Source organism: Bidens hawaiensis, unplaced genomic scaffold (assembly GCF_021521415.1).
Source record: "Bidens hawaiensis isolate Kalapana, Puna unplaced genomic scaffold, B.hawaiensis_p1.1 tig00002924_1, whole genome shotgun sequence".
Taxonomy (NCBI): domain Eukaryota; kingdom Viridiplantae; phylum Streptophyta; class Magnoliopsida; order Asterales; family Asteraceae; genus Bidens; species Bidens hawaiensis.
In genome coordinates, this window is record NW_027491157.1 from 960,268 (window position 1) to 1,032,356 (window position 72,089).

The 72,089-nt window shown below is 37.8% G+C and overlaps 1 protein-coding gene across 1 annotated transcript; it reads left to right on the plus strand.

The window, feature by feature from the left end:
- The first annotated feature begins 22,397 nt into the window (after window positions 1-22,397).
- Window positions 22,398-52,983, plus strand: LOC143621666 (oligopeptide transporter 5-like). Its single transcript, XM_077093022.1, has 7 exons — window positions 22,398-22,495; window positions 23,464-23,900; window positions 24,740-24,837; window positions 25,053-25,625; window positions 50,529-50,787; window positions 51,949-52,131; window positions 52,243-52,983. The coding sequence occupies exons 1-7, from the start codon at window positions 22,450-22,452 to the stop codon at window positions 52,858-52,860; spliced, it is 2,214 nt and encodes a 737-aa protein (XP_076949137.1). The 5' UTR covers window positions 22,398-22,449; the 3' UTR covers window positions 52,861-52,983.
- Window positions 52,984-72,089: the final 19,106 nt, after the last annotated feature.

A 72,089-nucleotide genomic window follows, 5' to 3' on the forward strand; every position in this document is an offset into this window, starting at 1 on the left:
GTAAAGTACACGACTAGTCGAGAGTGGACATCTTTTTATGTTTCTTATCCTTTTCATAATTTAGATTCTTTTTATGAGACCTTATGTGCATACTCTCATACTAGCAGGAACTCGCGTGATGCAACAACAACGACAATTTGTAACACATTACTTGTTTCAATTAGTTTGTCAATTGTTACATTACATGCAAAACATTGTGCATAATTCCAATCATTAAACAAATCAATGTCATAACTAGTTTCAAAATCACATCCAAAGTCAACACTTTAAACCACCCATGCATCCATTTCTTCTGCACACCATTGTTCCTTTGCAAAACCCATGTTCTCACATCATCATCCTGCATTAAACAATGGCGAATTGGTAAGAAATTCTCCTTTTTTTACATCTACTTGAAGAATATGCCAATAAATAAATAAATAAAAATAGAGGGATCAAACAAAAATAACGAGTTGCGATTAAGGTATAACTTCGACATGATAGGGCGGTGCGAAAAACTGCAAATAGCAAAACGTGGCAACAGTCATACCTACAAAGAATAATAATACGCAAATGCAAAGTTCTCCAAACGATGTAATAAGTGTCTGACCCCCCTCTAACAAGTCTTGTCTTTTGAAGGGCTTTGAAAAGTTATGACTACAATAAAGACATATAATAGTTTTCAATCTGTTAAAGACTTTATAAATAACATCAAGTAGATAGAGTCAAAAGATTCACAGATAATACAAAGAACGCTTTAAACATCATTTAAAACCCAAAATGAAGGTCAATATGATCAGTGAACTTTAAACAAAAGGTTGTCACACATTATAGATACGTTAAGCTATAGAAACCATACCTAAGATTCCAGTAACTAAAGACGCTGAAAGCAATCCGCAAAGCCTAAAAACTAAGACACCTAAAAAAAATAAAAAAATAAAAAGAGAACAGAAAAAATCGTTACATTGTACACCGTCTAAATAAAATCGACCTTCTAACAATAACCTACCCCATGAGAAAACTTAAAGGCTAAAACACAAGTACAACAGAAAATATGACAGCAAACTTCTTATAATTGGCAGCCTATCAATCAACTATACACAAGCCTAGACATGCAACAACTTTGGAGCAAATAAGTCAAAACTTGAAACTGTGACCTAATGTAAATACGGCAACGAAAGATTAAAAAAACAAATATATCCTAAAACTCAACATGCACATCAAAAACCTAAAAAACCTAAAAAAAACGCAATTATTAAGCAACCGATGAAATCTACTAAATCTTTATTTGGACCCAAGACTATAGCAGCAAAAGACCAATTCCAACTGCACCACAATAGATGATGAGGAATCAACGCAGTCACAGCGAAAAAAGGAAGACCTCAGATGGACCAAAAACTGACCTGAGAGCTTGTTCAATTCGGATTGCATGTGGTTCTGACCATTACTTCAGCTGATTAAAAGTTAAACAGTTAGTGGAAATTGGTGTGTGACTAATACACGTGTTAGGAACCTAAAATTAATTCATGTTCAAAACATACAATAAACCTGCAAAGAGTTCCGCAACGAAGTCGTATAGAACCTGCGTATAGCAATAACAAACCTAAAAAATTAGTAAACAAACAATAAATAACCTAACGACAGAAATAACACCAAAATAAAAACCTGCGTGTCCATACCGGTTTAAGATCCGAATAAACAACCTGAACCATAATGCTCAACTAAAACCGGTTTAAGATCCGAATAAACAGAAACCGGTTGGAAGTTAAACTGACCAGCCAGTTTATAAGTAGTTTGGGAAACCAAACTGAATTTGATTTGATGTATCTAGTGTGTGATTTATTGGTACTCTCACATACAACAAAATCATACTAAGGTGTTGTTCAATTTAGTTACCTGAATGGTACGCCAACTCTGATACGTCAAACACACAGATTTTGGAAATCACAAATTGAAGCCATAATCTCTAACACATCAAGCGGTTCATCAATTATGAGAATCACAAATTGCTATTGCAGAAAAAAATTACCTAGGCAGCAGATGGGCTTGTCGCTTCAAAGGGTTGGTTGATTCCTGGGTAGGACCGTAGAATATGGGTCACGATTTGGGATTAGAGAAGAAGGGAGAAGCTATTAGGTTGAGGGTAGAAGGAGAAGAACATTATATTAGGTTGAGGCTAATCTAGTCTTAGTTTCATTCAGCTTCAATTTCTCACTAGTCGAATCAGAGGCTCAAAAGTCATTCAGATGCATCTGCCAAACGCTCTCACAATCCTCACCTCTGGCCGAATCAGATCTATGCCTCATTAAGTTGCAAACAAACAATTCCTTACTTAACATACATTTTTAATATTTTTACCTATTATGTATTATCATATAGGGATTCAAGCACGTCTCTCATAGTGAAATATTCAAAGAGGTGAGTTTATTTTTAACGTGTAATGAAAAAGATATTAAGATAATGAACCATGAAAGGTTTTGTTCTTAAAATTGATTATGTGAGTGCAGGTGACTCTGGAGCTACCGGTGACAGAAGGGAAGTGCAACAAGTTGGACGACTGACAATATATGCACCTTGAATTGTCGAAAATGGGCTTTCTGAGTTTCTGTTAACCATAGGTGATTTTTATTCTCTTGGTGCTCATTGGTTTTATTTGCTTATTTGTTAGCATACTATATGTTATCTTGATCCTTTCTATTTCCAAAGAGCGCTGGTACAACCGCTACGTCGGCATCGATCCGTTAATCTCATAAATCACTCAATCTTTTTGCCAGAGTTTCCTTGGCGGTGATGCCCAGCGAAGATGGCGATGAAGAGAACCTCTTTGGTCCTAATTTCTTTCATTCTCTCTCTTTCTCTCTCAATAAGTCAAATGTAACCTTAATATTACCCCTAATTCTGTTTTTATGGCTTAACAATTTAGAACTTCCATCTTTTTTGTTTTTTGAGCAGATTGACAAATTAATAGTTATTTGATTATTCTGATGGTGAGATTCTATTTATTGCAGGTTTTTTAGAACTTCTTCGTGTCCGTTGCATGATGGCAATTTAAGGTAAATGGTTCATAGTTATGTCGATTTAAAATATTACTTTCACTTTAATGGGAAGTTGGAAAACGGTATATAGGATGCTCTGTAAGTTTACCTTGCTATGCTTTAAAACCAGAGTCGATACATCTCAAATTGGATATATTCCAAATTTAATATATAAATGCATAGGAAACTCTGCAAATGTAAGTTTGGTGATGCAAGAACATACCTCTTAGGGGTCTCATGCTTGATCACCTTTGGCCCTTTATTTAGAGAAAGATCAAAACAACCAATGCTTAGATAGTTAATGGGCATCCTGCAATAAGGTATTGCATCTCTAATAAAGCATATGAATAGTGTTGAGTATAATGTAAATGATTTGAAAAGAAAAAAATTAATCGGTTCCACGCATTTTAATGATTAATATATTTCTAAATGTAAACATCCTACTGTCACTTTAATTTTGTTCATTTTATATGAACAACGCTATACGCTCGGTTCCAACATTTTCAGGGTCTTCATGTAAAAATCCTATTGTTCCTTTAAAAATGAATTTGGTGGTTGACAAATGATTTAAAGGAATTTAATGTTTGGTGGATTCAGCTAATGAATCTCATAAAGTTTAGTTCAATTTATCAAACTATAAGATTAATTTCGTGAATGCTGGTATGCACCGTAAGGACGTTCATGTATGGTAACGATTTATTCTTTAAACTAGATTTTATCCTTGTATTACGGGGGTTGTTTTACATTATTCGTTTTTAATATTTATATATGTATATTTGGATTTTAATTTTATTTATTGTAAAAATTTAATAATTAATATACTTGAAGTTTGATGATAAAATGGTTTCACAAATAAATAATATGTTATAATCCAGTTTAAAATCTATTTGGGTTTGATGATACCCATTACCCAATTATTTTCTTTATTATAAAATTGTTTCTTAATTATAAATAATATCTTTTTTTTTTAAATAAAATAGGATATTAATTTTTAGCATATCCTTATTTTATACGATTTTCATATCAGATATTTGATTAGATTTTTAATATAATGAGATGTTATAACCCGTTTAACAGCTATCTGGGTTTGGTGAGATCTTTACCCGTGGATTCGGGTCAAATGCGTGAGAAGCCTTCATTTACAAATAAAACAATCTGATAGCTTGAGAGAATGGTTGTTTTACATTTTTTGTTTTCTAATATTTATTTTTTGGATTTTAATTTTCTTTATTGTAAGAAAATTAATAATATACTTAGGGTTTGATGATGAAAAGGTTTCATAAATAAACGACATGTTATAACCCGTTTAAAAACTACCTGGATTTGGTGACCCATGACCCGCTTATATTTTTTACTATAAAGTTGTTTATTAATTATAAATAATATATTTTTCTTTTTAAATTGGATATTAAATTTTAGTATATCCCTATTTTATAGGATTTTTATAATCAAATAATTGGTAAAATTAATTTTTAATTTAATAAGATATTATAATCCGTTTAAGAGCTATCTGGTTTTGGTAAAACTCATATTCATGAATTTGGGTTAAATCAATGAGAGGCCTCCATTTCAAAATCAAGCAATATGGTGCCTTACATAAAAGAGAGGAGCGAGCACATCGTGACACGTAGGATTTTAGGGGTTTTGTTTATATACATTGTGGATAGATTCAAAACCGAGAGATTGGGAAGCACTGTGATTTTTTAATGGAAATTACTTCTTTTTAAGCTACATCAATGCCTAATTATAATTTATATTTTGATTTTTGTTTTACGTACCATTTAAGTGGATTACGTAAAATGTTTTGCTTTTTAATTAAAATCACTTGCGGATCTCTCAGTAACAAATGCATACAGATGCAAAAGATGGACAAGGACTCATGGTGAACCTTCAATCTGATTGATTGGCCAAATTGATGATTTTTTTTAACATTTTTAATTGAATTCAGAGACGACCACAACAATATATTGATTGCCCAACTCTAGCTAAACTATGTTGTTTAAGCCTGGCTCATACGAGCTTCAGAGTTTTGCATGGTCGGTCCTGTAGGTCCCCCCGGGGGCGTCGCCGATCGATACGAGATCCGCACGAGGTCTAGGAGTGCGGAATCCTCCTAGACTCGTTAATGGTGTACAAGATGAACAACACAAACACGTACACGAACAAATACACGAACAAATACAAGAACGGGATAAACAAATCTGCAGATTCTTTATAATAATAATTAAACAAACACGTTACATACCGTAACATAAACAGAAACACGTCCGACCCGAGGTGAGCTCTACCTCGGGTCGTCCCTAACGAAACTCTCTCTCTGTTTGTTCTCTCTCGACACTCAAACTGTAACACACAACTCTCTGAATTACTGGATTACTAAAACTAAACAAGACACACGTATATATATAAAACATTCTCGGGCCTGGGCTTTAGTAGGCGAAGTTGTTCATAACTTCGCCTATGGCGAAGTTGTGATAACTTCGCCTAAGGTGAAGTTGTCCTAACTTCGCCGTTGGCGAAGTTGTTCTAACTTCGCCTAAGGCGAAGTTGTGCTAACTTCGCCTGTGGCGTTCCGCTGATCAGAATTGCATAGCGACGGTCACAAAATGCACCAACAGTCTCCCCTTTGACCGTTGCTCTCAATTCTAACAAACACAAAAGATCATCTGTTACAAAACATGCACCAACAGACTCCCTCTTAACTGATGATCTTCTGTTTGCTCATCAACCAGCCGTGTCTGAAACTGTCCTGTAGCTTCACAAATCATCCAATCACCCAGCGTCTTCCATATCAGATCTCCCCTTCAGTGTAAGCTTCTCCGACTATAATGATTGAGGTCTTTGAAATGCATGCATCCTCGTGCCAATAGATCATCTCAACCAATCACGTGAGTCCATCTGACTTCACCAACACGTGAAGTTGGGCGTCCTCCACAATTTCACCAACTCGTCGGCATATGATAAGGTTTAATCTTCAACTACTCAACATCAAGTGATCAATTTCATCACAAAACCACCTTGACAGAATCTAACACATGACTATTAATTAATCTGAAGCATCTTCAATCACCAGGGATAACGATCAAGAACATAAACACTTTAATTCCCGATTAAATCCAACTTGTTCCAGAATTTTCACTCTAATAAATGAGCATCACGTTTCAGGATCAAATTCTCGAACGCCTTGAAAATAACATAAATAATATGCTCTGACCGCAATCCAGTAATGACGAAAACCTTCAGTTCAATTTGACTTTCTTCAGTTGGTCAACCTCGAACAACAACAATTTCATTGCCCACAAACACCCAAATATGTGTCAATATCCAGTTTCAATCAATATCCCATTCACAAACTCAACTCCATATCCAGAATTGACACGTATTTGTTCACACGTAAGACCCAGAGATAACAAGTTTCACTCGTTGACGGAACAACATCTCCGGTCTCACAATAATCGTGTACACCTGGCCATACAGACGAAAACACCAAAATATTTTTTTTTTTTTTTTTTAAACTCGTTAACTTCGCCTAAAGTTAACATCGCTCCTCCTTAACTTCGCCTGTCCATAACTTCGCCTGGCTGATAAGCGAACTTGTGAGGTAGGCGAAGTTGTGGATAACTTCGCTTAACCTTATATCTTCGCCTAAACCCTACGAACAGTGACGGCAACTTCGCTTGATAAACAATAACTTCGCCTGCGGCGCTGTTCGGGCAGAAACGCACAGAAACGTGCCAGAAACACCAAAACGCAGATCTCGAACCATAGCATAAGAGCCTAAGGCTCTGATACCACATGTAGGTCCCCCCGGGGGCGTCGCCGATCGATACGAGATCCGCACGAGGTCTAGGAGTGCGGAATCCTCCTAGACTCGTTAATGGTGTACAAGATGAACAACACAAACACGTACACGAACAAATACACGAACAAATACAAGAACGGGATAAACAAATCTGCAGATTCTTTATAATAATAATTAAACAAACACGTTAAATACCGTAACATAAACAGAAACACGTCCGACCCGAGGTGAGCTCTACCTCGGGTCGTCCCTAACGACACTCTCTCTCTGTTTGTTCTCTCTCGACACTCAAACTGTAACACACAACTCTCTGAATTACTGGATTACTAAAACTAAACAAGACACACGTATATATATAAAACATTCTCGGGCCTGGGCTTCAGTAGGCGAAGTTGTGATAACTTCGCTGTGACACCCGGTAAATTCCCAATCCCTTAAACCAAGTAATCAACCTAAATATTAGGTAATTATGTTATATGCGCCTTGCGCGAGCGCGCTATGTTAGAACCAGCGCGTGCATTTGTTATGTGCGCCCTGCGCGAGCGCGCCATGTTAGAACCAGCGCGTGCATTTGTTATGTGCGCCCTGCGCGAGCGCGCCATGTTAGTCAGCGCGTGCATTTGTTATGTGCGACCTGCGTGAGCGCACCATGTTAAGAACCAGCGTGGGCATATGTTATATGCGCCATGCGCGAATGTTTTGGCTTTATGTTTTCATGTACCTCAACGTTATGTTGTCTAATGGGTTGACCATCCCGCATGATGCTAAGGCGGGTGCATCCTAAATCGTTTATGCGCGTGCGGAAGGGAACTAACCACCCCGCACGGCAGGAACATTGAGAGCTAGTTTGTCTGAAGCTCCAAGATGGAATTGACTTCAACATAACTGATCACTATGTTGAAATACCAAGGCCACCTGGAGAATCTACAAATGAAACTCAATGTCCTAACTGCGAGAAGGTTACGCACCTACCCGCAGCAAAGAAATGTCCTTCACGCAGAAAGCTATGCGCACAAAGTAATACGCGCAGAACACTTAGTCTATTCTCCAGTCGTAAGGAGATTACTCCCGCCCAAAAAGAAACGGTAGCGTGTTTCAGAGATTTTCCACTTTTTACTGTACACTGACAAAGTACCTGAAAAAGCACACTGTAACATGAAAAGTCAACTGTCAGCCACCCTACTCCCACCAACCACAGACCTGCATGTCCTGTCCAAATCAAATCAAAATCTTTTATCCACTACTCCACTCTTAAATAAATAATAATAATTTCCATACCTCATCATCATTACACCTAGATATGAAAAGATTACAATCCCCTAAAGCAAGGGATTGTGTTCCCTTGAGTTTGCCTATAAATATGTAACCTAAACTATCACCCAAAGCACACTTCAAACTTCTCTCTTAAGAACTGCAACTTGCACTAATCATCTCCCAAGCATCCGTTGTTTCCGATCCTGTTACTAGGTAAGCCGAGAATATAACCTTGAGATCTACTTTCCAACCCTTATATTCTCCTAATTCTTGATCTTAATATATATACTTCTTGTTATTTAATCGTATTCTAGACCTTCGATTCCGAGGCCAACACCAAGAAAACCCGAATCTCGATTAATCCCTTAACAAGAACCACAGGTGAGTCTCACAGCCCCTATTCTCGCTGTTTTCACTATTTTTAAACTGTTTTCGGGGCGAGGGACACGTACTTAAATAATGTTTTATCATGGTATACTTACAAGCTATGCAAGCGATTATGTGTTTAAATTATATTTCATAATGAGCAATGCGAACGGTTATCTAAGGTTTACGATGTATGTGCGCTAGAACTCGAGTAAGTGATCACTTTACCATTGGAACTCTAAGGGTAGGGACTGCTGGTTTGATCCACCCACTCGTAGGGGTCGCACCTCTTTGCATGGACGAGTGCCTAGTATGGTCATGGGGCAGTACTATGGGTTTGAGCCCGCTCGTAGGGGTCGCGCCTCTTTGCATGGACGAGCGCCTTGTTTTCCGGCACAACGTCCGCGCGTAACCCGCGGGACGGTATTATTGATTAGCTCGTAGGGGCAGCGCCTCTTTGCATAGACGAGCACGGTTTTTCAGAAATGTCCACGCGTAAACCGCGGGACGGCATTATATTATTTTAGCTCGTAGTGGCAGCGCCACTTTGCATGGACGAGCACATTTTCAGAAACGTTCGCGCGTAACCCGCGGGACGGTATTACTTATTTTAGCTCGTAGTGGCAGCGCCACTTTGCATAGACGAGCACAGTTCCCAGAGATGTTCGCGCGTAACCCGCGGAACGATTTTATCAGAATATGTTGATAGAACTATGTTTTACCAAGCATGTGTTTTAATGATGCTATCAGAATTATGTTTCAGAATGATTTGTATCAAGATTATGATGCAATACGATTTATCAAGTTACTAAAACTTGTGAACTCACTCAGTTTATACTGATTCAAATGTTTTTACGTGTCTTTCAGGAGATAACTAGGTAGCGCATGGAGTCACACTTAGAGCACCTCACGCTGAACATCTAAAACTAGTTTTTTTTGGAAGATTTTAGTTCTATCCCTTCGATGCGCGTGGTTGTTCCCGCCGCGCAAGGGGATATGGCGTGGAAATCTTCAACAGTTTTTATACTTGGATGTTTTTATGTAATTTTTAAACAATGTAATGTATTTGTATTAAACATCTCATGCACAATGAAAATCTTTGAATGTTTGCAATGGCCTGTGCTTAAGTATCAATCCCCACTCGCGCGCGCCCGGCTGTTTCCGCCGTTCAGGGCCGGGTGTGACAGATTGGTATCAGAGCACTGGTTATAGCGAACTAGGAAAAGAAGATTTAACCTAGACTATAACCGTTGGGGAATCGCATGAAATATTTTTCAAAGAAAATATTTTCAAAAGAAACTATACACACACTTAGGAACACGGGTCACACAGTGTCTAGTGAATAAAGATAAAGAACATTATGTGCTCAGAGTACATGCGCTAAGTTTGATATATTTTCATTCTCTTTTAAAGCGAGAATGCCTCCAACTAAAGCCAAGGGAATTACCATGACACCCGAGGAACTCGCGGAAATAATCGCGCAGGCGATTGCGACACATGAGGCCAGCAAGGCCGAATCAAGTCAGGGTCGTCAGAATGAGACCCCAGAACCCGAATCAGGAGCCTTGGACAAAGGATGCTCCTACAAGACATTCATGGCCTGTAAGCCTTGGCCATTCAAGGGTACCGAAGGGGCCATTGGGCTCTACAACTGGATTGACAAGATGGAGACAGTTCTCTCCATTAGCGGATGTAGTGAGAACCAGAAGGTCCTTTACGCGACCTGCATGTTCCAAGAAGCAGCTTCATCTTGGTGGAAGCTTCAAGTGAAGACCTTGGGGCGAGAAGTTGCTCTTCACAAAACCTGGGAGGAGCTGAAGGAGATGATGATGAGAAAGTTCTGCTCTCGCGCAGAAATTCAGAACCTACAACAGGAATTCTGGAACCACACCATGGTAGGAACGGATATCGACGCCTACAACAACCGGTTCAACGAGCTTTGCCAGTTGGTGCCAGACATGGCAAACACGGAGGAAAAGAAGATCGAGAGGTATATCTTTGGGTTACCTCCTGTTGTTAGGGTTCCGCTCAACGCCGCAGCGCCTCCAACCTTTGATGAGGCGGTAGCGCGGGCCATCACCCTTACAAGGTATACGGTCCGTGCGGGTATGTTAACTATGCGCGGAATCGAGCAGCGAACCTCTGATCCCAAGAGGAAGTGGAACTCTCACCACCGAGGGTCCGACTCCAAGCAGCCACCGTTCAAGAAGCAAGAAAGCGCAAGGACTTATGCGATTCAGGCCGCGGAGCCACCACGAAAAGGATACAGCGGGCCTCGCCCATGGTGCAACAAATGCAAGTATCACCACGAGGGTGAATGCGCAAGAATCGAATGCGCCAAATGTGGCAGACCAGGGCACAAGACGATGAATTGCCGTGTCAGAGAAGCGGGAGCAAGCGACAACTGCTACGCATGCGGGAAGCCAGGGCATTTTAGTCGGGATTGCCCGCAAAGGGGAAACCAAGCTCGCGGGAGAGCTTTTGTGATCGGCGCAGGTGAAGCTAAAGAAGAGCCGAATGTGGTAACCGGTACGTTTTTGCTTAACGGACATTATGCATCTGTCTTATTTGATACTGGCGCTGACCTAAGTTTTATATCCGCCGAGTTTAAAGACTCCCTAGGCCTAGCAACCAGTAGGCTAGACACGCCTTATACTATAGAACTAGCCAATGGTAGGCAGTTATGCGCGAACGAAAGAACTGAACAATGTGTAATAGTCATGGGAGGTCACGGGTTCAATATTAACTTGTTGCCAATAGACTTGGGAAGTTTTGACATTGTGATAGGTATGGATTGGTTAGTCGAGAACCACGCGGAAGTTATTTGCCATGAGAAGCAGGTTCGGGTCCCACTATTGAACGGAGAAACCTTGGTGATTCAAGGGGAAAGAAGGGGAGTCGCGACGAAACTAATTTCGTGCCTAAAGGCGCGCAAGTGCCTAAGGAAAGGGTGCTACGCCTTCCTGGCGCATGTAGTAGAGAAGAAAGGAGATGAGCGAAGAATTGAAGACTTACCAGTAGTGCGCGAATTTCCAGAAGTTTTTCCTGAAGATTTGCCCGGATTACCGCCGCCGCGACAAGTCGAGTTTCGTATTGATTTAGTCCCAGGAGCTGCGCCAGTAGCTCGAGCGCCTTATCGATTAGCTCCATCTGAGATGCAAGAGCTATCCAATCAGTTACAGAAACTATTGGATAAGGGTTTCATACGCCCAAGCTTTTCACCTTGGGGAGCTCCAGTACTGTTTGTTAAGAAGAAGGATGGTTCTTTCCGGATGTGTATTGACTACAGAGAGCTGAATAAGCTGACAGTCAAGAATCGGTACCCCTTACCGAGGATTGACGACTTATTTGACCAGTTGTAGGGATCCAGTTATTATTCGAAGATAGATCTACGGTCAGGATACCACCAACTTAGGGTCCATGAGGAAGATGTGCCGAAAACAGCCTTCCGAACTAGATACGGCCATTATGAGTTCTTAGTGATGCCTTTCGGGCTAACTAATGCGCCGGCTGTATTCATGGATCTGATGAACCGCGTGTGCAAACCATACTTGGACAAGTTTGTGATTGTATTTATAGATGATATTCTGATTTATTCTCGGACCAAGGCTGAGCATCAGCAACACCTGAGATTGATTTTGGAATTGTTGAGGAAAGAAAAGTTGTATGCGAAGTTTTCAAAGTGCGAGTTTTGGCTTAGAGAAGTCCACTTTCTCGGTCACGTTGTAAACGAGAAAGGAATACACGTTGATCCTTCCAAGGTCAAGGCCATCGAAAACTGGGAAGCGCCAAAAACCCCAACTGAGGTGAGGCAATTCCTAGGACTAGCTGGCTACTATCGACGCTTCATTGAGAACTTCTCCAAGATAGCTCTACCTCTGACCGCGCTAACTCAGAAAGACAAGAAGTTTGTTTGGGGCGAAAATCAGGAAGCAGCGTTTCAGATGTTAAAACAGAAGTTATGTAGTGCGCCAATTTTGTCTTTACCCGAGGGGACGGATGACATCGTCGTTTACTGCGACGCTTCACATCAGGGACTCGGATGTGTCCTTATGCAGCGAGACAAAGTCATAGCGTATGCCTCGCGCCAACTCAAGACCAATGAAAAGAACTACACAACGCATGATCTGGAACTTGGAGCGGTTGTCTTCGCGCTAAAGATTTGGCGCCATTACCTCTATGGTACGAAGTGTATAATCTTTACGGATCACAAGAGCCTTCAACATATATTTGATCAAAAGGATTTAAACATGAGGCAACGAAGATGGGTTGAATTGTTGAATGATTATGATTGTGAAATAAAGTATCACCCTGGAAAGGCGAATGTGGTAGCAGACGCGCTAAGCAGGAAGGAGCGAATAAAAACGCTACGAGTCAAGGCTCTAAGGCTGACCATTCGCGCAGATCTCTTTACCCGCATCCGAGACGCTCAGCAAGAAGTCTTGAAACCAGAGTTTGTTAAAAACGAATCCCTTGGGGGTATGGTTAAGGATTTGGAGCTCAAAGAGAACGACACTCGGTATTTTGCTAACCGCATATGGGTCCCTCTCAAGGGAGGATTGCGCGAGCAAGTATTAAACGAAGCTCACAAGACGCGGTATTCCATACATCCTGGCGCAGACAAGATGTACCAAGATGTTAAAGCACTGTATTGGTGGCCCAATCTTAAAGGCGCCATCGCGACGTATGTCAGTAAGTGCCTGACGTGTTCGAAGGTAAAGGCTGAATACCAGAAACCATCAGGGTTGCTTCAACAGCCAGAAATTCCCATGTGGAAGTGGGAACAAATCTCTATGGACTTCATCACCAAATTGCCAAGGACACCTGGGGGTTACGACACGATCTGGGTTATTGTAGATCGGCTAACTAAGTCAGCGCACTTCCTGCCGATCAAGGAAACCGATAAGATGGAAAAGTTAGCCCGATTGTATATTCGAGAAGTAGTTTCAAAACATGGAGTCCCAGTGTCCATCATTTCTGATAGAGATAGTCGGTTCACATCAAGGTTTTGGAGATCGTTACAAGGGGCTTTAGGTACTCGTCTTGACATGAGTACGGCATATCATCCTCAAACGGATGGGCAAAGCGAGCGAACAATCCAGACATTGGAAGATATGCTACGCGCGTGCGCGGTAGCTGGGATACTCATCTCCCATTGGTTGAATTTTCTTACAACAACAGTTATCACACAAGCCTCAAGGCTGCGCCGTTTGAAGCTTTGTATGGGCGCAAGTGTAGATCCCCACTGTGCTGGGCTGAAGTGGGTGACAAGCAAATGACTGGTCCAGAATTGATCCAAGAAACAACAGACAAGATTTTTCAGATAAGGGATCGCCTTAAGACAGCGCGCGACAGACAGAAGAGCTACGCAGATGTGCGAAGAAAACCATTGGAGTTTCAAGTAGGGGATAGAGTACTTTTGAAAGTCTCTCCATGGAAAGGAGTCCCCCGTTTTGGCAAGCGAGGAAAGTTGAATCCGCGCTACATTGGACCATTTGAGATCCTGGAAAGGATCGGTCCGGTTGCTTATAAACTCCGTTTACCCGCCGAACTCAGTGGAGTTCATGCTACGTTTCATGTGTCCAACCTCAAAAAGTGCTTATCTGACGAAACGTTGATTTTGCCGTTGGAAGAGATTCACATCGACAAACAACTGCACTTTGTAGAAGAACCTGTAGCAGTAACCGATTGGAAAGAACAAAAGTTGCGCAGAAGTCGAATCAAGTTAGTAAAGGTTCAATGGAACTCAAGGCGTGGGCCTGAATTTACTTGGGAAAGAGAAGATCAAATGCGCCAGAAATACCCACACCTCTTTCAGAGCATGGCTTCTGCCAGCGACGTCTCCTAAATTTCGGGACGAAATTCGTTTAACAGGGGGAGATTGTGACACCCGGTAAATTCCCAATCCCTTAAACCAAGTAATCAACCTAAATATTAGGTAATTATGTTATATGCGCCTTGCGCGAGCGCGCTATGTTAGAACCAGCGCGTGCATTTGTTATGTGCGCCCTGCGCGAGCGCGCCATGTTAGAACCAGCGCGTGCATTTGTTATGTGCGCCCTGCGCGAGCGCGCCATGTTAGTCAGCGCGTGCATTTGTTATGTGCGACCTGCGTGAGCGCACCATGTTAAGAACCAGCGTGGGCATATGTTATATGCGCCATGCGCGAATGTTTTGGCTTTATGTTTTCATGTACCTCAACGTTATGTTGTCTAATGGGTTGACCATCCCGCATGATGCTAAGGCGGGTGCATCCTAAATCGTTTATGCGCGTGCGGAAGGGAACTAACCACCCCGCACGGCGGGAACATTGAGAGCTAGTTTGTCTGAAGCTCCAAGATGGAATTGACTTCAACATAACTGATCACTATGTTGAAATACCAAGGCCACCTGGAGAATCTACAAATGAAACTCAATGTCCTAACTGCGAGAAGGTTACGCACCTACCCGCAGCAAAGAAATGTCCTTCACGCAGAAAGCTATGCGCACAAAGTAATACGCGCAGAACACTTAGTCTATTCTCCAGTCGTAAGGAGATTACTCCCGCCCAAAAAGAAACGGTAGCGTGTTTCAGAGATTTTCCACTTTTTACTGTACACTGACAAAGTACCTGAAAAAGCACACTGTAACATGAAAAGTCAACTGTCAGCCACCCTACTCCCACCAACCACAGACCTGCATGTCCTGTCCAAATCAAATCAAAATCTTTTATCCACTACTCCACTCTTAAATAAATAATAATAATTTCCATACCTCATCATCATTACACCTAGATATGAAAAGATTACAATCCCCTAAAGCAAGGGATTGTGTTCCCTTGAGTTTGCCTATAAATATGTAACCTAAACTATCACCCAAAGCACACTTCAAACTTCTCTCTTAAGAACTGCAACTTGCACTAATCATCTCCCAAGCATCCGTTGTTTCCGATCCTGTTACTAGGTAAGCCGAGAATATAACCTTGAGATCTACTTTCCAACCCTTATATTCTCCTAATTCTTGATCTTAATATATATACTTCTTGTTATTTAATCGTATTCTAGACCTTCGATTCCGAGGCCAACACCAAGAAAACCCGAATCTCGATTAATCCCTTAACAAGAACCACAGGTGAGTCTCACAGCCCCTATTCTCGCTGTTTTCACTGTTTTTAAACTGTTTTCGGGGCGAGGGACACGTACTTAAATAATGTTTTATCATGGTATACTTACAAGCTATGCAAGCGATTATGTGTTTAAATTATATTTCATAATGAGCAATGCGAACGGTTATCTAAGGTTTACGATATATGTGCGCTAGAACTCGAGTAAGTGATCACTTTACCATTGGAACTCTAAGGGTAGGGACTGCTGGTTTGATCCACCCACTCGTAGGGGTCGCACCTCTTTGCATGGACGAGTGCCTAGTATGGTCATGGGGCAGTACTATGGGTTTGAGCCCGCTCGTAGGGGTCGCGCCTCTTTGCATGGACGAGCGCCTTGTTTTCCGGCACAACGTCCGCGCGTAACCCGCGGGACGGTATTATTGATTAGCTCGTAGGGGCAGCGCCTCTTTGCATAGACGAGCACGGTTTTTCAGAAATGTCCACGCGTAAACCGCGGGACGGCATTATATTATTTTAGCTCGTAGTGGCAGCGCCACTTTGCATGGACGAGCACATTTTCAGAAACGTTCGCGCGTAACCCGCGGGACGGTATTACTTATTTTAGCTCGTAGTGGCAGCGCCACTTTGCATAGACGAGCACAGTTCCCAGAGATGTTCGCGCGTAACCCGCGGAACGATTTTATCAGAATATGTTGATAGAACTATGTTTTACCAAGCATGTGTTTTAATGATGCTATCAGAATTATGTTTCAGAATGATTTGTATCAAGATTATGATGCAATACGATTTATCAAGTTACTAAAACTTGTGAACTCACTCAGTTTATACTGATTCAAATGTTTTTACGTGTCTTTCAGGAGATAACTAGGTAGCGCATGGAGTCACACTTAGAGCACCTCACGCTGAACATCTAAAACTAGTTTTTTTTGGAAGATTTTAGTTCTATCCCTTCGATGCGCGTGGTTGTTCCCGCCGCGCAAGGGGATATGGCGTGGAAATCTTCAACAGTTTTTATACTTGGATGTTTTTATGTAATTTTTAAACAATGTAATGTATTTGTATTAAACATCTCATGCACAATGAAAATCTTTGAATGTTTGCAATGGCCCGTGCTTAAGTATCAATCCCCACTCGCGCGCGCCCGGCTGTTTCCGCCGTTCAGGGCCGGGTGTGACATTCGCCTAAGGTGAAGTTGTCCTAACTTCGCCGTTGGCGAAGTTGTTCTAACTTCGCCTAAGGCGAAGTTGTGCTAACTTCGCCTGTGGCGTTCCGCTGATCAGAATTGCATAGCGACGGTCACAAAATGCACCAACAGGTCCCCTGGGATATCATACTGCTAGCTGCTATTTGACAGTCGTTGTGCTACCGGAAAAGCAGAATTCTCTAACGTAACACACGGTAGGAGAAAACCCAAGTAAGCTCAGGATTTGAACTAGCAACCTTGCACAAGGCATACCTTCTACATTTTATAATTAAAAGTTGGATTATTTATGTATTAAAATAGTTTTTGATCAAAGTTATCCCTTGAGCATTGACTTTTGAATTCCCATCTTGATTGCATACTATGTTTCAGCATGTCTTTGCGAAGATATTTGATTACATGATATGTTTCTGTCTCTCTTTGTGCACAACAAATACACTGAAAGCTAAACGAAATCGAAACCAAATAAAACCTAAAATTGAATAAATTCAAACCAACCCAAAACGAAATTAAAACCGATACTGAACCGAAACAAAAAAACAAACCTAAACAAATTACATTTTAAATTAAAGGGTTAATGTGTTGTTTCATGTTAACGGGACAAATTTTGGTAATATTAGTTGATGGTTTCATGTTAACAGGTCAAAGTGTGATAAACTTATTGCGGGCCCTTTGCGTCTTGAGTGTGTTATTTGACTTTGACTACTAGGGGAATCTAACAAGCAACAAAATGATCTGTGAGTAGAACTTAACAGTGCTGAATCGTAAGGCTTATTCCAAAATTTGAAAAGAAATCAAATTCTTGACAAATCACGCATTGCAAAATGAGATTTTTTTAGTTGATTTGCTTTTTATTCAATTATGGGATTCTATGACTTGAAACCTAAATATATGTTAACTTAGTTTAAACATCAAATGCAGAACATTATAGGTATACATTTAAACAATAATATCAATAAATGTACTTAATTCGCTCTTCGCGTATTTGAAAAGTTTTCACATGCCAAACACCGACTCGACCCTTCCTTTCTTAAAAGTTGTTCTAACCTAATTATAGGCGTGATACTCATATGACGACAACATCTATTTTCAAGTATTCTCTAATTTACAAAAATTACTAAAATACATGAAACCGGTTGAAAAAAACCAAAGTGGACTTTTAAGATTGATATATTTTATTATTTAGATTTACTTAATTAGTTTAAAGTTGTGCTAATTGAGAACATACCTCTATAACACAACTTGACTTTGACTTGAATAAAGTTAAAATCCTATTATGACATATAATCTCAAAACATTCATTGAGAATATTAAAAAACATGATACAATTTTATTGTTCAACTGGTGTGTCTCCCTTTTTATAATTGCAATAAAATAAGCATAGGTAATACAACACAACTAAATAATTTAACCTTTAACTTTAATACAAAAATCCTTAAACGCTATTCCCAACATCGGTTGATTTACACCTCAAAAGTTTATGTTTAAGTTGAAACCTAAACATATCATAACCAAAAACACAACATATGCATTATTAAAAATCATAATACAAAAAAAACAAAAAAAAACTGGCGTATAACCCATTTAAACAACTTCATTGTGACATATACTAAAAACATTCGTTCAAAATATTAAAAAAAAACATAATGCAGCAAACAAAACATAATTTAGTTGTTAAGTTCACATAATATTAAACACATCATAATAGTAAACCTTACATATTTAAACAAAAACTAAAATACAATAAAAATTAAAAATCATCAATACCTTAAAATTCATAAAAAAATAATAACATCGACTATCGATAAGATGAAAAGCATACAAACAAAAACATCAAGCATTAAACCGCCTCGAATATAAAGAATAAAACAGAAAACATGATACAACCAACAAAAACAACCAACATAAGCTTATTACATATACTTGAAATTAAACTCTACTCCAACAATAAATTTAGCCATCTTAGTTGGAAAAAAAACTACAACCAAAATGACATTAAAAGCGACGGTCATGATCCATGTAGAAAATTTAAATTAATATAAAAAATTATTGATTCAAAATAAAATAAAATAAAAACTCAAAATAAACTTGTGTCATGTGGCTTAAAAGATGGTTAAATTTATAATTCGTTAGAGCATTCTCATTCCATCCATCATCTCCATCTCTATAATTTAACAAAAAAACATACTTTTCTCTAATATTTGATTATCTTCAAAAAACCTCCCACATCCTATACTCTATATTTATCTCTATATAATTTTTTTATAAATTCTTTTTCTTTCTTCCACATACAACCACAACTACTAACTATTTTGTCTTATTGTATTAACAATAAACAACTCATATTGAAATATCCATTTGCATAACACAAGATAACATAATTATAAATGTGCACCTATAAAGACTCAAATTAGCCATAAACAAGGTTTTATACCCGCGCCTTGCAGCGCACGGGCATGCTTGGCTCTCTAACATCGATTAGAATGGATAACAATATTACATACAAGTGTACAACAAAGCAAGTCAATCACTTTCCGACACTGCTTTAATTTCTTCGACTCCTTTACCTTATTCATGTACCCGTTTTCTACATGCTCCTTTTCAACCAATGCAGCCTTGAACACTTGCTTCACTTTGTGCAATTTGTTCTTAAATATAGCTTCTAAGTCATAGTCAAACTCTCCTTATGTAACCTGCAAAACAAACAACAAATGAAAAAATGTTAAAATGCAACAAACAGGTTGGTGCTACTTAATTATAATACATTTAAAGGTGGCATATTTGGTTAGAATGTCACATGTTCATGAGTAATGACCTGCAATCTCTTTTGTGTTCTTGCCAAATAACACAGGTCATAGTATTAAACATGTTATGTGTTCGTCTGATCCCATCCAAAGTCATTTAAAAACTGGTGCGGTAGAGGGCAAACAACAACCAAAAAAACCACATGAACACAACTTTAACTACACCATTAAAAAACCCAGCAACTAGATAATTTATGCATCTTATCTCAATTTTAAAGAAACTAACATATTAAAATAACAATGCAAACACAATAATAAAACATAATCATTTTAGCTTCTAAGCTAGTACGCAACACAAACTCGCATACAATATCATACCTGTCCATCCTTGTAATATCCATTTCGTGTCTTCATCAAACACGAAATCTTTATGTTGCCCAGCCTGCTTAAGAAGCGGAGAACAAAAAATAAGAATGTTTACTCATTAGATGCAATTGAACAGATTCGTTTTTGGTTTTAGATTGAACCAAAAAGTGACACTGTATTAAAACTGTTATTGGATATTAGTAAAGAAGAAACTAGAAAAATCACGTTTGTTATTAGCTTTCAACCATATTCACATATTATGAACCGCAACCAAACTATAAATCACATAATGAATTCAGTTTTCGGTTCAGTCTTAGAACAAACTCGGTTCGATCTTTAACAAAATTCAGTTTCGGTTAAAGACTGAACCGAAACCTAGTTTATAATTACGTCTATAATAGTATTATCCACAACATACAGAAACATGAGCAAAACAAAGTCTGATTATGACCAAGCATAAACCAAATCAGGGCAAAACAGAGTCGAATTATGAAGCCTTGCAGGTCTAAGCAGATTACATAATTTAAAACAACACATATACGTTGCAAAAACATATAAGGCTAGAGACGGCTTCGAATAAAGCAATATTTTAACAACACTTAATTAAAACCAAAATAATACCATCAACATATATGATATCAACATGACTCAAATTAACAATAAATTTCAATACCCTATCAAAGAATTTTTAAACCCAGCTTCAAAGCCTTTCAAATAAATATGCCATGTAAAGTGTTAAATAAGACGCAACTACAACACACAAGTTAAGTTAAAATGTATTAATTTTTCATGTTTAGTTAGCCAATATTATTTGAGTGTTTTAACCCTCTAAGTTAAAGGTTTTGCATCTCCCTTTTATCTTAATTCTGCAATATAATTTGTAAAACTACTAAACCCTAAGCCCTAAATTAGGTTCCAAAAACATGGCAATAGAACATCTACAAACCCTAATTAACTTCTATTTATCCTGCCAACATATTTGTAAGAACACCTCCAAATCATACAAAGTTTTGATCATACAATAAACATACTGAAACCGAGAGATATATACGAGAAGTACCTGTTGCAACTTTTGTCTTTGATTTTGATTTTGATTTTGCCTTTGATTTGCTTTAGAGGTAATGGAGAAGGCCGATAAACCCTACTTGAGAGTTTTATAAAAGAGGCAGGAAGATGAGCGGGAGAAGAGATGAGGTGAGATGGGCGGGAGATGGTGAATTGGGCGGGTGAATGGCGATGTTGTTAAGATAGGGGCGCTACAGTGGCTTTTCAAATATAAAAAGTTACTGTACCAGGTCTTTAATATATAGAGTTAGGGTATAGAAATAGGGAATTGGATGGAGTCTATTTTTACAAGATTTTTTTAAATTTTAAAGTTAAGGAGTGTTTTGATGAAAGGAATGGAAATGCTTTTACTTACACGCTACACGTGCATTATTTTTATTTGTGCTCATAGTCAATTTAATTTTTTATAATGATTTTCACATGTGCAAATAAATAGAACTTACTATCAACATAAGTGTATTTGCCACGAAGCGTGCAAATATTTGAAGATCGAATTGTTTGGTGTGCTTAAATGTTCGGGTTTGTTGGCTTCTCTTAGATTTTATCGGGCACAACCTTCACAGGATAATCGATGTATACATGCCTAGTTTTACTTATAGGGAAATGAAGATAGGCTTTAGGTTCACAATTAGTTAAGGTCTCTAAATAAAAAAAACATTATATATAGATGTATATTTAATCAGCAAATTAGAAATTAATGTTTTTGTGTGTTTGGTGGTAAGCTTGTCAAGTGCCAAGTTCAAGACTCATTATTAGCATTTTTTTTTTGGTTTTTTTAAACAATTGACATAAGCCATAAAATCTCATTTCGATTTAGGCCTCAAAAATCCTTAAGCCGGCCCTGTTTACTTGCACGACGAACGCGTCGCCGGTCGTGAGATGCTGCCACTCGCATGAAGAGTCTAAGGCATAATGAAACTAGCAGGCTCTTATCATAAGCGAGACGGATTGGCTGGTCTTGATTCCGACACAAACGGAGACAGAAAGAATGGCCCATGACATATTACTGTAACTATAAAAATATTATAAAAAGTTTAGGTATATATTACTTAATTAAGGCAATCATTTGGAGTCTTTATAAGTTAATGAAAACCGAAAGGTAACTTAACTGAAAAGGAACGATGGCACTAGTTTCCAAACTGATATATTTACTACACGTATAATTATCTTGAAAACAAAAGTTGATGTTTCTCTCTACCTCATATTCATTCTCCAGACCCGTGTTTTTATCTTTGCTCTATGTGTGCCTGTCCGGCCTTGCCATATCTTCTTATGTCACATTTTTCAACTATATCTTTTTGTCGCAAATTATTGTTAGTGCAATTATTATTTATTGGTCCTTAAATGCAATGAAAAAGTTAAGACAATGAATGAACGTTTTTGTATGTGTCTTGATGCATACATACGAAACTAAGTTCAAGGAGTTGGCATGAGAGTTGGAGGTGAGTCCAAGGGGAATATTCTAGCCATCAAATCTGCCGACCCTATAAAAACCTTATTGCATTTTGCATGAAGTTCCTCAAAAGTTAATCATGGATGTTTCACAAACTGATTCCCAAAAAGTCAGTCCACAACCAGGTGCGTTAACTTCGTGTTACTAAAATGAGACATCCGTATTTAAGTTTTGAAGTGTTGTAATAATCGCTAGTGCTAGTCAGCGGTGGTTTGAAGACTAGTGATTAATCGAGATTAACTGTGATGAATAGGCGGTTAATAGTCGGGATTTTTTACAACAATTAAGTATTCTGTTTGTTTGTTTGTTTTTTTTTTTTTTTGAATTTGTGACCGATAAAGTGGCAGTTTTCCTCATCTCGTTATCTATTTTCTTATATTTGGATATCCTGACAATTCTGTCAATTCACATAATAAATTTTGTGAATTTAGTATAGATTTTGGTTTATATTTCCGGGAATTTCAAGATATTTGTAACATGGAAAAAAAATTTAGAAATAATAAGCTAATTGTGATGAAAATTTAAAAATTGCTATAAATGACGGATTTGTGATGAAAATAACGAAGTCCGAAACGGCGTCTCAAATCGGTTACAAACTACATGTTACACAATATGTGATGTGTCCTTAATGGTCTGTCGTGAATCTCGTCGCTACTTGGTCCTAGAAAATAACGAATTTTTTAATTTTTTATTAATTTCAAAATTTGTGTTATTGATGAATTAAAGTACATGACAGAATTAGAGGTCATTGATTGTGATTTTGTGTAGTTCATGGTTTAGTTTTCCGAGAATTTAAACACATTTGTAAACATCATGAAAAATTGAAAAAAAAAAGAAAAAAGAATTTAAGTAACGGTAAGAATTAGCTAGTAGTCTTATTAATATTAGGATTCCAATGAATTTGTGGTGAAGATACATCGTAAAAGAAGTTTAGAACTCCCTCACAAACTAGATTGTTACAGAATAAGTCACAGATGTCGTGAGTCCGTCGCTAATTCGTCGGTGGTGAATAACTAGGAAAGTTGTTTACTGTGCTTAATTTTGATTTTCTTTCAAATTTTATGTTTGTCGTTAATTAAAGTTTCATATCCAGAACTAGAGGTCAATGATTGTCCGGTGGAGCAAGTGCGATTAACCGTCCCGACAACTGACGATCCAACACTGCCTTGTTTAACTTTCCGGACATGGTTTCTAGGCATCATATCATGTAGTGTTCTTGCTTTCTTGAACCAGTTTTTCGGTTACCGACAAAACGCGCTATCAGTGTCTTCAGTTATAGCACAAATTGTTGTTCTTCCGGTTGGAAAAATAATGGCAGCAAGTCTACCCACAAAAAGATTTAGAATCCTTAGATGGTCATTTTCATTGAACCCGGGACCTTTCAACATGAAGGAACATGTGCTTATTACTATATTAGCGAATGCAGGTTCCAGTTGGGTTTACGCGGTTGGGATTATTACTATTGTTAAAGCCTTCTACCATACTGACATTCATCCACTTGCAGCTTTGTTGTTAACACAAAGTACTCAGGTTAGTTTCTACATGTTATGTTCGTTAAGTTAATACATAGTTAAGAAGATACAACCAAAAAAAAGAGTTTGATAGAATACATAGAATTAAGCTTAAGAAAAAAATGATATAATATCGAGTGTCACGATTACATCACACCCTGATTTATAAGTAATTCTAAATTTGGCAGATTCAAACAAATTATAGTTTGGAAGACTGAAGTTGATTGCATGAAATTGACTTCTTAAATAACTAAAATAAAAGGTTAAAGCACAGAAAAGGACTTAAATCCAAAATCGGTAAATTGGGGGAAAACGTTGAGTCTGAAACAAGGATTCCAAACAATGGATTTCGGGTCTGACAAATGAAACAAACTGCACATGGCATGTTTCACACATGATTTGGCTTTATGATTATCCCTTGACATAGTTCACGTTATGCGTTTTTATAAAGCCCTAAAATATATCATGTTTGCGGGTTGGTGGATCACACATCCCGAACACAATATAAACCCAAAATCGTGTCACATACATGAAGCTAAACACGACACATGTATTCACTGGTTGACACAAACGCTATCTGTTGAACCTCAGAAGAGAATTTCATTTAGTGGTTGTTTGTTATATTTATATCTTAAGCAATTGTGTCTAAAACATAACAGTTTATTGTATTTGGCATAAAAGTACAAAATAGTTCAAGCTACCATATAAAAAAGATTGTTAAAAAATAAAAATAAATGGGTTCGCAGGTTCACTGAGCGTGTTAACACAATCGGTATAACTGAACTATTTGCATAAGTATTGGTATTATTACTATCTTTGATGGATTTTTTTTTTTTTTATGGATGAGAAAATAAACAGCTTCTTGGATTTGGATGGGCTGGTCTATTCCGAAAGTTTTTAGTTGACTCTCCATACATGTGGTGGCCTTCTAGTCTTATTCAAGTCTCCTTGTTCAGGTTTCATCCCTCACTAAATTTCAGTATTTATCAACTTGATTACATACTTTCGGTCTGGTCCACTATCCTGGAAACTCCAAACCTAGCTAGTATTATTTAAAAAAAAATAAAAAAGTTCATAATTTTTTTATGGGTGTGGGTAGACTCATCACGTAAGGGTGGGTCCGCGCATGAAAAAAACCGGAATCAAATAAAAACCTGATCTTGAACTGTAGGGCATTACATGAGGAAGAGAAGAGGCCAAAAGGGGGTCTATCAAGAGTTCAATTCTTCACAATTGTGCTTATATCTAGCTTTGCATACTATGTGGTTCCCAATTACCTATTCCAATCCATCACCGCACTCTCGTTTGTATGCTGGATATGGAAGGATTCCTTCAAAGCCCAGCAAATCGGCTCGGGCCTTAAAGGGTTCGGTATTGGAGCTTTTGGCCTTGATTGGGCGACGGTTGCAGGTTTCCTCGGAAGCCCTTTAGCCACCCCTGGGTTTGCTATGGTGAATATGTTGGTCGGATACGTGATCATCTTTTACATGGTGATTCCGTTATCTTATTGGAACAATTGGTACGAGGCAAGAAGATTTCCCATGTACTCTTTCAAGACATATCATACTGATGGAACCAAGTACAATGTTTCAAAGGTTTTGAACCAAACATCGTTCTCCTTCAATCAAGCAGGATATGATGAGTATGGAAAAGTTAACCTTAGCATATTGTTTGTACTAGCTTATGGTCTAAGCTTTGCAACGCTGGCTGCCACCCTATCCCATGTGATTCTCTTCCATGGAAGGTATATATTTAATTTAACCTTTTATGATTGATGCACGGTTTATCTTTAAATTTTTTATTTGAAGTTCACTAGTGGACTTTCTGTTGGGTTTCTATGGATATTTTAAACTTAGTTAACCATTTAACTAGTCATTAATTAAGGCGGAAGCGTGATTATCTTTAAACTTTATGTACATATATCCAAATATATATATTACAAGTTCATATGTGTGTTAATCTATGAATAACCCTTTATTCTTGTTTCAAGATTACCATTAATCTTAAGATTAGAAACCCGAGACTAAGGATCAAATAATACGGGAAAAACTAAACTATCAAAGCTTGTAAAACTTACATTCTTAAACCTTTAAGAGATGTAGTTGATGGTTGAAGAAGATGATGATGTTTCTTGGCTAGCTTTCAAGGAGAAAAACCTCAAATGGTTCGTACCCCGAGCCTCCAATACACACCAAGCTATGTTAGGGAGCTTGAACACTTGAAACCTAAAACCGAATCCTCTTCCTTTTGCTTCTTCGGCCGAACCAAGAAGAACAAGAGAGAAAAGTTGGTTTGCTTACTTGAAAGTCTACTATGTTACTTGTTTTAATATCTATATATATTACCATTCAAAGATGATCAAATCTTTTCATATATTGTGTTAGTTTTTGGTCAAGTAAAGATCACTCAAGCTCCACCAAAACCATGACAAAGTTTGACCAAATCTTTGGGGTGAGGGGCCCACCCTAAAACCGGCCCCAAAATATATATATATATATATTATTTTTTTAATTTTAATATATTTTATACTTTATAAAATATATAAACACCCCATCTTTTATAAACCATTTTATAAAAGAACACATAGTTAAATAATCATTCCAATAATAATTATTTGAATAAATAAATTAACCAATTAATTTATTTAACACTTTCAAGTAAGTATTCAGAAACCCGATTTTCTGAATGTGTCGTGTTCTGTATTTGTCTTATAGATCTTATCTTAACAAATACATAATTGGTGTGTGTCTAACTCGTTATTGGGTATGACCCGACTTGGATCAAACACGGCTAGCCACATTAACCTAATTATGTGTCTCGGGCATACGGTATTCCAACAATCTCCCACTTCCACGTGACTCATAAGAAGTTAATGCTATTGGTGAATACCGCCTAACAACAGGTCACCACCCCTAGTGTGTTTGACTAAGTGCCATTCAATAACATCATCCCCTTCAAGTCCATACTTGATATGATATAGGTAAGTCTTATCACTACATCCCTTTGTTACTAGATGTCTTGTCAAATCGAAGAGACACAGAGTGATCATTCTCTCAATGATTTAACTTAACAGGCCTTAGACATCTAAACTCTCAACACATAAGAGGAACAAATCCCATCTTGACTGCATACACCCTTGTTGACATCTCGTATGATATCTGAGTTCTTTCTTACACGTTATCGTGTTACCGAAATAACAAAGAAGAGAGTCAAGTTATCAGACTTGATGAAAAACCAGATCCAATATGCATCTCAGGTCAAAGGACACAATGATACTCGCCTTTACTTAAGGATTACTTATGATCAGTTACACTAACTCCATGCAGTGATCCTTGAGAGCGGGTCAGTCCAATATTTGTATCCCACAAATATCTATGAACTTTGGTGGCAAACCTATGCCCTATATTCATCAAATGAATATCAACCAATCCGGGTTCATAATAGTCTTACCTTCATACTTGTTCCCACAAGTATGATCGACTACGGACGTTTAGAACAACATAAGTCATTCATGGATTAAACATGCAAATATAGAACATAACTCATTGAATAATTAAAACATAATTAATTTTCATGAGATACCCATTACATTCGTTCTTATACAAACACTAAATACAGATTAAATCCACTCACTAGAATACCGAAGTCCTAATGCACAAACATGACCCTCATGCTTTGGCCTATCGAGGAGCTTCGTGAGTGGGTCCGCAATATTTTGATCGGTATGAACTTTATGAATACATATCTTTCTCTTTTCAACTTCATCCCTTATGTAGTTGAATCTGCGCTCAATGTGCCTCGTTTTCTGATGAGCACGAGGCTCCTTGATCTGTGCAATAGCACCCTCATTGTCACAGAATATCTCTAGGGGTTCCTGAATGATAGAGATAATCCCTAGATCCATGATGAACTTTTTCATCCATGCAGCCTCTTGGGCTGCCATTGAAGCGGCGATGTACTCAGATTCTGTAGTGGATAACGCGACAACATCCTGCTTCGAACTCTTCCAGGAGACAGCGCCTCCATTCAAAATGAAGACATATCCCGACTGTGACCGAGAATCATCTCGGTCAGTTTGGAAACTCGCATCCACGTAACCCTTTACGACGAGTTCCTCCTCACCAGACCCATATATTAAAAACATATCCTTAGTCCTTCTAAGGTATTTTAATATATTCTTGACGGCCATCCAATGACTGTCACCTGGGTTGTGCTGGTATCTACTCGTTATGCTTAAAGCATACGAGACGTCCGGTCTAGTGCACATCATTGCATACATAATAGATCCTATTGCCGAAGCATAAGGAACATGCTTCATCCTATCCTGCTCTTCCTTAGAGCTAGGACTTTGGGATGAGCTTAACACGGTTCCTCTAGGAATAGGTACCAAACCTTTCTTAGAGTTTTCCATCCTGAACCTTTTCAGGATTTTATCAATGTACGCACTTTGATTGAGTCCGATCAATTTCCTTTGTCTATCCCTATAGACTTTTATTCCCAAGATATATGTCGCTTCTCCAAGATCCTTAATTGAGAAACGACTACTTAACCACGCTTTAACGTTTTCCATACTTGGTATATCATTTCCAAATAAAAGTATATCATCGACATACAAAATAAGGAACATGACTATACTCCCACTAGCCCATTTATACACACACGCCTCATCACCGTTTTGGACGAAACCAAACGCTTTGATTTCTTCATTAAAACGATGATTCCACATCCGTGATGCTTGTTTCAACCCGTAGATTGATTTCCTTAACTTACATACTTTGTCAGGATTAGATGGATCGACAAAACCTTCAGGCTGAACCATATGGACATCTTCCTCAAGATATCCATTAAGAAAAGCGGTCTTGACATCCATCTGCCATATCTCATAATCAAAATGAGCTGCAATGGCAAATAATATCCTGATCGACTTAAGCATCGCGACCGGCGAGAAGGTTTCATCATAATCAATCCCTTGAGTTTGCGTGAAACCTTTTGCTACAAGTCGTGCTTTGTATCTAAATTTCCATGCATATCGGTCTTCTTCTTGAAGACCCACTTACATCCAACCATTTTGGAGTTAAGTGGACGATTAACCAATTCCCAAACTTGGTTATCGTGCATGGATTGCATCTCGGCGCTCATGGCTTCAAGCCACTTGTCACAATCAGGTTGTGACATAGCATCTTTGTAGGAGATCGGTTCATCCGAATCGACCAAGTAGCAATCATCCACGAGAAATCCATATTTCTTGGGAGGTCGACTAATCCTACTAGATCTGCGAGCAACGTGTCTATGATCAACCATTTGATCACCTTCAACATCCTCGTGTTGAAAACTAGTATCGACCAACTGTGTATCATCCAGTGATTCTTGAACCTCTTCAAGTTCCACTCTTTTTTCACTAGGTCCTTCCATAAGGAACTTAGTTTCTAAGAAGTATCCTTTGCGTGAAATAAACACCTTTTGTTCACTAGGATCACAGAATATATATCCTATATCATCCTTTGGGTATCCTATGAAGATACACCTGATGGATCGAGCCTCAAGCTTATTTGGGGTGTCACGTTTAACATAAACTATGCATCCCCATACCCTTAAATATGAAAAGGATGGAACCTTTCCATGCCACACTTCATAGGGTATTCGATCCACCTTTTTGGTCGGGGCCATATTCAAAATACGAGCCGCTGTAAGTAGCGCATATCCCCAAAATGATGGCGGTAGTGAGCTTCGTGCCATCATTGATCGAACCATGTCCAACAGTGTTCTATTCCTCCTCTCGGATACTCCGTTATGTTGAGGAGTTCCAGGACGAGTGAACTGTGAAATAATTCCACAATCTCTAAGATGACATTGAAAAACATCACTTAGGTATTCGCCTCCTCTATCGGAGCGGAGTACCTTGATTGTTCGGTCGAGCTGATTTTGTACTTCATTTTGAAATTCCTTGAACATTTCAAAGGCTTCATATTTGTGTTTCATTAGATACACATACCCATATCGACTAAAATCGTCGGTAAAGGTAATGAAGTACCTTTCACTATTCCTACTAGTGGGCTTGAGAGGTCCGCATACATCCGTATGTATGATACCTAACAAGTCCTTAGCCCTCTCATTTGTACCTTTAAAAGGTTCTTTGGTCATCTTGCCTTGAATACAAGATTCACACTCATCAAACGAACCTAACTCATTTGTTTTCAAAAGACCATTCTTTTGGAGAGTATTTACACGATTCTTGTTTATGTGTCCAAGACGACAATGCCAAAAGTAGGAATCACTCAAATCCTTTTTGAGTCTTTTAGTGGAAGTTTGATATAATGAGCTATTTGAGGTATTGTCATGACCCAATTCATAAATACCGTTGTTTGGTACAGCTTTAAAATAAAAGATACCATTAGATGATACATGCATTTCTGATTTTACAAATTTAAAGTCAAAGTTACATTGTCTAAGAAGGTGCACGGAAATAATGTTCCTAGTCAAACTAGGAGCATACAAAACATTTCTCAAAACAACTTCCAAACCACTTGGAAGCGATAAAGTGAAGTCTCCTCTAGCGACCACGTGCACCCTTGCACCGTTGCCCATGAATAGACTCACTTCGCCCTTCTTTAAGTCTTTATTCCTTTTGAACCTCTGCAACCAATTGCAAATATGAGTTCCACATCCGGTATCCAATACCCATGTGTTAGAAGAAATAAGATTTAGCTCAATATTAATCATAAAGACATTACCCGAGGCATGCCCCGCATTCCTCTTGTCTCTTAGCTCTTTTAGGTAGACCGGGCAATTGCGTTTCCAATGTCCGGTCTCCCCACAACCAAAACAAGGATCATCCTTATGACCCCTCGGTTCCACAACCTTTTGTTTCTTTGCCATAACCGGTGATTTGCCCTTACCCTTAAGATGCACAGGAGGACCCTTTCTTTTTGCTACCTTAGCCTTAGAATTGGGTTGAGATCGATTCTTGGATTTACCTTCATTGATCGCAAACACGGGTAAAACCCTTTTACCCATGCTCGCCTCGGCTGTTTTAAGCATTGAGTGAAGTTCTCCAATGTTTTTGTCCCACCCATTCATGTTATAATTTAACACGAAAGTGTCGAACCTTTTCGACAGGGAGTTAAGGATCAAATCCGTTGCTAACTCTTTTGAGATGGGACAATTGAGCTTGGCGAGGCGATCAATGTAACTTTTCATCTTAAGTACATAAGTTGAAACTGGTTGATTATCATCCATTCTACATGCATGCAAGGCTCGAACCGTTTCGAACCTTTCAACTCTTGATTGTTTAAGGAACATTTCCTTAAGTTGAGTAATCATGTCGTACGCATTATGGTTTTCGAAATCCTTTTGGATTTCGGGAACCATAGTCGCCAACATGAGGCATGACACTTGAATGGAATCTTCCGTGTGTTGGACCCAATTCATATATTCGACCTCACTTCCCTCTTCCGGTTCGTTGGGGATAGGTGTTTCCAAAACATGATATAATTTTTCTTGTTTTAGAACAATCCTTAAATTTCGGAACCAATCCGAAAAGTTATTGTGGTTAAGACGGTCTTTAGCGAGAATAGATCGGAGAGATACATTTTGGACGTTAGGGATTATGTTGTCGTCGACGTGTGCGGCCATCTGCAGAATTTTAATTAAGTTCATTTTAGTGTTTTACTTATTTTAATTATTAATACCCTTTTATATATACCAAATATAATTAATAATTAAAATCTAGAATCCAACGATAAACCCGACTCCGGTTAGGTGACCTTTTTCCCATTGTCGGTTTATCAAGGTAGTTATTCATAACAATTGCAAACCCTTTTGCAACTTCTAGATTTTATGGGACCGGTTCGAAATCATATTTCGTGTCGGCATGTTTATCCCATCAACACCTATTAGACCCCATGCTTGGGTAACCCTTTTCACATGGTTCTAATTTAAGTCGTCCTACTTGTATCAACTTGTAATATCAACATACAAATGGTTAGGTGACCTTTTTCCCATTTATATGCCAATATTACCTCAACATATTAATTTACTCTACGCGGTTAGGTGACCTTTTTCCCACTAAGAGCTTACTAATATGTTAAGCGTTATACAAAAGGATGGTGTTTAACTTGTTATCCTTAATTTTAAAAGGGATTTTTAGTTTTAATAATTCTAGTTGTAAAACTTTAAATCATGTTCTAACATGCATTTAATAACATGATATTTTGAAACCATTTTCAAAATTCTAATTTATAATAAAACCATTTTATTATGGGCGTGAGACGGCTAGTTAATAAATCCATTTTATTAAACTACGTGTCACGTGATTACCGATAATTGTTAGAACCCGTTTTATGCTTTGTTAATTAATTCTATGTGACGAAGTTGATATCCTAATATCTAACAACCACATAATCAAACAATCAATTAACAAGCATACACAATTATACTAGACACGAGCCACTAAGTTAGACCACACTTGTTAGCCGAAACAAGTGTGTGTCTTAGGTCCGATCCTAAGGGACACACGACACGTGGATGTTGTAGCTCCCACTTGATCCCGCATCCAAATGCGTCAAGCATCTTCTTCAACCCCGTTGTAATCCATGGGCTTGAACTTGGGCTTAGCTTCCATAAGCTTCCATTTGGGCTCAATTGGTGGGCTTAGGTCCATTTGGGCTTGAATCCCCTTAATGGGCTTGTGAGGCCGATTATCACCATACCCGGCCCAATAAGGCCCAAACTTCCTGTGACATCTGCCCTGATCCGACCCGACCCAGGTACCCGTTTCTCTGACCCGATCTCTTTCTTTTATGATTTAATATTTATTTATACTTATATTTTACTTTTAATAATAATAATATATTTTCCTTCCCGCCTCTTTCTCTCTCTTTCTTTCCGCCGTCCCGTCCCTCTTCTTCTCTCTTTCCGCCTTCTTTTTCCTCTTGTCGCCGTCCCGCCCTTAAGCCTTGTTTCCCTCCTTTTCTTCTAACTCTTTGCTTGTCCTTTGTTCCTTCCCGCCTAAGGTTGTCTGCGCAGCTCCACGCGCCAGACTCCTTTCAAGGAAGCCTGCGTGAAGACCAGTTGTTCCTGCGATACGCGAGACGAACTCTTCTCGCAGCGCGCTAAGAACGGTAGTTCTTCCCGCGACGCGCTAAGGATTTGTAATTCTTCTCGCAGCGCGCTAAGAACGGTAGTTCTTCCCTCGACGCGCTAAGGATTTGTAGTTCTTCTCGCAGCGCGCTAAGAATCGTAGTTCATCCCTCGACGCGCGAAGAATTATAGTTCTTCCCGCGGCGCGCTAAGAAATGTGATTCTTCCCGCGGTGCGCCTTAGCCTTCTCGCGCTAAACCCTTTGAGTTTTCTTCTGTTGAATCTAGCCATTTGCTTTTGTGATGTCTTATCTTTTGTGCTGTTGACCTAATCTGCTTTATGTCTGAAAAGTTACTTTCGGCGCAGCATGCGCACCAACCCCATTGGTTGGCAGAAAAAGTGACTGACATTATCTTTGGAGATCTGCTTTTTCCATGCTTGACCAGTACCTTTATCTGAACCTCCCATGCCTTTTTACTGTTCCCTGTCAGCTTTATCTTGCCCCCTGCAGCTGCCATATCTTTTGATATCTTTTGCTTTTGGAATCTTTTGCTTTTGGAGATCTTTTCCCCTTTTTCTGGATTCATGTCTCCTAGGGTTTCTCTATAAATAATAATGTTATTTTTCCTAACACTACACACACAAAACACTTAATCTCTCCTGTTCTCTCTTGCTCCTTGCTCTCTCTGCCGCCTCCTCTCTGCCTCCGTCTTCCTCCCTGTTCTGTCCTGCTTTTCCGGTAACATATTATATATATAATAATTTACTTATTAATTATGCTAACTTATAATCAAGACCTAAAACAAATCATTAAAACAATAATCTTATTTATAGGTTAACTTGTGCTTGTTTAAAGTTGGTTCTTGCTTTATCTTACACCGCATCGTTTATCAAGTGAGTAATCTCGTACCTAATCCCTTTTATTTTTAATGTTTTGGGATGTTCATGTGTTCATACAAACTTAGAGTCTTAAACTGTTTATGAACTTTAGTCGCGCAGTATCCCATGTGTTGAGGACGTAGACTTGGCTGTTTATTTGTATGTGTGGATCATTAACCGTCTTGTCGGTCTATTCCGCAGTTCTCATGGTACCATTAGATGAACACGGGAGAACTATCGTTTATGATTTTCTCTTTTGTTTTCACATGCACAGTTTGTCTTGTTTGTGAGCTCAATTGTGAGCACTGGCAGTCTATGAATCTTAGAGTTGGTCCCGATCAGATTACACCCTCGTTGAAAACCAGACATACACATGTTGCGCGCAGACTTATTGTTATCTATGTATTGTATTAAACTTGATTTCTCACCAACACGCAAGTGTTTGACGTTTATTTTAACACATGTTCAGGTTTGCAGTAGCTGTTTTGGAGCTTGTGGACACATAGGAAGTTTTCTTTATTTTGGACCTAGATTAAAATGTATCAAGACAAGTTATTTGTTGTTCTAATATTTTGCCTTATAATATATTGATTTATGTTATCTTGTGTTTACCTTGCGCGTGTGCGAATGAATGTATTTATTAAATATTGACACCCAATAGTGTCACGAGTAATGAAACAATATGTGGCGCCCCGATGTATAATCCGCCTTTGGTCGGGGTGTTACAGATTGGTATCAGAGCCAGGTTGACTTTAGGATAGGTGGTTAGACGTAACGGCCTAGAATACCTAAGAGTCCCTTCTCGCGCATGAGAGAAATCTCATGTTTGCGCGCTTATTGTTAATTACTCGTTATTTATGAATATGCTCGCGCTTGCGCAGTATATGATTTTATGTTTTATTCCGCAATATTTCGATTCTTGATTGAATTTCGATTTTTATTGATTTTACTTACATATTCGTTTGTTGGATTTGAAAATCCGAAAAGTCATGGTGATACATGAATAGTTGATTTTCAATTTCCATTTACGATTATGTTCTGAGGTTGGAGACTTGAAAAGTCATGGTGATACATGAATTGTCAACCTCCAATACTCATTTTCTTGTACATTTTATATTGAAGATTGAAAAGTCATGGTGATACATGAATCATCAATCTCCAATACTCGTTTGCTCGTATATTTTAAATTGGGAATTCGGAAAGTCATGGTGATACATGAATTGTCAATTCTTGATTCGGATTTGTTACCTTATTAAGTCTGCATTTAGGGTCATCTATTTTACTTTAACTTTTGACAGTAACTGACTCCGTGAAACCAAGCTTTTCGAGGTTATACTTTGCGCTAAAACCAAGATATTAACTAAAATTAAAATTTTTATAGAATGCCTCCGCTATCTCGTCGCCATCTCAAGAAGAAAGAAGCCGCGCGCAGACGTTCGCAGCAACGTTCCCAGGAAATGGCCACCACGATAGCCCAAGCTTTGAGCCAAAACAATACCAACACCTCTGGTTACAACATTAAATCCTTCAACGCGGGTAACCCTCCAAAATTCACAGGTCTTGAAGGAGCCACCGTAATGCTCCAATGGCTCGAGAAAATAGAAAACACTTTCCTCCACACCCAATGCCCCTCAGACAGACGAACCCTATATGCTTCCAGTGTCCTGGAATCTAGAGCGCTTACATGGTGGAATGGAGTAGCTCATGCGCGTGGCGCAGAAGCTGCTTCCAACATGCTCTGGGAGGAATTTAAGGAAATTCTGACGCGAGAATTCTGCCCTCCCAACGAAGTTAAGCGCTTGGAGGAAGAATTCTGGAACTTGAAGCAATACAGCGGTGAAGCGCGCGAGTACGCGACGCGCTTCCATGAACTAAGCCTGCTTGTCCCTCACCTTGTTACCCCTTCCCGCCGAGCCATAGAGAAATTCCTTGGGGGTCTCCCCATGGAAATTCAAGATTCTGTATGGGCCAGGAACCCACTAACCCTCTCTGACGCCATCGAGTTGGCCGCTGTGCTTAGCGACAACCATGTCAGAGCAGGAACCCTGTTCCTGCGAGGAACTGAGAAGACCAAACCCACCAAAACTGTCCCTGAACCCGCAGAAACCAAACCTGAACCCTCAAACCATAACCAGAAACGTAGGCGCAGACAAGCTTACGCGCTTACCAACCCGCCCATAGTCCAGCAACCCATCTACCAACCTCCAGTATACGCGCCTAACCCTATGTCAGCCTACCCAACTCCCCCTATAGTCCACAACTATGCCTTAACCAATCCAGCACTCCCTGCCCCGCCAACTAAGAAACCTTACACAGGAAACCACCCCTTCTGCCCAACCTGTAGACTTCACCACCCACCTCAAGTCCCATGTCGACTTTGTAACCGATGTGGCCGCGCTGGTCACCTTGCAGAAAACTGTAGAGTCCTTCCCGCCAACCCAATTGCGCCAACACCACCCGTCTACCCGCAGAACCCACAACCAACATACCCTAACCCACGACCTAGGTCGTGCTATAACTGCGGTGATCCCAGTCATTTCCGGAACGCGTGCCCGAGGCTACAAGTGCAAATCACACAAGCGAATCCGGTGAACCAGATTTCGAACCAAGTGACACGCGGACGAGCTTTTAACATAACCGCGCACCAAGCGCAAGCGAATAATGACGTAGTTAATGGTACATTTTTGCTTAACGGATTTTATGCTTCTATACTTTTTGATACTGGCGCCGATCGAAGTTTTATCTCTCGCGCCTTCGAGCAGAAGCTTGCGCGACCGCGCGATAACTTAAAAGAAGATTTTTCAGTTGAATTGGCTAATGGCGAAACTGTTTTAATTAACTCAGTGATTAAAGATTGCATGCTTAACCTTAACGAAAACGATTTTCTGATTGATCTCATCCCATGCCTCTTGGAAGTTTTGATGTTATTATTGGTATGGACTGGCTTACGCATAATCGCGCCGAAGTTATTTGCGCCAAGAAGATGATTCGCATACCTCGAGAAAACGGTGATCTTCATATCTACGGCGAAAAACCCTCCAGTGGTCTTAAGCTTATGTCTTGCGCCGAAGCCCAAAGGCTCATGCGGAAAAGGTGTATTGCATTTTTAGCCCATGTGGTCAAACTCGATGAAGGAAAGAAGAAGCTTCGCGATATCCCTGTTGTGCGTGATTTCCCTGAAGTTTTTCCTGATGATCTTCCTGGTATCCCTCCCGCTCGTGAAATCGAGTTCCGTATTGATCTTGTCCCTGGTGCTTCCCCCGTAGCTAAATCTCCTTACCGTCTTGCGCCCGCCGAGATGCAAGAATTGGCAAGCCAACTTCAAGAGTTGACTGCTAAAGGATTCATCCGCCCTAGCTCTTCGCCCTGGGGTGCTCCGGTGTTGTTCGTTAAAAAGAAAGATGGTTCGTTTCGCATGTGTATTGATTACCGCGAGTTGAACAAACTCACCATTAAGAACCGGTATCCCTTACCGCGTATTGACGACCTCTTTGATCAACTCCAAGGTGCCTCTTGTTTCTCCAAGATTGATCTCCGCTCTGGCTATCACCAGTTGCGCATCCGCGATGAAGATGTTCCGAAGACTGCTTTTCGAACTCGTTATGGCCATTTTGAATTCTTGGTCATGTCCTTCGGTCTAACCAACGCACCCGCCGTTTTCATGGATCTAATGAATCGGGTGTGTAGACCTTTCTTGGATAAATTCGTGATTGTGTTTATCGATGATGTTCTGGTGTATTCTAAGACCAAGGCCGAGCATGAGCAACATCTTCGGTTGGTGTTGCAGAAGCTTAGAGCTGAGCAACTCTATGCTAAGCTTTCCAAGTGTGAATTCTGGTCTGATGAAGTACAGTTTCTTGGCCATGTTGTGAACAATATGGGTATTCATGTCGACCCATCCAAGATTGAAGCAATCAAGAACTGGATTACGCCATCTTCTCCTACCGAAATCCGTTCCTTTCTGGGCTTAGCTGGTTATTACCGGCGCTTCATTTCGAACTTCTCGAAGATCGCTTTGCCTTTAACAGCTCTAACGCACAAAGGTAAACCGTATATTTGGGGCTCGAAGCAAGAAGAAGCCTTTCTAACGCTCAAGCGTTTGTTGTGTGAAGCTCCTGTCCTTGCGCTACCTGAGGGTAATGATGATTTTGTCGTGTACTGCGATGCCTCCAACCAAGGTCTCGGTTGTGTTCTTATGCAACGAGGCAAGGTTATCGCTTACGCATCAAGGCAACTTAAGGTTCATGAAAAGAATTATACAACTCACGATCTCTAACTTGGTGCAGTTGTTTTTGCCTTGAAGATCTGGAGACACTACCTTTATGGTACTAAGTGTATCCTTTACACTGACCATAAAAGCCTTCAGCATATCTTTGATCAAAAGGAACTCAACATGAGGCAACGCCGATGGAACGAACTCATCAGCGATTACGATTGTGAGATCCGGTATCATCCTGGTAAGGCTAATGTGGTAGCCGATGCGCTCAGCCGAAAACCCTGCCAGCTTAACTGTATTTTGCCGCGCACGCAGCTTCACTTCGCGCCGATTCAAAGCAACCTTGAATCGCGTATTCGTGACGCGCAGCGCGCATCCATCAGTGATGGTAACCTTCGCGCCGAGTTAGCGTGTGGCGCGGAAGCGCATTTTGTGCCCAATCTGAGTGGGATTCTCTGCTATCTTAATCGCATCTGGATTCCCTTTGATGAGAATCTTCGCGCTGATATCCTGAGTGAAGCGCATAAATCTCGGTATTCCGTTCATCCCGGCGCTGATAAGATGTACAAGGATTTGCGCATTACTTATTGGTGGCCCGGTATGAAAAAGGATATTGCTGTGTTCGTAGCTAAATGCCTGACTTGTTCTAAAGTAAAAGCTGAACATCAACGCCCATCTGGTTTGCTCGAACAACCAGAAATTCCTACGTGGAAATGGGAAAGTATAGCGATGGACTTTATTACCAAGTTACCTCTGACAGCAAGCAAACATGATAGCATTTGGGTAATAGTGGATCGATTGACTAAGTCTGCTCACTTTCTGCCCATTCGTGAAAACTACCGTGTTGAGCAGCTCGCGCAGCTTTATGTCAAAGAGATTGTCTGCCGTCATGGTACTCCTTTGAGCATCATATCCGATCGCGATGGCCGTTTTATATCCCGCTTTTGGAAATCTCTCCAATCTGCGCTAAGAACTCGCTTGGACATGAGTACGGCATATCATCCTCAGACTGACGGTCAGTCTGAGCGAACTATTCAAACTCTTGAGGATATGCTCCGATCTTGTGTTCTTGATTTTGGAGGTAATTGGGATTCACACATGCCTTTGATTGAGTTCTCTTATAATAACAGCTATCATTCCAGTATCGGTATGGCCCCATTTGAAGCACTTTACGGTCGTAAGTGCCGCTCCCCGATCTGTTGGAGCGAAGTGGGTGAAACTCAAATCACAGGACCCGAACTTGTTCAAGAGACAACCGATAAAATCGCCAAGATCCGTGATCATCTGCTGACTGCCAGAAGCCGACAGAAGAGTTACGCAGATCGTAGGCGGAAGCCTCTCGAATTTCAAGTTGGTGATCTTGTTCTCCTCAAAGTGTCGCCCTGGAAGGGTGTTGTCCGCTTTGGGAAGAAAGGTAAGCTTGCTCCTCGATATGTTGGACCATTTAAGATTCTCGCACGTGTAGGAAAAGTTGCCTACAGACTTGACCTGCCGCCCGCGCTCAGTAATGTGCATCCAACGTTCCATGTATCCAATCTCAAGAAGTGTTTAGCCGACGAGAACCTTCACATTCCACTTGATGAAGTTCAAGTTGATGAATCTATGCATTTCGTAGAGAAGCCTGTTGAGATTTTGGATCGCGAGGTTAAGCAAACCAAGCGCAGTCGCATCCCTATCGTGAAAGTTCGCTGGGAGTCCAAGCGCGGAGCCGAGTTTACATGGGAAAGGGAAGATCAAATGAAGATCAAGTACCCGCACCTGTTCTCTGCGCAACCTACTTCGAGATAAATTTCGGGACGAAATTTCTTAAAGTAGGGGAGACTGTGACATCTGCCCTGATCCGACCCGACCCAGGTACCCGTTTCTCTGACCCGATCTCTTTCTTTTATGATTTAATATTTATTTATACTTATATTTTACTTTTAATAATAATAATATATTTTCCTTCCCGCCTCTTTCTCTCTCTTTCTTTCCGCCGTCCCGTCCCTCTTCTTCTCTCTTTCCGCCTTCTTTTTCCTCTTGTCGCCGTCCCGCCCTTAAGCCTTGTTTCCCTCCTTTTCTTCTAACTCTTTGCTTGTCCTTTGTTCCTTCCCGCCTAAGGTTGTCTGCGCAGCTCCACGCGCCAGACTCCTTTCAAGGAAGCCTGCGTGAAGACCAGTTATTCCTGAGATACGCGAGACGAACTCTTCTCGCAGCGCGCTAAGAACGGTAGTTCTTCCCGCGACGCGCTAAGGATTTGTAATTCTTCTCGCAGCGCGCTAAGAACGGTAGTTCTTCCCGCGACGCGCTAAGGATTTGTAGTTCTTCTCGCAGCGCGCTAAGAATCGTAGTTCATCCCTCGACGCGCGAAGAATTATAGTTCTTCCCGCGGCGCGCTAAGAAATGTGATTCTTCCCGCGGTGCGCCTTAGCCTTCTCGCGCTAAACCCTTTGAGTTTTCTTCTGTTGAATCTAGCCGTTTGCTTTTGTGATGTCTTATCTTTTGTGCTGTTGACCTAATCTGCTTTATGTCTGAAAAGTTACTTTCGGCGCAGCATGCGCACCAACCCCATTGGTTGGCAGAAAAAGTGACTGACATTATCTTTGGAGATCTGCTTTTTCCATGCTTGACCAGTACCTTTATCTGAACCTCCCATGCCTTTTTACTGTTCCCTGTCAGCTTTATCTTGCCCCCTGCAGCTGCCATATCTTTTGATATCTTTTGCTTTTGGAATCTTTTGCTTTTGGAGATCTTTTCCCCTTTTTCTGGATTCATGTCTCCTAGGGTTTCTCTATAAATAATAATGTTATTTTTCCTAACACTACACACACAAAACACTTAATCTCTCCTGTTCTCTCTTGCTCCTTGCTCTCTCTGCCGCCTCCTCTCTGCCTCCGTCTTCCTCCCTGTTCTGTCCTGCTTTTCCGGTAACATATTATATATATAATAATTTACTTATTAATTATGCTAACTTATAATCAAGACCTAAAACAAATCATTAAAACAATAATCTTATTTATAGGTTAACTTGTGCTTGTTTAAAGTTGGTTCTTGCTTTATCTTACACCGCATCGTTTATCAAGTGAGTAATCTCGTACCTAATCCCTTTTATTTTTAATGTTTTGGGATGTTCATGTGTTCATACAAACTTAGAGTCTTAAACTGTTTATGAACTTTAGTCGCGCAGTATCCCATGTGTTGAGGACGTAGACTTGGCTGTTTATTTGTATGTGTGGATCATTAACCGTCTTGTCGGTCTATTCCGCAGTTCTCATGGTACCATTAGATGAACACGGGAGAACTATCGTTTATGATTTTCTCTTTTGTTTTCACATGCACAGTTTGTCTTGTTTGTGAGCTCAATTGTGAGCACTGGCAGTCTATGAATCTTAGAGTTGGTCCCGATCAGATTACACCCTCGTTGAAAACCAGACATACACATGTTGCGCGCAGACTTATTGTTATCTATGTATTGTATTAAACTTGATTTCTCACCAACACGCAAGTGTTTGACGTTTATTTTAACACATGTTCAGGTTTGCAGTAGCTGTTTTGGAGCTTGTGGACACATAGGAAGTTTTCTTTATTTTGGACCTAGATTAAAATGTATCAAGACAAGTTATTTGTTGTTCTAATATTTTGCCTTATAATATATTGATTTATGTTATCTTGTGTTTACCTTGCGCGTGCGCGAATGAATGTATTTATTAAATATTGACACCCAATAGTGTCACGAGTAATGAAACAATATGTGGCGCCCCGATGTATAATCCGCCTTTGATCGGGGTGTTACACTTCCAATTTTGCAATCTTCTTTAATTTTACAAAACCAAATGTCCTAATACATTTTTTATTCTATAAAATAAAGATATTACAAATAATCTATTTATTACATACCCATATGAATAAATAATTACAAAATTGCCCCTAATTAATTATTACAAACCGAAACTTTGAATAATTAATAACAATCACAACAAACATCCATTTGGTCTACGGCTCGGTCTAGTTTTAACAAACATAACCCGTTATGTCTTAGGAACCCGTTCCAAAACCCCTTGACCTTATCGGGCCTATACCAACCCAATAATTTGATTATGGGCTTCGGCCCACATGTGCAAAACACATGGGCTTCGGCCCAATAGAAAGTCTCATGGGCTTCGGCCCATTTAACTTTCTCCCCCTTTTTTTTTGGGTTAGCCCATTAACCAAAACAAGTGGGCTTCGGCCCAATATCACCCGAATTGGGCTTCGGCCCACATACTCGGTTTTATATTTTTATTTTTATTTTTTTTTTGAACAAAGCCAAAAATAATAACAAGATTAAATACAAAAAAATCATGCATGTTAATTTTTGTATAAAATCTTTCAAGGGGAAAAATATAAAACCGAAAACCCGAAGCTTAGTTTCCCGTATCCCGGCTCTTGATGCCATTTGTTGGGTTTCTATGGATATTTTAAACTTAGTTAACCATTTAACTAGTCATTAATTAAGGCGGAAGCGTGATTATCTTTAAACTTTATGTACATATATCCAAATATATATATTACAAGTTCATATGTGTGTTAATCTATGAATAACCCTTTATTCTTGTTTCAAGATTACCATTAATCTTAAGATTAGAAACCCGAGACTAAGGATCAAATAATACGGGAAAAACTAAACTATCAAAGCTTGTAAAACTTACATTCTTAAACCTTTAAGAGATGTAGTTGATGGTTGAAGAAGATGATGATGTTTCTTGGCTAGCTTTCAAGGAGAAAAACCTCAAATGGTTCGTACCCCGAGCCTCCAATACACACCAAGCTATGTTAGGGAGCTTGAACACTTGAAACCTAAAACCGAATCCTCTTCCTTTTGCTTCTTCGGCCGAACCAAGAAGAACAAGAGAGAAAAGTTGGTTTGCTTACTTGAAAGTCTACTATGTTACTTGTTTTAATATCTATATATATTACCATTCAAAGATGATCAAATCTTTTCATATATTGTGTTAGTTTTTGGTCAAGTAAAGATCACTCAAGCTCCACCAAAACCATGACAAAGTTTGACCAAATCTTTGGGGTGAGGGGCCCACCCTAAAACCGGCCCCAAAATATATATATATATTATTTTTTTTTAATTTTAATATATTTTATACTTTATAAAATATATAAACACCCCATCTTTTATAAACCATTTTATAAAAGAACACATAGTTAAATAATCATTCCAATAATAATTATTTGAATAAATAAATTAACCAATTAATTTATTTAACACTTTCAAGTAAGTATTCAGAAACCCGATTTTCTGAATGTGTCGTGTTCTGTATTTGTCTTATAGATCTTATCTTAACAAATACATAATTGGTGTGTGTCTAACTCGTTATTGGGTATGACCCGACTTGGATCAAACACGGCTAGCCACATTAACCTAATTATGTGTCTCGGGCATACGGTATTCCAACACTTTCTACAATGGAGGCATCCGTTGGAAATCCTCAGTGAAAAGCGCATGTCTGATAAATTTTCCTTAGAACATGACATGTAAAAAGAATTTATTAATTTAACGGGAAATCTCTGTAAGTGAAAGAGTTGTCTATAGGAACTAAGGGGATTCACGTCAACTTCTATATCTTCGTCTCTTTTATTAACTAAATAAATATCACATATCTCTTGATTTTGCTTAACATACCATATCAAGTTCTCTTTCTCTATTTTATCTCACTCACATAAACTAATTTGTTTTCCTTGGTTATACACTCTCAAATATTTATTGAGGTGATAGAAAAATATAGATATTTTAGAGACAAAAATAAATATAGAAAAGCTAAGCACGTGTGGACAGTACAAGTCAACCTTTAGTAGCAATCAAAATTCTTATAGACATAAGTTCAACCATCAATAGTTTTTTACGGTAGCCAGGGACAAATACTTATAGAAATTATTTATGGATTTCTTTCTATTTTTCAATTCCCTGTTGATTATGGACAAATATGTATTCCTTTTCTTCGGTCCTTATTTGGTAATTATTTCTTAACAACGGAAAGGCTCAAATGATTGTATATTAATTTTGTCTTTTTTATAATGGGAAAGGTACAATATATAAATATACTAGATTTTATCTTCTGTACTAGCTATAGCCCTTGTTGCTGGAATGAAACGAAGCTTTGGAACAGAATTATGCTTCTTGCTTTATCTTCTGTATTACGGGGTTATTTTACATTATTCATTTTTAATATTTAAATATGTATATTTGGATTTTAATTTTATTTATTGTAAGAAAGTTAATAATTAATGTGCTTGAGCTTTGATGATGAAATGGTTTCACAAATAAATGATGTGTTATAATTCGGATATTAAGTTTTAGTATATCCCTACTTTATAGGATTTTCATATCAAATATTTGATTAGATTAATTTTTAATATAATGAGATGTTATAACCCGTTTAAAAGCTATCTTGGTTTGGTGAGACCTTTACCCGTGAATTCGGGTTAAATGCGTGAGAAGCCTTCATTTACAAATAAGCAATATGATGACTTGAGAAAATGATTGTTTTACATTTTTCGCTTTTAATATTTATTTTTTGGATTTTTATTTTCTTTATTGTAAGAAAGTTAATAATATACTTAAGATTTGATGATAAAAAGGTTTTATAAATAAATGATATGTTATAACCCATTTAAAAATTATCTGGATTTGGTGACTTGTGACCAGTTTATGTTTTTTACTATAAAATTGTTTATTAATTATAAAAAAATATCCTTTTCTTTTTAAATTGAATATTAAATTTAGTATATCCCTATTTTATAGGACTTTCATATCAAATAATTGGTAAGAGTAATTTTTAATTTAATAAGATGTTATAACCCGTTTAAGAGCTATCTGGTTTTGGTAAGACCCATACTCATGAATTTGGGTTAAATCAATGAGAGGTCTCTATTTAAAAATCAAGCAATCTGGTGGCTTCCATAAAAGGAGGGAGCGACCATATCACGACACGTAGGATTTATGGGGTTTTGTTTATATATATTACTAGATTTTATCCCCCGTATTACGGGGGTTGTTTTACGTTATTCTTTTTTAATATTTATATATGTATATTTGGATTTTAATTTTATTTATTGTAAGAAAGTTAATAATTAATATACTTGAGGTTTGATGATGAAATGGTTTCATAAATAAATTATATGTTATAATCCGGTTTAAAAGCTATCTGGGTTTGGTGATACCCATTACCCGTTTATTTTCTTTATTATAAAATTGTTTCTTAATTACAAATAATATCTTTTTTTAAAATAAAATAGGATATTAATTTTTAGTATATTCCTGTTTTATAGGATTTTCATATCAAATATTTGATTAGATTATTTTTTTAATATAATGAGATGTTATAACCCGTTTAAGAGCTATCTGGGTTTGGTGAGACGCTTACCCGTGAATTCGGGTCAAATGCGTGAGAAACCTTCATTTACAAATAAAGCAATCTGATGGCTTGAGAGAATGGTTGTTTTACATTTTTCGTTTTGTAATATTTATTTTTTGGATTTAAATTTTCTTTATTGTAAGAAAGTTAATAATATACTTAGGATTTGATGATGAAAGGCTTTCATAAATAAATGATATGTTATAACCCGTTTAAAAGCTATCTGGATTTGGTGACTCATGACTCGCTTATGTTTTTTACTATAAAATTGTTAATTAACTACAAATAATATCTTTTTCTTTTTAAATTGATATTAAATTTTAGTATATTCCTATTTTGTAGGATTTTCATATTAAATAATTGGTAAGATTAATTTTTAATTTAATGAGATGTTATAACCCGTTTAAGAGCTATCTAGTTTTGGTAAGACCCATATCCATGAATAATCAATGAGAGGCATGCATTTAAAAATCAAGAAATCTTGTGATTTCCATAAAAGGGGGGAGCGACCACATCGCGACACATAGGATTTTTGGGTTTTCGTTTATATATGTTATAGATAAATAAGGATAAAGGCTAAACAAGAAAATTACTAAAATGACTGGAAATATCTAACGGTCTTTAAGATGTGTAGCTGTCATACTCTCCTAAAATGGGAAATTATGTAAAAGTTGATCTCATATTTTCTATCAAATGAACTTTATTTTCTAACACTCCCCTCAAGTTGAGTATTGGAGTTTCCGGTGCCAAATTGGCAATAAAATTGCTTAAAATTCTTCTGTTGACGGCCTTGGTGTAATATATACGCTAATTGGTCTTCCGATCGGATGAATGGAAGTTCTATAATTCCTTCTTAGAATTTTTCTTTGATAATGTTCCTATCGACCTCCACATGCTTTGTACGATCATGTTGGACAAGATTTTTCAAGATTTGTACTGCGGCCTTGTTGTCACACATGATCTTACTGGCTTCGGTTTGGATAAAACTAATTTCTGTCATAAGTTTGCGTATCCATAAAAGCTCTGTGACGCCCCTTGCAATTCCTTGGATTTCGCTCCGGCACTCGATAATGCTATGACCTTTTGTTTTTTACTTTTCCATGTAACTAAATTTCCCCCAACTTGAATGAACTACCCCGATGTTGATCTTCCATCATCTGTGTCCCCTGCCTAGTTTGCATTATTATACTCTTGAACTTTTAGGTGTTTAATTTTGTTGGAAGGGAACCCATGGCCTGTTGTCCCTTTGAGAGATCTGCTTGTGTCTTGAGGTTGATGCATAAATTTGATGACTACCCCACTACATATGCAATATCGGGACGAGTATGTGAGAGATATCAATTTACCTACCAAGTGCTGATATCTTTCTTTCTCTACTAGTTCCCCTCCTTCTTCCAAATGGAGTCTTGGTTAACCATTATTGGTATGTCAGCCGGTTTGCAGTCAATGATTCCAGTCTATGCTAAAAGGTCAAGAATATATTTTTTGACATATAAAAATACCCTTTTTATATCTTAATACTTTAATTCCAAGAAAGTACTTAAGCCTTCCTAGATCCTCATTTCAAATTCTTTAAACATGTTTGCTTTCAACTTCTTCATTTCTTAATCATCGTTCCCTATAATAATCATGTCATCAACATATATGACTAAACAAGTTGCGAGTTTACCTCTTCATTGAAGAACAACGTATGATCAGAGTTGCTTTGTTGATATCCAAATGTTTTGATTGCTAAGGTGAATATGCCAAACCACTCTAGAGAAGATTGTTTAAGCCCGTACACATTTTTTTAACCAATAGACTTCTTTTACTTTGAAGTTTTCTTTAAACCCAGGGGAGCTTCTATGTAAACTTCTTCTGTTAATTATTTTTGTAGGAAAGCATTTTTAACATCAAACTAATGAAGAGGTCATCCTTCATTTGTAGTGATTAAAAAAAAGAACTCGGACCATGTCAAAATTCACCACTGGGGAGAACGTTTCTGAGTAGTCGATTTCATATGTCTGAGTGTAGCCTTTAACCACTAACCGGGCTTTATGTCTTTCAATAGTATTGTCAGGTTTGTGCTTAATTGTAAATACACAACGACATCTCACTGGTGTTTTATCTTGAGGAAGATCACATTTCTCATGTGTTGTTCTTTATTAACACCTTCATTTCTGTGTCCATGGCATCCTTCCAATTCTTTGAATCTAGAGCTTGTTCAACAGAAGTTGGAATTTGCTCGATGTACAAGGAGGCAGTAAAGGCTTTGGCTTCTTTGGATAAGTTACCTTCGGTTATGTTAGCCATTGGATATTTAGAGTATTTAGACTGTTTTCCTAGGGAGTAAAGTGTTGGTGGGACTCCTATGTTGATTCTTGGTGGTAAAAATATCTCCTAGTTGGTTCCTTTATTATTTCTTCTTGTGTTGGCTCACTTTGTTCCTCTTGCACTGTTTATTCTATTGCTATCTCATGGTTATTAGATATATCAATATTTTGTTTTTAATGAGATTCAAACTCTTTATTTTCTATTTCTTCAAATGTTAGAGAATTACTTACCTCAGACACCAGGTTGGTAGGACTTTGGTTTGGAACAATGATTGTTAGTCTATTAGATTGTTGTTAAGCCAGTGATTCATCCTAGGTACTGTGATATTCACTTGATGATGATTAGAGGCTTTGATTAACTTCTTCTGATGATTGGTTCCATTATGGAACCCATTTTAACCAACTCAGTGTCCCATTATCCTCTTTCTCCCCCAACCACTGTGTTGGGAGTCGTAGGAGAATTCGGTTTCTATAAAGTCATAATTCATGGTTGTGTACGTATGACGTCTTTTTGGAATATCTTTTTGGTATACAGCACAAGCCACAAACACACGTTTTTCAGCATAAGGGTCGAGTTTCGGTCGATTTATTTTGGGCATATGGACAATGACAGAGCACCCAAAGTTTCGTGGTTAAAGTGTAAGTGCGGGCCGGAGTTTGGTAAATTCAGAAGGGTTTGAAGAGGGGTTTTCAGGTCAAGATCTTTGGTTAGAGCCGGTTGATAAGATAAGTGGTAGTGGCGAGAGCATCAGGCCAGAGCGACTTAGGTGTTTTGGATTCAATAAAAAGGGTTCTAGTTATTTCCAAAAGAATTTGATTTTTTTGTTTGATAGTTCTGTTTTGTTCGGCAATGTTGGTGCAAGTAGTTTGGTGAATTATTCCATTTGTTTGACAAAAATGTCTCATTGTGGTGTTAGCATATCCCTCCACCCCATTATTTGATAGAAGAATTTGGGTGTTTGCTTTAAACAGTGTTTGTATCATTGCATAAAAATAAGTATTTCAAAAAACTTTGTATTTGTTTCTTGAAAAAAAAAATCCATGCCTTAGTGCAATCATCAACGAACAAAACGAAAGCTTTGTTTTAACTTTCGTCGATCCCCAAGTGGTCCAAACGAATAAGGGAAAAAGGTAAATTCGCTTTCATGTTATTTGGTTTAAAGGTATGCCTATAACTTTTAGCCAAGACACAAGCTTCACAGTTTAATGTGTCGTGCAAAGGAAATAGTTTGGGAAATAAAAGATGCAAATAACCGATAGATAGATGTCTCAATATTCTGCCATTACCAAGCTTCACTATTCTTAGTTCTATGAGCAAGCATCACAGTTATATGTTGAGTCACTTCGTCCACATAATACAATCCTTAACGTTCAGTGTCTCGACCAATAATCGCTCTCATCCTAATGTCTTGTAATATACACAAGGTGGGATGCATGAATACGAAACAATTTAATTCCTTTGTTACATGACTGATAGATAATAGTTTATGTGACCACGAAGGAACATAAAGACAATATGAAAGTTTTAAAGTTGGGGAGATTTCAATAGTGCCCCCTTCTTTAACGGGAACTATTTCTCGGTTTGAAGTTTTAATGTGGTTAATCTTAGGTTTAGAGTTTGAGGGACTTTACATGCAAAAGTACAATTACTTTGGGAGTTTTGGCCAATATCATAGTTACCAGAAACTTACGGGGGCTTATTAACATAATTGAAAATTTAAGGTTTAAGAAACTACAAAACAACAAGAAGGGCTCAAGGGCTGTATCAGTTCAATCCACAACTTCTTTTATGGCAGATACCACCGATCCATCGAAAAAATCAATCCTTTCTCTATTGGTGCTGCTACTAGTAGCCTCACGGTTGCCTATGGCGATAACAGTTTTTTCTTCTCCGGCCGATGCTATGTCATCAAATCCGCGGCCTTTTATGATATTCCTGTTGTCGATGGTAGCCTCTTAGTTGGGTGTCTTCTTTATGTCATCATTCATGGTTTCCTCCTTCACCTTAGAGCCGGCTACCTTCTTTGTTTCATCCTTTTTCTTTCTTTAAAATTGGGTGTTGGTTTCTTGAGCCTTGTGTTCTTTAAAGAAAACGATCTGGCCAAGGAAGTGCCGATGCCATTGGATTTCTTATTCTTGTTTTAAAGGATTGAATAGTGGGTCTTTTTTTTTTGTCATTTTCATCAACTACTCCGACCGCCACCCCGTTCGGAGAGGAAGAGCTATTGATGAGGTTTTGTCTTTGGGTTTGGTTTTGGCTATCGAGACTGTTCCTAAGCAGGTTAGTGATTTGTAAAGCGATTTATAAAGCGAGCTCATCATCGATGTTGTTATTATTCCTGGTCATCTTGTTTGTTCACGTGTTAAAGATGGCTGAAACAATGGCTTGAAGGTTTGAGGTAAAAGATTTGAGAATGGCGAATGGATGAGCTGTTCAAGCACGCTGATCCTAAGTTCATACACACCGCTCTGATACCATATTAACAATTGAAAGGCTCAAATGATTGTATACTGATTTTATATCTTTCTTACAACGTGAAAGGTTCAATATATAAAACAAAAATAAAGGCTAAACAAGAAAATAACTAAAATGACCGAAAAACTCCGAAGGTCTTCAAGATGTATAGGTGTCATGCTCTCTTAAAATGGGAAATGATGTAAAACCTGATCTCATATATTTTCTATCAAATGAACTTTGTTTTCTAACATTATTGACATGCTTGAGTTGTTGGTGATAGTCAATTTTCTAAGACTGATCGTTTACGTAAAATGATCAGGACAATTTGGGAGCAAACAAAGGCATCAATCAGGACAAATATAGGGGATCTGCATACTAGGATGATGAAGAAAAACTATGAAACTGTCCCAGAATGGTGGTTTCATTGTCTTCTAATATTGGTGATTGGGCTTGCTTTGCTTACATGTGAAGGCTTTGGGAGGCAGTTGCAGCTTCCATATTGGGGAATCATGTTGGCAATTGCTTTAGCTTCTCTCTTCACCTTGCCCATTGGTGTTATTGTTGCCACCACAAACCAGGTGAAATTAAGATCCATTTATGCTTATTTGCATTACACATTAGCAAATCACTCAAATAGTCAACTTGACTATTAGAGTTTAGAAACCGATCTTCACAATTTTTTTTACAAAGATATTATTTTACTTTATATATAGTGTTTCAACCAACAAAAGATTGTCATGTGGTACGTAGTCTTTGACGTCAGATGCTACACCATATTCGACCAATTATAAATTACCTTTTTAATTATATATTTATAATTCTATTATTTAATTTTTTTGTTAAAAAATAATAAATATTACATTTTTACTTTTACCTTTTATTTGATCTAACAATTTTAGACACGCTTTTACTTTTATGAGCTAAGATTGGCATGATGGAAATTTCGTGCGAGAGAAAGCACATGTAATGAATTAGTTGATTTGTAACTTTTTAAAAGTAAAGTTATTTTCTTTGTAATAAAATATACTTTTTTTTTATGTCTTAAGCTGTTAAAAAAAACAATTTGGAAATAAATAATCTCAATTTTTGTGTATTACCGATAATAATCTCATCTATATAAATCACAATCAACGGTTCAACCTTTCAACAATTTTTGTCTCAATGGACCTCTGTTAAAAAACACTTAACGTCGTTAAGTTTTTTCCGAGTTTCAAACCGATGTTTTAGGACTTTTGTTCGGAAGAAGGATACGCGTCGACTGATGTAAAACTTATATTAAAACGGTAATCCAAACGACAGAACATTGTTTCAATTCGGGTGTTTGAATTTTCAATTAACAAAAATCAAGTCATTTAATCACCTTTTCGAGATAAATTTTACATCAGTCGACTCGTATCCTTCTTCCGACTGAAAACCCTAAAATATCGGTTCGAAACTCGGAAAAAAAAACTTAACAACGTTAAATGTTTTTTTAATGGGGGTCCAGTGAAACAAAAAATAGTTGAAAGGTTGAACCATTGGTAGTGATTTTTAAAGATGTTTATTATCGTCCAATACATAAAAGTTAATGATTATTTATTTTCAATTTGCCTTAAAAAACTATCAAACTTGTCATTTTGGTAATGGTCCCCTATTAGAAATATATTGTACAATTTTAGTTAAAACATATTTTTTGTTACAAAAAAACGTCTATATATACACATTGATGTCTTGATTTATGAATTGCTTAAATCTCTCAGGGTGTCGGACTTAATGTCATCACCGAGCTGATCATAGGATATCTATACCCCGGCAGACCACTTGCCAACGTGGTTTTCAAAACCTACGGTGACAACAGCATGCGACAAGCTATACAGTTTCTGAGTGACTTCAAGCTAGGCCATTATATGAAAATCCCACCAAAGTCCATGTTCATTGTTCAGGTACAAAACTACAAATACACATATTCATATTCCATAAATATACAGCTAAATTATAAAACATTCGCAATTAGTCATACATGACACTAACTAATCACATTTATTACCTAAAAGTTGGTAGGAACAATCATCGCATCAACCGTCTACTTTGCTACATCTTGGTGGCTCCTCACAACAGTCGAGTTCATATGTGACCCGGTCAATCTACCAGTGGGCAGCCCATGGACCTGCCCAGGAGACGACGTTTTCTACAACGCGTCAATAATATGGGGATTGGTGGGACCACAGCGCATGTTTGGAAACCTCGGGCTGTACTCAAAAATGAACTACTTTCTGTTTGGAATACTTGCACCAGTGCCCTTTTGGTTTCTTTCACGCAAGTACCCCGAGTGGAAATGGCCTCGACTTGTTAACATACCGATCTTTATAAACTGTCCCGGACCACCAGCTAAAGCAGTGAACTATAATATGTGGTTTGCTGTGGGGATGTTTTTTAACTTTGTTGTTTACAAGAGGTTCAAGGGTTGGTGGGCGCGACATAATTATATATTATCTGCTGGTCTTGACGCGGGTGTGGCGTTCATGGCTATCCTTTGCTATTTGGTGTTACAAAATAGGAATATTAATGGACCAGAGTGGTGGGGTTTAGAGGTGGATGATCATTGTCCACTAGCCAATTGTCCTTCGGTTCCTGGTACTGTCCAGGTTCCAGGATGCCCCGTAATCCAATGAATCATCATGGTTTTAACGTTTTCTATATGTTGTGTTGAAAAGTAGAAACCTAACACAAGATGTATGTTACACGAATGTTATGACATTTAAGAATTATGATGTATGCTTTGATCTTGTATAAAATGCATCTTTTATACGAAATATAAGAGAACTAGTATTTCGACCCCCCGCATTGCGGGGGTTGTGAAACTATAGGCAAAGCTCAGATCTTGGTGATCGAGAGTCAATCGAATCTTCTCGATTTTGATCATCATGGCTTTGAAAATGACAAAAGTAATTCAAAGTTCGGTTCAAACCATCATCGTAGCACATTTGCATTAAAATAAATCAACGGTACAAAACAAAGGCTCAAATCTCCGTTACGGTAGCAGCATACGTTGTCATTCCAACTAATGGAGTGTCATCATAGCGAAACAAAATACAAACAACATAAACATACCCGTTATAACCACTAAAGTACAACCAAACTTCCATATAGCTAGCACTAGCAAATAAAGCTCGTAACAACAAAGAAGCCGCAGCAGACACCGAATCATATGAAGCAGGTAAAAGGTTCCAATTCATGAAAGCAAGCATGATACATGTTCACTATAAAGTAGACGGCCATGATAAAATCTCAAAAATTACTTAAAAAAACACAACATAACACAAATAATGGAACCAAAATCATACTCGCCACGAACCACACAGAAGCTGCAAACTAATAGCAACGGATTGCAGGCTACAACCAAAATCAGCCTATGAAAGATTAGAGTCTAAAATAAACTTATTTGATGTTTGCAAACACAATAAGGATTTAAATAATTCAAGCAATCCCAAACATACAGCTTATTTGCTATATCTCTACACAAAAAACATATAACTAATCTATGCAGTCCCTAACAAACAACGTGTTTGGTGTATCTAAACACTACAAAAAGTGAAACATAAAAAGCATAATTGAAAAAACAACCAAATAGAACATAAAATTAATCCAATGATATGTTTGACCTCAAAAGTAAAAGGGATATTTTGTTTATAGAGCCTGATCTTTAAAACCAAAATGGACAACTAAATACAACAAAGAAAAACTAGCCCACGCTACTCAAAAACAAAAATGAAAAGGAAAAACATAAAACATAGGTGTAAAAACATCGAACCTAAAATCGATAACAAAAATTGTAAATCAATCAGATGTCCACACTATGGCTGCAACATAGGTTGCCACGCCAAATGTCGGAACATCATTATAGTATAGACGGAAAGCCAACCCCACTGCTACACGCGGCTGGAAATTAACGATCTCAATAAAAGTTCTTATTTACCTTGCCAAAAACAATTAAGTTGATAGCTAAAAGAATATCATTATTAAATATGAACTTCATCTCAGGATGACGCAATTTTTTAAACCAAAAATAATCATAGAAAATAAAGCACCATCAATCTATTTCATACCATAACTAAATCCATAATTATATTGGTCTATAATGTAAATTTGTTTCAAAACAACACAGTAACAATCCACAGGCCACAAACCATCACAGTCATACCTCAAACATTAACATTATAGCCATCATTTACCTAAAAAAAACATAAACCTTACAACCAGAGGATCTACTCAGTCATGACAAAGAAAACCATCCAAATATCATCTAAATTCCATTTCTTTCAAAGAACAATGAAATGTATGATCCAAACTTTTTACCAAACCAAACATAAAACAAAAAAAGATTACAAAAGAGTTCATCATCTAAAATAAAAATCCATCACCCATACGAATTTCATTTTATAAAAACCACCAACTCAAATCTTTCTAGCAAGGAAGAATCTCATTCAACGATTCAAGGAAACTCACATTCACAAAAAGAGGAAAACAAATAAAAAACAATCATGAAAACAACATTTTAGAGGCTCAGAGTTACAAAAACGTTAATGCAAGGTGGGTTGCAGATTTACACCTACCGTCCAGTATCCTTGTACCGTGATGCTAGTTAATATTCACAAAAAAGTTATAACGCATCATAGCCACCAACTAGAGCAGAGCAGGACAGACAAATTTTGTTTAAAAAAACCATTGGCTTCGAACGTAGAGCCCTTATAACAAAGAGTACAACTGTTGTCAACCGATGCACTCATAAGTTCACATGTCCGCGACATCGACCAAACAACCAAAAAATCCACATATATTAAGTGACAATATTACCATTAATTAATTTTCAACGTCAAGTACACAAGTTGTAACAAGAAAAATTATATAAACAATTAAACAACTTCCTCATTTTTATTATAACCTAAGTTCTAGTGTCTCCATGTCTCATCCTCTAATAACAGCACATGTAGCATATATATATATATATAAAAAAAATAAAGGTCAACTAAACAAACAGTTGGTGAGCTCACCTAATTTTTAATATTATATATATATATATATATATATATATAAACCATACATTTCCATGAGACATGTGTAAATCATGCAGATAAGGTCCATTCCAGTTGATAACAACCAACATACTAAGATAATCGAGCAAGTAAGGTTCTTTTCAGTTGGTAACAACCAACGTACTCGGATCGGGGGTCCCTTTTCCACTCATAAAAAATGGTTCTGACTGCATAGGGGGGCGTATGATCTTACTTATTGAGCATACCATGCGCAAATATGTTTTGAGAAAGTAATCAAGTAAACACACAAGTCCATGATATGAATTGTAGTTTTTGTAAACGAATAAGCAAGCAGTTGATTTTGATAGGATATATATGCTACCATCAAAAATGTAAAAGCGTTAAAAAGGGGGTGTGAGAAACTCACCTTGAAATTGAAGATAAACTCGAAATAAAAACCAAAAGCGGGCTAGTGAAACTGAAGCGATCGAACTTCACGAGCTATAATAAGAAAAAAACAAAACAAAATCTAACTAACGGGATTATAAAATAAATAATTTGGTTTTAGAGATTTAAGCATTATTTTAATTTATATTTTATTATTTTATGGCATTTTGTATTATAATATTGTTTTAAGCTTTAACGGAATTTTAACGATTTTATTATTATTTTAATATTATTAAATTAATATTTTATCACTAATATGAGGAGTATATTATTTATGGGTCACAGGTTTTATCGTTAAGATTTTATTCCGAATATGAGTATTTTAACATATTATAAAGTTAACGAAAAGGAATAATAAAAATGTTATAATATTAACGGTTTCTTGTGAAACAGGACCGAAAAGTTAGTTTTTAAATGAAATTTGATAAAATTTAGTTTATAATTAATTTTATTTAATTTAAAATAATTTTATTTGATTTAATATAATTTTTAACATATTTTATTTGGTGTATAATATAATAGAAAATTGATTTTAAAAATATAAAATAAAAATAGCCAGACTCGGGTTCGAATCCGGGTCTCTCAGACCACATGCAAGGGAGTAAACCAATTGAACTAACATGTTATTTGGTTTAAGGTCAGAAACATAAATGAATAAACACAAACACAAGATCTTTATTCTTCAAAACCCTAGATCTTTAATTTGTAAAATGGTTTCATGTTTGCTTGATTTATGTTAGGGGTTTTATTATACGAATCAAAATGATTCAAATGCACATAATTATTACCTGATAATGTTATGAATTAAGGATGAATGGAGTTTGCCAGAAAAACGGACTTGGATTATTGATTTTGGGGTTCTAGAGAGTCTTTTAGATGAAAAAGATGATTGGGATAAGTTTAGTTGAAGTTTAGGGTTCTATTTATACTCTTAATTGGAACGTATGGTGGTTAATGACCATTATTGGCATTCTAACAAATTGACGGCCAGTTACCGGGTTAAATACCCATTAATCGATGTTAATTCGTATTTTTGACAATGATTATGTGTTTTTGTCGTTAGGTCTAAAGAATGTTTACGAGTTTTAATTGGATTTTAATGCAGGTTTAATGGAGTTTAAGGGTGGCTGGAGCCGTTTGGCTTCGCCAGAAAATCGCTACGGCCGTCGGAGCTTGCCGAAGCTGGAAAGACGGCATGGGGAGGGGGGCTAGGGTTATTTTTACATAATATTAATGTAATTTGAATAATTTTCACATAAGCCCCTATAGTTTCTGGCTTCTTTAAATCGGAATTAAAATAAAGTTACAAGTTAATCCTTGAGCTTTGGTATGTTATAAAAATGTATTAAATGTTATAATTATTGGATATTTTGAATTATACCCGTATAGTTCGCGAATCGATTAAATTTAATATAACTCTAAACCTCGGAGTTTTGATAAGCTATCAAAATGAAAAGGAAAACGAATGAACAACAACTTAAATCATCGTGACCATTATATGAACGTTAAACACAAATACAATGAAACAACGAAATGATTCAGTTTAGCGAATACGAATCCATATACAAATAAAAATGATGAATGTCACATAAAGTATACGAAACGAAACTTGGGATTACTTAATAACATTATATATATATATATATATATATATATATATATATAGGGTTTGGATCAAATATAAATGAAATTAACGTGCTAAACGTGATAATCAAGTAGAGTAATTATGTATTACATTATAGAGTAATTACGTAATTACTCTATGATGTAATTACATAATTACTCTACTTGTATATATAATTACTCTAATTAATTCTCACGTTTAGCACGTTAATTTCATTTGTATGTTAACTTTCCTATATATATATATATATATATATAAACAAAACCAAAAATTTAAAACGGGTCGAGTTTTCGGTTTTGAAAATTAATGAATGCTACACAAATGCTTTGGAAAATCTTGGATCTACCTTTAGAATCCTGGCGGAAATAAAATTTCCAATCATACATATTCTGAATCCAGCTATATGCATTTCTTCACTAGATGAAAAGAAAGTAATAGGATATGCTATTAAGCAGGATCCTCAAATCAGTGAAGTGTTAAACATGGAAGATGTTGTTTAACAGGATCCGCAGGCTAATCAGGAATCTTGGATCCAGCCTATCAAGAAATTTCTGCAACATAATGAGATCCCTAAGGATGAGAATCCTAAAGCCGTTCGTATGAAGGTATATCGGTTCATTATTTTAAATGATGTTCTCTATAAAAAAAATCTCGTGCACGTCCATACTTGGGATGCTTGGAGGATTCTGAAACTCATGAAGTTCTAAAAGATATCTATTAAGGTAACTGTGGGAATCACATTAGAGGACAATCCTTGTTCTCCAAGATCCTCAGGACTGGTTACTATTGGCCAACCATGAGAAAGGATGCAACGATCTATGCCCAAAAATGTGATGCCTGCAAAGACATAGCAACATTCTCCACCAACCGCCTGAATCGATCCATCCAGTTGTATCTCCTTGGCTTTTAGTGAACCGGGGAATGGATATTGTGGGTAAATTACTTAAGGCTTAAGGAAGAAAGGTTTTCATTTTGGCAATAACAGATTACTTTTCCAAATGGATTGAAGCGGAAGCATTTGTTCAAGATAAAGAACAAGAAGTGATATCTTTCATCAAAAGGAATATGATGACACGCTTCGGAATCCCGGCCGAGATAATCTGCGACAATGGCTCTCAGTTTATTGGCAAAAGAACTATTGACTTTTGTGCTACATGGGACATAAAGATGATCACTTCCACACCAGTATACCCTCAAGCCAATGGACAATCACAATCTTCAAACAAGATCATCGTCAACAACTTGAAAAAGAAGCTGGGACAAAGAAAGGAAAATGGGCCGAAGAGCTACCATTTGTATTATGGGCAGATCGAACTACATCAAAGAATGCAACAGGACTAACTCCTTTCTCTTTAGCGTTTGGGACAGAAGCAATGTTTCTAACTGAAATGATGATCCCTACCACAAGATCCTGCCTCTAGAATCCTGAAACCAACAATCGAGATCTTACCGATGATCTTGACGTGGTGGATGAAATCAGTGAGTCTGCAAGGGTTCATACGGCAACATACCAACAAAGGATCATCAATTCCTACAACAAGAACGATAGGGTCAGAAGATTTCAAGTGGGAGATCTAGTACTGAGAAAAGCGTTTTAGAATACAACAGATCCCAAGGATGGAAAATTAGTGCCCAAATGGGAAGGACCATACAAGATCAAAGCTGAGACAGGAAAAGGAGCTATCAGCTATCTGCTATGGACAGCGAGATCCTGCCAAGATCCGGTAATATTGTTCACCTTAAACTATACTTCGTGTGACTTAGAATTTTGTTTCTAACTTAAAATGGTATGTGTCCTAACTTACTATTTCAATTATTTATTTCCTTTAATATTATTTTTTGAATCCCATTATTGAATTAAGCATTAGAGGGGTGTTAGTTGAGCTAACACCCAACCTCATAAAGGTTCAAGTGTTTTGCTAATTCAAGATCCCGACTAAGAAGTGAATGCATTCCTGGGGGTTTGGCCACCTTTCTATGTTTAAGGTTCTCGTCCCTTCTAAGGTTTAAAGGTTTTCACCTTTCTAAGAATTGAGTTTAAGCACTCTGCCAGGAAGCACGTTGTCCACATGTAATTCAAGATGGCGGGAGCAGTTCATCTAAATGGTGGCTGAAAATTTCGTTATTACTGATTACATGAGGGATCCTCAAGTATATTATCAATGGAATAACATGAATATGTTATGCAACTATGGCTTGTCCCAAGTATTTACATAAGGTTTTGGCATTTTCATGTCACTCACGATTTAATTGTCCCAACTATTAACACTTAGGTGTTAACTCAAGATCAAAGTTACTTCTAGGTTTTTCCGCAGGATCTTTATGATCAAAATTGTTTTTGGGGTCTTCCCCATGATTTTTATGATCAAAATTATTTTTGGGATTCTCACCGGGATCTTTATGATCAAAATTGTTTTTGGGATTGGATCTTTATGATCAATCAAAGTTATTTTTAGGATTTTTCCCGGGATCGTAAGGATCGCATATCTATTTAAAAATCCCCATAGGTTATTATTCTAATGTTTATTGTAGAAATTCGGGAATGAATTTAAGAAGTTGTCATGGATCATCTTCAAAGATTCGAAGACTCCTAATTCCTAAATCCTATCCTATCCAAACAGGTTTCATCACTGGTTTACTTTCCTAAGTGTGTGGTGAAACGTTATTTTTAAACTTACGCTTTTATCCAATTTGTCTACGTACATCAACATCTTTTTAACATAAAAATAAAATAGGCATAAGTAAAACCAAAAGGTTATCATCATATTAGTTAAAAGTAATATCTCTAACTTCGTCCTGAAACCTAGTATCCCTCATTTGGAGATATTAAAACGTTTTTCCTAATAACTAAAAATAATTAAGGCTTTGTCCTGAAATCAGAATCCCTCCACCTTAAGCTATTTATTATCTCACAAGCATAAAAGTAAATTGTTCAAAAGACCACCACTTGACGAGAAAAGTAAATTGTTGAGAGTTACAAACATATTGAATTAAACCCAAATAAAACACAATGGGGCTTAGGCCTTGTCTTTATCATCCTTCAACACCCCCCACGGTAGGATCCTCAGTAGCTTCCGCCTCCTTCTTCTCCACATCACCTCCCGCTCCTTCCTTCCCCTCGACCTGACCCATCTCGGGAGCCTGATTCGTTTCCTCGCTTTGCTCCACCTTCCTAGCCTCTAAACATGCGAGATCCTAGGAGGCTTTATCGAATGCAGGATTGAGGGCTAGCTTCATCACGTTTATCTTTGCCCGGAAAATTGAAAGAGCAGCATTCAACTAGAGATTCTTCTTGAAATTCTACATCTCGGTGGCGATCGAAGCATTGAGCCTTTTGTGATCCTCTTTCTTCTGATCAAGCTCCCGTGATTGCTTCTTCATAACAGCAATTCTAGCATCAGCAAACATCCCAGTTATCTTTTCCCTCTGTTCCTCAACCTCCTGAAGAGCAGATTGATGGATCTTGGTCAAATGATGGAGACCTTGCAACAAAAGGTATGATTAATACAATAATCACTTTTAACAAAAAAAATGTTACAGGATCTTTACTTGGAGAAGGAGCGGATCAGCATTCTCAAAGTTGAGTGTCTCAAGAGTTGATCCGGAAGCCTCGTTGGCCTTCCTCTTCCAATAAGTGGATGCTCTAGTTCAGGAAGCTGGGGGAGTGGCCTAGAAACTTCAACAACAACAGGTTCCTTCTTCATAATAATGCTCTCTCGGTTGTCGAGTCCCATTCCTTGGCTTGTTGCAACAAGGATCAGGATCCTGAAGTGAATAAAAAACTCAAATATGAAACAATTCAGGATAATAGTCTTGCCTAACATCCTCCTTGTTGCTGAAAGCTCGGAATACAAAAAAGTGAGACTTCAAGCTGGAAAGAACGCTCCTCCTAAGGAATCCTCAAAATCCTAGGAATCCTCTTCAACACACCAGATGTGGGAGTTACAAGATCTGTGAACTTGGCTGAAAATCACAAGTCAGCAAGATAAGTATTAGTTTTATTATTTTATTATTATTAAAATACTAAACATGTTTCCTACCCTTCTTAGCCCACAAGTAAGGAAGTTCTTCGCCTCCAGAGATAGAATCACTTTGGACAAAAATGAACCTTATGTACCATTGCCCATCATTTCTTTTGGTATTTAAAATTAGGGGAAGTTGACTGGACATCAATTGAAGAACAAGTAGACTGGAGTAATGGGTTATCAAATTATAAATTGTGGCTAATTTAAATATTTGTAGGTCAATATTGTGGGTTGTAATGATTTTGTTAAGCATAAATAGAATCCTCCACAACATTGGCATAACTTGGATGTAGCTGATGCCGGTGACCTCGAAGAAACGGGCAATAAAGTAAGGAAACGGGTAAATTAAGCTAAGGGTGAATGGATAAGCTAGGAATCCAACCCATTTTTTTTGGAAGTGCAATCGAAATGGATGGTATTGTCAAAAGTTTGAAATTTGGTTCCGTCAGAGAAAGCATTGCCGGACTGAAGGTATGTCAAGTTAAGGTCAGAAAAGTTACAAACTTAAAAGTCAGGATCAACTAGGATTTGCTGACAAACGAAGTCGGGATGGGAATTTTCATTACTAGAGACGGAAGCCTTGGACCCTTTTCTAGCCATAATCGATAAAAGAATAGAAGAAGGACGAAGAAACCCTAAGTTAGAAGAAAAAGAGTGTTACCTGGAATCGAAGACAATGTGAAAACATAGGTAAACCCGGAGTAATTATAGGGGTTATTATCAGGATTAAAGGAGCATCGGCTAGGCTATCTCGGAAGTTGCACTAAGTCTTATCAAGTTCCCTTAGGCCGTCAAAATTCAAAAGTCACCATTAAATGGAAAAAAAATAACATCGATAATAGTTGGATGACGGTTGTAATATTTTTGGGAACAATTTTTAGGGTCGTTTTATCTCGAGCATGATCCCAAAGAGTATCTTGGCGGATTAGATTCCTAGCTAACTCTAGGATCTTGAACTAACCAACTATGTATTATATTTATGTTATGCTTGCGGGTTACACAAACTCATAATGACTTACAACGGCTAGAGGATTGATTCTTACCAGAATGCTCGAAGAACCAATTGAAATGCACGTGGACTAAAGAATGAGTCCATAAAACGGTCATAGCTATCGCACCCCAACCGAAGGTGGAAAATCCGGGGCGCAAACCGTTGGTTCACAGCTCACAAGGTACTATCATACTATTTAAATATGACAATATATAATTATTTATTTATTACATAATTTCAATCAAGTTCACAAATATTCTTTTATTTCATTAACTAAGGTCTTTCTAAGTGTTTCTTCATCTTAGATTCAACCAAATTATAACTTGCAAATGCGTACAAAATAATATAGATTTGTAAACACGAGGTTGGGTAAGAAAAGTCACTAGTGTTGACACTAATAATAATGTATAAGCAAAATGAGCAAAAATGATATTATAAGTATAAATCAATCAAACCATGAGCAAATAAAAGGTGTCAGTTGATCATACCTCTCGAACACGGGCTATAGCTACTATGATAAAACAATTGCAAATAAGGGTGTCGGTAGACCATTGCCTTGCGAATAGGGCTTTGGAAACTAGGACAGCGTATGATCACACTTTAATGTGATTATGATGCACCTCTTCGAATGTGATAAAGTAAACAATCTAATTTAATCTAACTATATATTAAAGCAACATGATTTTTTCACATGGCATTATTCTAGGTCTTCCACATAGGATGCCACATAGATGCCATGTGAGCAGTTTTCTATTTTATCATTTCTTCTTCTAAACACAATATGGAGCATTAACCCATTTAGTTATGTTATAACCTATGACCGTGTTTCTCTTCAAATACAACCATCTTCATATGAAGACAACACTTTGTAAAATTTTAAAAAATAAATTATTGTGTGATACAAGTCTTGAACCCAAGACCTCTTGTTTCAAACTAAATATGCTTACTAAATCCACTTAAGTAGTTACTGTGTTGGATTTCTTGACTTATAAATGATATATTGTTAATTCACTTATAATTAATATAAAAAAAACATTAAACAATTAAGTTAACATCCAATGGTGTATTCAAAGAGGCTTTTAGAGATTTATGAATTTTAAAATTTTGTTTATCATTATTAATATCTTATGAATCTATAACGTATGTTATCAAGTATATTACTAAATTTAACTTTTTTGTTGTTTTTAACCACCCGTGTATTACACGGGCTCTATCCATGTTAAACAATTAAGCAATTAGCATTTAATTAATAACACACAACACTCACAGTTTACTAGTGCGAATAATATATAGCATGTAAATACTGATAATTATGCAAGTGTCTCCAAAAGGTTTAAAATTTGTAAAATAGGGGAGTGACTACTCACCTTGATGATTAAGCAAATAAACCAAGAGATAGAATAAACGAATAAAGTTAATGTGACGATTTTTCTTATCCAACCAGACCTGAGACTTATATAAAATAAAATAGAGTCAAAACCGAGAACATAGCCGATGGAATCAACCCAAACGGATGTCTAGAACTCCGGTTATGAGATTTTTAATAAATAAGCGAGCTGGTACTGACCAGATCCGAACAGCGATTCGGGAGTCGGGTTTTGGTCAATACACTCAAAATTTCAAAAAAACATAAAAGTCTTCTAGCCCGAACACTAATTTTGATTAGAAAGTTGAGTATTCAAATAGTTAAAGAATTTGACTATTATGCCCTTAAACGGGTCGGAAAGCAATTGACCGACAAAACCCCATCAATCAGTAAAATTTATTTAGGGATTTTGTTAGTTAGATAAAAACAAACGTTTTTTATGAAGACAACTTACCCAAACGATGAATGGAACGAGAGATAATCGAGGTCAAAGTGGTCTTAAACATCAAAGTCAAACCGTAGATGAAAGAACTTGAACAATCTTTATAAAATTTATAAAGAAAAAGGTAGATTTCAAAATTAGGGGATGGTGCCTGAAGTTTTCAGTAGTTTTTAGGGTCTAGAGGTGTTTTTTAATTAAGTATAATGAATTATAATTTATTTTTGAAGTAATCCACTCGATTAGGAAACAAAATAAGATATTAATGAGAAAATCGGGTACAATAACTAAAATAATTCGGCTTAGACAACAAGAAAATGACTTGGGATCTGCATAACATTTCTTAGAGTTTAAGTTTCATTAATTTAATTTAATAGGAAAGAATTGGCGAAATTAGTCCATGTACTTCCATGAACACAATTTTTAGCCGTTTTAAGCGATTTTGAGAGTTATTAAGGACTATTTGGCATGATTGAAAGTTATTAAATTATAAATAAGTTAAACCAAATTAAATACAAATAATTACAAGTTTTTAAATAGTTCGAACGATCCGAATTACATTCCCGAATTGGTTTAAACATAAACAAATACAAATACGAAAAATCTGAGATGTTACATTGGCGGCTAGGGTTCTCGGAATTTTAGGAGTTCTAGTTATTTTTGTTTCTATATAATGAGGCTATTGAGAACAACTTAGGACACACAGTTCTCTACACTCACGACTGTACTTAGCATTTGTTCTCAATCAGATCTCAAATTGTAACCCATTTTTCCTTATTAGTAAATTCAGACAGGGGATAATTTTCCCCTCCTGAGGTTTTTTCCATATATCTTCACCAGGATCCTAGAGAAAGTTTTTTCCACGCTATATCGTTGTATTCACCTTTAATTTTACCGCATTTACTTTCTACAATTTTTGAAGAACACTCTACCTCACCTAAGTAATTAATCAATTATGCTTTAGAAATTTTTGACCAAAATAATTGTGACATGTGAATCGACATTCATTTTTATATTATTTATGTATCAACTTATGAAATCTCACCAGCATGTATGTGGACATAAATATATCATTTTAAGCGTGTTCTAGGTTGAAGTTTAATTCGAAGATTGAATACTAGATAGTTGGACTTTTAGGTTACTAGAAACATATAATGCAATTTAAATTTGTTGTATCAATATTTGATTTATGACTAATTGTATACTAGTTATTTAGTGAAATAAAGTAATGGGTGAGTTCAAATAGGAAGCTATGTTTTTGTAGGAAGACTAGGAACGAGGGTATTTTTATCTATAAAAAATTAAAACCAACTTGCAACCATTTTTCTTCACTTTTCACTCATTCCTGCGTCTCAAAGAAACCCAACCACAACCATCCACCGCTCCTCAACCCACCACCCACCACCACCGACATCCTCTCCGGCGTCGGTTGTCTTCCCTATCACCGTCATGGTTCCACAACTAAGCCAAAAATCCAAATCAAAACTCCACATCTGTTCTTTAAGGTTTTCCAACGTTGTATTCCGGCCACACCACCATTCTCCTCCACCCACCACCCACCACATCCGTTATCCTCTCCGGTGTCGGTTATCTTCCCTATCACAGTCGCGGATCCACAGCTTAGCCAACAATCCAAATCAAAACACCGCATCTGTTCTTTCAGATTTTTTCGACGGCGTATTCCGGCCACACCACCATTCTTCGGCGAGCGTTATTCAACCAAATTAAGAACCAAACTGACAATTTAAGAAATGGTTTGACTCGTTACGTTTGACCGAGCTTGGCGAAACGTTTTGCACCCACAATTTAGATGTTTAAGCCCTCGAACGAGATTTAAGAAAAACTGCCATTGACTGAAATCAGCGTGTAACCCCTATAAATATCGTTTGCATGAACAAAAAATAAAAACAACTTATATAATAAATCGATTAAAGTTTAAATGGAGAAATACCCGTAAACCCTTTATTGTTGGTTAATCGATTCATGAACCCTAAATCGATAATTGGTTCGTCACTCTCTAAGACACAAATTAGGCAATTCAAATTGAAGAGGGTCGGCTAAATTTATGCAATATAAGTAATTATTTTTTGTTTAGGGTTAATAGGATTGACGACCTTTAAAGATGGCGGTTATAGTGTGTGTGTTTGTGTGTGTGTGTGTGTGTGTTTGTTTGTTTGAAATTAGGGTTTGGAGTGAAATATACGTGGTTGTATTATGAAAATTAGCAAAATGAAACGGGGGCATGCATCCAAAAACCAATCTTGCTTATATACACATGATTTACTAAAATTTATACAATATGTACAAAACAAAATAAGACACATTATAGGTGCACAAATCGGGTATTATTTAAACACGGAACCGGGTAGGAACCGGTTTTTTTGGAACCGGGTACAAACTGGATCCGGTTCTCGTCAAGAACCGGACCCAGCCAGATGGGAAATAATCAGAACCCAATGGAACTGGGTAGGGTAGGAACCGTATACCTGAAAACATGTTCCACCGGGTTTTCCAATTTTAAAAAAAATATGACCGTTGAGAACCGGTTCCAACGGCCATATAGCTATTTTTAGACCGTTGGAACTGGTTTTGAACATATATATATTGTTAGGACTCGGATTTTCAGTATCCTCAGCACGCGATATATTTAGGATAACTCAAGAATACAATATCCTCCCAAAAACAGGTATCCTTAATATATTGTATAACTAACGGGTCGATTGCTATTTTCTGTTGTTTACCAGGTCTTATAAAATTCCCATGATTCGCTGAAGACTTGGATTATTCCTTAACTACTTCAACTACCACATGCTCAATGAAGGTCGTGGAGTATAACGGCTAATTGGAAGAAGTCTTCTATTCCCGGATAATTAGGAGTTTTAGTTAGCTACTCTTTTGTGTAAATAGAGATACACTTGGATCATTTCACACACACTCTTAACACTCGAGACTTAGCAGTACTCGCACATTGTAATCACGATCCAATTAGCTCCACCGTTTGTAACTGATTTTGATTATTAATAAACTGGTGGTGATAGTTTTCACCACCCGGGGTTTTTTTTCTTGTTATCCTCAGGATAACAAGTTTTTCCTCGCAACAAAATCCTTGTGTCACCTCTTTTTTACATTCATTTCACGCAAGCACCACGCCTTACTCACTAATTTGGTTATGAAATTGCCTTTGTTAAATTTTAACCAATACAATTTGGCGCCCTCCGTGGGGAAATCGGTGCTTCAAACCTTCAAAACCGTTTGTTTCATTCTCATCATTCTCATTCCTTCATTATGGCCTCACAACCAAAAACCAGTTCCGTTTTTGCTCCGGTGGTCATCACTGCTTCAAGTATCAACCCTGGTCCTCCACCAGTCCCGAAGAAGAACACTCAGCCCAGAGGAGAACTTCCACCATACTCAGGATCCTCTACACGGGTATATCTGGTTATTTCTAATAGTGACATTTTTGCTCTGATGAAAAAGGTCAAAACTCACATGGTGCCGCAGGAAAAGACCAACTCAAGGTTTTTTAAGGAGATTGAAGGGATCAAGAAGAAACCAGGGCAGGAGGCTACTCCAATCATGCTCAGGGTCCTTGATTTTGATTCTCCAGGATCATCCATCCTTCAGAATCCCGGATCCTTGGGGGCACAACTAACAAGGACTCTGTCTCAGAAGCAATCAGGATACTAGGGAATTTACCCTCCGGTGTCCTTGGAGTTACCCAGACCAACGAGGCCAGACTCCATCAACATGCAGGCTCGTTCAACCATGCCAGCCGACATATTCTCGTCAAGATCTCCCATGGTGTCCTCTAAAGTGCATGTCGGGGATGATATCCCTATGCAGACGTCACCTTATCCTGAAGTCACCCTCAACGAAGATACTAGTCGTCAAGGCTCAGGATACCAGAGGCCTAACCATGATCTCGGTAACAATATACTTAATGCTAATTTATACACTTACCGTGGATCTGTGCGGGATAAGGGGATATCCCCCGAGATAGCCAGGGAAATGCAGAAAATGAAGGATATAATTTCCAATATCCCCGGGATAATACGTCCCATAGTTGAAGTTCCAATAGGCAGCCATAGGTTATCCAGATTCACCTGGCCTATATGCGACGTGGAGGTCCCCAAGAAGTTCCAAACACCCAGCCTGAAGCTGTACGATGGCACTACGGATCCTGAGGAACACGTAGCTCAGTATAGAGAAAGGATGGCGATCAACCCCATCCCCATTGACATCAAAGAAGCTTGTCTATGCAAGGGATTCAGTTTGACACTGACAGGACCGGCCTTCAAATGGTTATTGAGTATTCCTTCCAATACTATTACCTCATTTGCTCATTTGATTAATTTTTTCAATAATCAATTTTCATGTAGTAGATCTTTTGAGAAAATGACAGGTGACTTATATAGAATAATTCAGCATAATAATGAATCGAAAAGGGATTACATAACTATATTTAGCAGGGAAGCTTAGGATATCCCCAACCTTGATATGGCGGCTGCTGTTGAAGCTCTAAAGATAGGATTGAAGAAGGATTCTCCTTTCTATGTTGATCTTGTTATGACTCCATGCAGGAATCTTGACGAAGTCAGAAACAGGGCATTAAGATACATTCGGCTAGAGGATGACAAGAAGGCTCATGGAAATCTTCTTATCCCGAAGCATGATTCTACCAACAGAAAGTCAATTTCTCCACAGAAGTTCTCCAGGCCAAAGCCTTATTTCAAACAAGATAGTCCCAGGATAAACGCCGTGGAAGAAGACGAAGTTGATGAGGAGTATCCTAAAATCTCCAAATATTATTTTAACATTGATATTGGTGGTGTGATATGTGCCATGCAGGATTTAGGTGACAAAGCAAGATGGCCCAAGAAAAATGAAAAGTCCGGATCTAGCAAAGACAAGTCCAAATGGTGTGCATTCCATGAAGACTTTGGCCATTGCACTGACGATTGTATAACACTTCGGAAGGAGATAGGATACCTTCTCAGTAAAGGGTACCTAAAGGAACTGTTCGGAAGAAAAAAGAACAAGAGTCAGGATCCTGTCAAGATACCTGAAAGGGCGCCTTCTCCACCACCTAGAGCTAAGGTCATTTCCTTTATTTCGAGAGGATCGGATATTTATGGAACCTCATACTCAGAGGCCAAGAAGCGTTCCAAGGAAACAAAGAAGGACAACGGAGAAAGACCTCTCCGTACTTCCACGTTGACAACCAATTGAATCATATCCTTCGATGAGGAAGATCGATGTGATCTTGTGGATCCCAACCATGACGGTTTGGTAATTACTTTATATATAGCAAACTGTTTTGTGCGTAGGATACTCGTTGATGGGGGCAATTCCGTGAACATCATCCAACTGGATGCATTGAAGAAAATGGTTATCCCTGAAATTGAGATTATCCCGAAATATTCAGTCCTCGTAGGGTTCAGTGGCAAGATCAAGGATACGTTGGGAGAAATCAAACTTCAAGTGTACATAGAGGGAATCAACTCGCTACAAAAATTTTGTGTTATAGACTCACTTTCTTGTTGTAATGTGATATTAGGTAGGCCTTGGATTCATGACATGAAGGAAGTACCCTCAACTTATCATCAATATGTGAAACTTCCAAGTCCTTAGGGGGTTATCAAGATTGAAAGCGATCAGCAAGACACAAAAGAGTGTTATGCATCATCAATGAATTGGACTACAAAGCCTACTCAAGCATAGCAATTACAGAAGCAGCCAGGGGAGGTTCTGCAAGCTAGGGACCAAGATGTGAAGGAAGTATCCTTGGATCCTCAGGATACCGAGATCAAAGTTTTGTTAGGATCGGGTATGCCTGAGGATATCGAACAAGGGTTGGTATCCTTCTTAAAGAAAAGAGCTTTCTACCTTCGCCTGGAAACATGAGGATATGACATGTATCTCTAAATCTATAATTACTCATAAACTTGGTATAGATAAATCTTTCGAGCCGATGCATCAAAAGCGAAGGAAGTTTGCTCCTGAAAGAAACTTTATCATACAAGAAGAAGTGCAGAAACTACTTAAAACTATCTTAGATGGTTGACAATCTAGTTGTAGTCCCAAAGAAGAATGGGAAATGGAGAGTGTATGTGGACTTCACAGACTTGAATAAAGCATGTCCAAAAACATATATCCACTCCCACACATTGATTCAATGGTGGAAGCAACTGCTGGTCACGAACTATTAACCTTCATGGATGCATCCTCGACATTTCAACAAATTCAAATGCAGCCTTTAGATCAAGAAGACACAACCTTCAATACTCCCACAGGTATATATTATTATATTGCAATGCCTTTTGGACTAAAAAATGCAGGTGTAACGTACCAAAGGCTAGTCAACATGATGTTCAAAGATAACTGGGGGACACGATGGAAGTCTACATAGACGACATGGTGGTAAAGTCAAGAAGAGCTGAGGATCATCTCAAAGAATTGGCAACAATATTTGATATCCTAGATGAGTACAACATGAAGTTGAATCCTGCCAAGTGTCACTTTGGAGTCAAAGCAGGAAAATTCCTAGGGTACATGGTCACCAAAAGAGGAATAAAAGAAAGTCCTGAGCAGATCAAAGCCATCCTAGATATCAAATAGCCAAGAAATGTCAAAGATGTCCAAAGGTTAACTGGAATAATAGCAGCTCTCAACAGGTTCATCTCAGGATCTTCAGAGAAGTGTAAAGACTTCAATGATATCCTGAAAAAGAATCAGAAGTTCGAATGGGGCGAGAAGCAAGAAAGGGCGTTGGCGTCCTTGAAGGAATAATTATCCTCAGCACCACTCCTGATGAAGCCAGTTGATGGTGAACCGTTATCTTTGTACTTAGCCATTTCGGGGAGTGCAATAAGTGCTGTCCTAGTAAAAGATCATGAAGGTCAACAACATCCGATATATTATGTGAGTAAAAGTCTACTAGATGCTGAATCCAGGTATTCTTATCTTGAAAAGTTAATTTTAGCACTTATAATGGCTTCTACTAAATTAAGACATTACTTTGAAACTCATGCTATTCATGTAAAAACTAACTATCCTATTAAGGCTGTTTTGAGAAAACCAGAAATATCAGGTAGAATGGGAAAGTGGGCTGTAAAACTTAATGCATACGATATGTATATGAACCAAGGACATCCATTAAATCTCAGGCACTTGCCGACTTTGTGGCTGATTTTAGCCAGGACATACTTGAAGAAGTAGAAAAGGAAGTTCAACAACTGGACGTCAAGGAAAGTTGGACTTTGCATACAGATTGAGCCTCTAACCTATGAGGAACAGGTGTAGGTATCCAGCTAAAATCGCCACAGGGGGACATTATATCTTCTATCTATATCTTGTGAATTTCAGGCCACTAATAATGAGGCTGAGTATGAAGCCTTGATAGCAGGCTTACAATTAGATAAGGATATGAAGGTCAGGTATCTTTAGGTCTATGTTGATTATTTATTATTAGCTAACCATTTTAATGGCTCTTACGCAGTAAATGCAAGAAACTTAGCAAAATATTTAGAAATTGTTAAGCAATTAGCTATGTGTTTCGAGACGTTTGATATAGTATAGGTACCAAGAGAAGAGAACGCTGAAGTAGATGCCTTAGCGAATTTAGCATCAGCTCTCAAGATACTAAATGACATCAAGATACCTATCGTGCATATCTTGACTCCATCAACAAAGGAGAACCACGAACTCATGGAGACTTCAAAACCTGAAGACGATCTAGTATCCTGGACCCGTCCCATAATACGGTATCTTCAGGATAATGAGATCCCGGAAGGGGAAAATCCCAGAGCTTTTCGAATGAAGGTAACTCAGTATATTATCCTAAATGATATTTTGTATAGAAAATCACTTGCAGGTCCATACTTGAGGTGCTTGGAACACCACGAAGTACAAGAAGTCCTTAAAGACATACATGAAGGAGATTGCGGAAACCATACTGGGGACAGAGCCTTAGTATC

What these genes read in the sequence shown, in the direction of transcription:
- LOC143621666 (XM_077093022.1), top strand. Translation starts at nt 22,450, where the DNA reads ATGGATGTTTCACAAACTGATTCCCAAAAAGTCAGTCCACAACCAG. An exon ending in ATTCAAGTCTCCTTGTTCAG is followed by an intron (nt 24,838 to 25,052) that starts GTTTCATCCCTC and finishes CTTGAACTGTAG; the next exon opens with GGCATTACATGAGGAAGAGA. An exon ending in GTGATTCTCTTCCATGGAAG is followed by an intron (nt 25,626 to 50,528) that starts GTATATATTTAA and finishes TAAAATGATCAG; the next exon opens with GACAATTTGGGAGCAAACAA.